Raw genomic sequence first — 72,089 nt, 5'->3', positions numbered from 1 at the left:
GATCAATGGAAGAACTGAGTTTAAGCGGATCTTATTTTCCCTAAAGTAGGACTAACATTCAAAGAGATAAAATGGAAAAACAGAGAATAAAATAGAGGCAGACAAGTAGGTACAATATATGACTAAAAAAATATTTTTTAAAAAGTGTAGCAGTGGTGAGACATGATTATCAAAGACATACAAGGACACATGGTATCTTTACTGCAATGGATATGAAGTGACTCTGATCATCACAGCGTTTCTTAATATAGCTGAGCAGGAGGGAGAGTCAACTTAATGGGAAGAATTACACATCAACTTGGCAGTGGATTTTGCAACAGTGCTTCAGAAACCAGAAGATAATAGAACAATGGCTTCAAAATGCTGAGGGGATTTTTTTTCTCACTTGGAAATTAATATCTAGATAAGTTAATGGAAATATGAAAGGATTTATCTTCATGTAGCCAATGGCTCTGAAACTTCACTGCTTGCATATTCTTTCCCATCAAATGAAGAGAGCGATTAAGAATAGATCAACTAAAAGGAAGCCCAGTGTAAGATCAAATTCATTGATACATTGTCACGTGCAACTTAAGCTCACTGAGAACCTTTCTCTGCAGGTGGCAGTCCTCTATTTCAGATTCTCCAGGCGCCTTTGTGTCAAAGTGTCCTCCAGGGTTCCTTGTTCATAAGCTCAAATTAGCTGCCTGGCCCTGTGACATAGAGACAGACAAACAGCAAGCAGGTACAGTTATTAAAAACACGGTGTCCTTGGGGATAGCGAGAAAGTGAACCATTTTCAACACAGTTTTCTACTATTTTTGTCATAATATAAAATGCTTGCAGTGGTTATTGGCAGCTAGAAGCTCAGCCATGAAGAGACTGCTCTGACCTGCTTGGAAACTTCAATCAGAAACTCTGGCATGTCCCAGTTGACTTCTGCTAAATGTTGTAAGCCACCAGTTGATGGTGCAACTTTTGTTCGCCCTCACAACGAGGCTACACCAGTTGTCTCTGTTGGATATTGTAAGTGCCAGCTTTGATGGTGTTTTCCCATCTATTTGCTCAATACTGTTCACCCTTTTACTCTTTCTTGCCACATGCTTAATAATCTCACTCACTGAAAACTCAAAGTTCAGCCCATTCTCTGGGGATGAGACCCAGCACCACACATCCATAAAATAAATGGATCAGGAGAGGAGAAAGAAAAGCCAGTGGCTAGAGGAAAGAAATCTGAAAGAGCTATTGCACCAGAGAAGAAGAAACTCACTCTCAACTGGGACATGGTGTATCAGGAGGACACGGACTCCAGCACAAGGAAATGACAGATAGATGTTTCTGTTGATGTTTCTGACTGCTCTCTGTGATGATTTTAGTGAAAGGAACATGGGAATTAAGTGAAAAAGAGGAGAAGGGAGAAGGAAGGATTGTTAATAAATAACTCCCAGAAAGATCAAATTACATAATAGAAAGTTGATATGAAGTTCATTGTGTATTACATGACTCTGCTATAGAGAACACATTGCAGTCCAAGTGTATGGAGGAGGGAGATGGGATAGATGGGCATGCCACTTACAATAACTGTGCTGTAGCAGGTGCATTGTGTGAACATGATCCAATCATTGCTTCCTGCCTGTATGCAGTATTGTGATCTGCCATTGGAGTGCCACATGGAAAGAAAAAATTTGCTTCTGCTGATGTATCTGCCTGAATCTACCATGTATCTGCTATCGACAGAATGCAGTGACAGTGACATCCCAGCCTATGTGAGAAAGGAGCACATAATAAAAACATATTCAAATCAAAACTACATGGAGACTCCACATCACGCTAGTCAGATTGGTTGTCATCAAGAAAATAATCAACTGTTCCTGAGGATAGAGGGAGGAAAATATGTTAGTTGGAATATAAATTAGTGCAGACACTATGGAAACTATTAAGAAAAGTCTCCAACCAATTATAAGTAGAAGTAGCATATAATCCATAGTATACATTTATAAACATGGAATAACTTAATTTCACATACAATAGACAAACCTGATAGCCAATTCAATATTCACAATAGCCAAGTCATGAATCAGCTTAGTTATCCATCCAAATGAGTAGGTTAATGTGGTATATGTACATAATAGAGTATTATTCAGTCATAAAGAACACAATTATATAATTTTCAGGAAAATGGATGCAATTGGAAATCAATTACCAAGTAAAATAAGTCATTCAGAAAGACAAATAGATCATGGTTTCTGTCATATTCAGAATATAGGCTTTAAAAAAATACATGGAAGTATACTGAGTCTTACTTTCTAGGACTGAGTACTGGCTAAAGGAATGAGAGAGATAAGGGCAGTTAAGTAGGGGTGAATAAGATCAAAGTGTATTGGGTAAGTGTATGAACATGTATAAGCTCCCCCCAGCCTGAAGCTGGCTGAGCCAGACCTCGACTTTGCTGCCACTCAGGAGATTACCTAGGGTGGAGCCTTCCTCCCTAGATCACTCTATTGTTCAGCCACTGCAGCTGTTCATCTTCAAGATACTGCTACCTGCTGGGAGGCCACCGAGCTATTCCTGAGACTACACCCTATCCTGCATGTCATCACCTGCAGCTGGGCTCCAAGAATAAATTGGTGGGAATGGGCCCCCCCTTTTATAGGTGCATTTGCCATTAAACATTTGAGCCTTGATCGGGGACCTTGTCTTGGCTCCATTTTTCTCTCCACCGCCTAGTTCCCCTCTCTTTTCAGCCCCGGTTTGCCTGCCAGGTGAAACCCAGTTCACATGAGCTGCAGGTTGGTTTCCAACAAACATGTCATAATGCAGTTCATTGCCTTGTACAATTGATATATGTTGTTTCCAAAGAAAGAAAAGGAGTCTTAGGAGGTGGTTTGGTGGTTGAGAGTAATTTCTGCTCTTTTGGAAGATCCAAGTTTGGCTCCAGTACCTGAGCCTGGCAGGTCACAATTACCCCATTTCAGGGATCGGATGCCTTCTAACCTCTATGGACATGAGCACACACATATAAGCAAAATCAATCTGTTTATATAAGAAAGAGAAGATCGTACAATTTATGTCTGTTTCTCCAAGAGTATTTGCTTCTGTGCTTAGGGGTAGGTTTTTACAAGGCAGTGGACAAGCCAAGCAAGTACTAAATAGTTGGAGGCTAAAAAAAAATCCGATTATAAGTAAATATATGCAAATCAGTTATAAAGGTATATATGCAAACCACCAATTTGCATATATAATATATGCAAACCACCAATTTTCGTATATAATATATGCACTATAATAGTGATTTGCATAGTTATAAATATAAAAATAAAAGAACAACTAATCCAAAGACATAAACGTGAGAATGAAATGGAGCGGGTAAGGATGGGTATGGAAGAAACTGATCTTAACTATAAGCTTGTAGTATTTAAACTTTAAAGCTACACACCAGAAGGAGTAATGCCTCTCTCTAAAAGGGCATCTAGAGTGATGGTCAAGAAGCTTACGTCTTCATTCAGAATATGTGAGTTCAAACTCAGCTTGTGGTCCTCCTCACATGGGACAACTTGAGCAGGTGAGTCTGTTGTATCTTGAAGGCTCTGTGAATCACTCTCCAAAGACATTTAGGACAGTGACTGGTACACAGTCGGTATGCTTGTCAAATAAGATGAACTTCCTCCAGGGAAAAGTCCTATAGGTCTCCCAAGTGAAAGCTGGCCATAAATAGCAGACCCATATTCCCACTGACTGTAATCATGAATAGATTATATAATCCTGGGCAGCTACTCAAGTAGTTTTTCTGAGCCTCCATCCTTTGGATTAAAGTTGGGAATCTCAACTCAAGGCTGTTTATAAAATGAACGCTTTGGAAAGGTGCACCACTGCCTCTCAGGCATAAGGAACTGTTTGCATTCTAACCTGCAGGGTAATCCAAATCATAGAAGTGGATTAGATTTTAAGACCAGTTCTGGGTTACTCTTGACTTTGTAAGTCACAAATGCAACAGTGGAAATGCCCTGCCTCTTGGCATTTTGATAACTGTCTTATTATTTGGGGGGGGGGGGGTTAGTGTTCCCTTTCCAGAGTGACCTCATTTGCCAGCTTTGGAATGTTTGATTTGGTTTTCCTTTTGTGTAACATTTGCTAAGTTTATTAGTCCCCCGAGGCTCCCTAAGACAGATGTCAGGGGAGAGGGAGACTGCTTACAAATGCCATTACTATGGCAATTATTCACTAAAGCAGAACACTACGGCTCATTTTTTTCTTTTTGTTTCTTTTTTTTTTCCACTAGCAAACTCAAAGATTGCTTTGAAGAGGGAAGAGGAAAGAATAGAAGTCCTCAGCCAGTGGATGGTTTGGTCCCAGGATTCAGCCATCCTGAGAAGATAGTGACTGTTTTAATTACTGTTCTACTGCTGTGAAGAAATACATACATACATACATACATACATACATACATACATACATACATACTTACATACACAGGCACAAACACACATATTATAAGAAACATGATGACTTTTGTAAAAAAAAGCATTTAGTCGGGCCTTTGCTGTGGTTTGAGAAGTTTAGACCACTTCACGCAAGAAAGCATGGTGGCACACAGGCAGACACAATGCAGGAGAAGTTGCTGAGAGTTCTACATCTGGATCTTCAGGCAGAAGGAGGAGGGGGAGAGAATCTGGACTTGGAATGGACTTTTGAAATCCCAAATTCCTCCCTCAGTAAAACACTGCCTCAAACAAAGCCTCATCTCCTAATCCTTTCAAATAATGCCAGCCTCTGGTGACCAAGTAGTCAAATCTAAGGGCCTATGGAGGCCGGTCTCATTTCAGACCATGACAGTGAGCATGGACAGATTAGCCCCTTTCCTTTGGCCTACACCTAAAGGAGATGGAGTTGACATAGGAACCAAGCCCTGGGTCTGCTAGAGCTACCATCAGGTCCACAAGGATGGCTACCAATGGATTCGCCCATTCAAACGGTACCCAGTTTGGGACAATTCAGCTTAACCCCAAACTTGTGAATGAAAAGCCCTGCCCTTTGCTCCTTCTCTACACCTCTGTCCCTGCCATGGAGCCATGCGGAGCTTCAGAATTTGTTCTTTGCCTCGTATCCTCGGGACAAACCTGGTAGAACTTCTACCTGCTGTGTTTTGTTTGTTTGTTTTTTAATTTTTTAATTGGATATTTTCTTTATTTACATTTCAAATGTTATCCCCTTTCCCAGTTCACTTTCACCTCAAATCCTCCTATCCCATCCCCCCTGCTTTTATGAGGGTGCTCCTTTACCCACCCACTCCCACCTCCCCATCCTCTGGGGCATCGTGCCTTCACAGGACCAAGGGCCTCTCCTTCCATTGATGACCAACAAGGCTGCTGTCTTCTACAAATGGGTCCCTCCATGTGTACTCCTTGGTTGGTGGTTTAGTCCCTGGGAGCTCTGAGGGGTCTTGTTGGTTGATACTATTTTAATTCCTACAGGGTTGCAAACTCCTTCAGTTCCTTCAATTCTTTCTCTAGCTCCTCCATTGGAGATCCATTTCTCAGTCTAATGGTTGGCTGTGAGCATCTGCCTCTGTATTTGTCAAGTTCTGGAAGAGCCTCTCAGGAGACAGTTATATCAGGCTCCTGTCAGCATGCCCTTTTTGTCATCCACAATATTGTCTGGGTTTGGTGACTGTATATGGGATGGATCCTCCCCAGGTAAGGCAGTGTTTGGATGGCCTTTCCTTCAGTCTCTGCTCCACACTTTGTCTCTGTATTTGCTCCCATGAGTATTTTGTTCCCCTTTCTGAGAAGGACTGAAGTGCCCATCTTTGCACTGGACACTGTTCTCACTGAAATGGCCATATCTCTGCAGCCTTGAGACCTCTCCTTCTTCATAATAGAATATCAGTAAATGTTTTTGACTGAACTGTGAAAAGATGGCATGACTATTATGTGCCTAGGATTTTGCTGTAATGACTCGTGTTGAACTTCTAGAAGATTCCTTCCTTGGTTCCTGGTAAATCAGCTAAAAAGTGACTGAAAGTTAGAGTGTGGGTATTGAGAATGATGGGAGTGTGGAGGCTGTGGTGGTAAATATTAAGTTCAAATTCCTTCAGAACTATTGCTCATGAATAAAAGCAGGGGGAGGAGGCTAGCCAGAGAATGATGACCTCACGGGCTCCATACAGTACTAGTGTTGAGATTGTGTATGTACATATGTGTGCTGTCATGTGAATACTAGTGCAATTACCTGTGCATGTATGTGTGTGTAGAGGCCCAAAGTATCTTCTTCAGTTGGTATACATCTTACTTTTTAAGACCAAACACGGAGCTCATTGACTGTGTGAGAATGTCAGGCTAATAAGCCCCATGGGGCCCTCTGTCTCTGCTTTCCCAGCACCGGAATTATAATATGCATATTTCACCCTGCTTTTGCATATCTTCTGGGGAATCAAATTCCCTTCCTCATGCTTGCACAGCAAGCACTTTACCAACTGAGACATCTCGCAGCCCCAGTTCAGATGATTATAAACCTTCTCCACTCACAATCTCTACTTTCATACATTTTAATAACAACTTCTACCTGAAAGATGTTATGGCATATCCTGGCATACCCCGATGTCTTGGAGCAAGAGTAAGTGTAATGGAACACGTTCTCTCGGAAAGAAAGACAACATGAAGTGACATCATCAAAGGGACAGCCTACCACTGAGCCATCTTAGGTAGTTTCTCTTTCCTCAGTGGGCTGGGGAAGGAAACATGCTTGCTTGCCAGTTTATTCTAGAGAGAGAAGAGCTGGGTATCTATAATGGCAGCTTTTTGTGACTTGCTGCTCTTGATTTTGATAGATCCGGAACTCTGGAAATGCAGTCACTAGCTTCTTCCTGCAAACGATTTGCATAGATTTTTGACTGATTAGTATGAGCTACCTGCTTAGCTTTGTGGTGTTTAAACCACACAGCCAGAAATCCTGCCATCGGAGAGTCTAGAGTTAGGAATTTCTTATTCAACTATAGACATCCCACCTCAGATACACTGAGCCACTTTTATCTGGCATCCTATTGAAGCTTCATTCACTCCTGAAAGATTTATTGAGTGTGTTCACTGTTTCAAGTGCCGTGCTAAGCCCTGGGGACCCAGATACACATTCAGTGGTCCCAGCTGGATTGAGAAATAACTAAACCAGGCTCTGTGAGAATAAGTATGACATGGGAAAGGAGGGGAGGGGAGGGGAGGGGAGGGGAGGGGAGGGGAGGAGAGGAGAAGGGAAGAGGGAGGGAGGGAGGGAGGGAGGGAGAGAGAGAGAGAGAGAGAGAGAGAGAGAGAGAGAGAGAGAGAGAGAGAGTGTTAGAGTTAGTTGGGACAGGCTGGGACAGTGATAGAAACTTTGGAAGACAAATAGAAGCAGGTGCATAAAACAATTTCTAATGACACCTTGCAGCCACTTCACACACTTTTCTCAAGCTGTGGCTATAACACAACTTCTTTTTATAACAAGTTACACTCAGGTGTGTGCGCACACACACACAAACACACACACACACACACACACAATCAGTACTATCTACACTCATGTGCCTCCACGAAGTGTGTATACATTTATTTTAATTTTGTTCTCTGATGTCCAATTTCTAGGAACCCCCACCTCCACAGGAGTCCAACAGCAACAGAAACAATAGAAACATTCCCATGAGAAGCAGATGACACAACAAGGGAAACTGGCACAATACCTTCTTCCATGCTCCTTTGTGGCCCTGCAGCCTCAGAGGTCCAATTCTGCATGCTCATGACTGTTATCATGCCTTGAAACCTTTAGCACTACCCTGGTCCTTGTTTTGGAGGGATGAAAATGGTCTGAGGCCTAAAACAGTGAATTATGAGGAGATAATATTTTGGTAGCTTTTTTCACAGACTTCAAGAAAAATGTGCCAAATAGCCCAGGATAGACATTATTGAAGGCCTTGCCACTTTGTCCATTTGCAGTCTATCTTCACTGTCACAGGGCACGTAGGATGAACTGAGCCCCAGCCCATTTCTTCTTTACGAGTAAATCTGATGTCCTATTTCTAGCAGGTGCAGTCCATTAAGACGAGATTGTTGTCAAGATTATTGAGCAGATAAATGACTATCCTCACACCCGAGCAATATAGCCTCTGCTTTATATAACTGCTTGGTTACAAAGGCAGGACTTTCAAGTCTTTGCCAGCACAGGAGATCATCTAGCTCAATAACTAAATTTATTTTATTTAATAAGGCATCAACTGAAGCTTGTAAATGTCATCTGCTCTTAAACCTGAGCAGATATGATCAATTCTGATTAATTGGATATGGTACATGGCCCTATATTCAAAACATGACAAAGAATAGCATGGCATTTACCTTTTCCTTGCAAATTGCTCTTGAGATTTTGCTACTTCCCAAGGCCAGTTCAGTCAACACTTACTTCCCAGAACTTGTTTGTTGTAACATTTAAGTCCGATTAGCCGGCATTCTTGGGGAGTCTGCTACACTGTATGCCAGGTTCTGGTCCAGGTGCTTAGACTGTCAGGATGCATTAAAAGAAAGAATGGACATCTGGTGGAATTGCTACTCATGGGTAGCTATACACTCTCTGATTGTATACTGTCTCATTTCTTTTCTCCACCACTCCCTGTGAATCACATCTGTGAATCAAAGATGGCTCTGTGTGTATATTGCTTTGGTCAATTTTACATATCAACATAGGTTGAGCATAGCCAGTTGTGCCAAATTCTGATATAGACATCGTGATCAATAAGGTATGGCAGTAAAAAAAAATACATGACCCACATTTTAGTAGACTTTTAAATAATGTAGATTGTCTTCCATAACATGAGTTGGTTTCCCCTGACTAGGTAAATGCTTAAGAGCAAAGACTAAGGTTCATGCAATGTTTCATAGTTATTTATTTTGAATTAAAATATTCCACTTGGGTTCAGAAAGTAAGTGTAACTTACACGTTCTTGGAAGCTCTTGAATCTGAGCAGATGCTGAATCTGCACTCCTCTCAAAGCTATGCTCACAGTTGCAATTGCTGCGAGGAAACAGATCTCTGCCTGCAAGTTGTAATTCAGGGATGGACCCAGGAATGCAGCTTTTAGGGTTCATCACTCACGGTGCCCTGTGCTTTTCGGCAGTGTAGCTTACCTTTGAGTCATTCACGCTCCTATATTAATCCTGCACCCATATTCATATAGAAGCCCTAATAAACTCATGGTTTCACTATGTTAGACTTGGATGTACTTGTTTCTTTGCTATGCTGCCAGTGCCCTATGAGACATAAACAGCACTTGTTTATATTCTCGTGTTAAGTCTCAAAATCATGAGAGGGAAGAGATTCTGCTATGACGGTGCCTTCAGACTCAAGACAGCAGCATGTCTCTGACCTGGGTCTGTAGCCTGTTGAGTGGGAAGTGTCAGGGTTGCCAGCCATTCTTACCACGAGACAACTTCTTAAAATACATCTCTTGATAGATACAAAAAGAGATACATAGATCATAGAGATGTGTATGTGTGTGTGTTATATTATCCTCTGGAAATTCCTGAATAATATAGGTTGTATCTATATCTATAGGATTCCTAAACTCAAGCTTCAGGATTGACTAAATGAATGGAACAGAAGAATGGTTAAAGGTGAAGAAGAGGAAGAAGAGGAAGAGGAGGAGGAAGAGAGGGTGGGGGAGGAGCAGGAAGAAGAAGGAGAAGGAGAAGGAGAAGAAGAAGAGGAGAAGGAGAAGAAGAGGAGGAGGCGGAAGAGGAGGAGAGGGGAGAGGAGGAGAGGGGAAAGGGGAAAGGGGAAGGAAAGGGAAGGGGGAAGGGGAAGTGGGGAAGGGGAAGGAAGGGGAAGGGGGAAGGGGAAGAAGGGGAAGAAAGGGAAGAAGGGGAAAAGAAAAAGACAGCAAGATATTCCAGACTCCCTTTCTGTGGGGCTATGAGGCTGGTAGTGATTGTTTTTTCTACCCAAGGCTGTGCATGGCACCTACCTAGGGACCATTTGCTAAGGTTACCTGATTCACTGAATTCTGGTAACCACTTTGTTTTCTTTTTCTCAATCCCAAAGGAAGTAATGGCTTCTAATGCTATTTATTTGGAGAGTCCATTTACCTGCCAGGTGTCTTTAATCCCACCCACATGTAGTGGAATACAGTTTCCCCTGATTCCTCTGATGTTTCACAGGTCCTTGCTAACAGTTTCCCATTGAGACCGTGACATTGATTCATAAGCATTCTTCCTTTCCTTTATCAAAACTGGTGTGGATGCACACCGTATACTGGAATTAAATAAGTGGAACATGTTTCAAGATTGTTTATGAATTTAAAGAGATACATTCTCTTCAGTATGAGATGAACTTATTTAAGTTTTTTGTTTGTCTATGAGATGGAAGAGTCATTATTCACTGAATTGGGTGCAATTCAGCCTTTGTCCAATTCAAATTTCACATAAAAAGAAAAAACCCTAAATGCAGAAGGGAGAATGCAAAAATGAACAAGTAGCTATGGAATTAATTCTAGAATATGGAAAAATCTAGAATATGGTAAAATTGTAAGTGAGAATTTTATAACCTCACTTGCAATTTTAAAATAAAAACTCAAGGGGCAGGGAGATTGCTCAGTAAAAATAGTTCCTGTGTAAGCCTGGTTACTTGCTCTTGGTTCCTGGAACCTTCATTAAAAATGTTAGATACGGTTGTGTACAACTGTGATCCAAGACACCTATGACAAGATGGGAGGTAGATGCAATAGATTTGGCTGCAATCGTGTGGGTCAGATACACTGGAATATACTTATGAAGTATCACAAGCAACAAGAGAGACCCTTCCTCAAAACAAGATGGAAGACATGAAGCATCACACTACAGGTTGTCCTTAGTTCTGCATACACCATGCACACACATATGCACACTCACAACACATTCAAGCACACATACACATACATAACAATCAATGAGTAATTTTTTTTTTAAGGCAAACATGGCCATGTTTGTCTGTAATCCCCAGCACTGAGGAGGCTGAGAAACAAGAGCTCTCTGGGCAATCAAGCAACCTAGGCACATTTATAAATTCCAAATTCTGGGAGAAACAGTCTAAAAAAATGAAACCCTTGGTCTTGTCCTCTAGCCTCCATACATATATGCATAAGTGCGCACATACACAAACATATACGCATATACGCACCACATATACTAAAGAAAGATCATAGGGGAATTGTTTTGGAGGCCTATTGAAATAATGTGCCCCACGGAACACAGCTCTTGTGCTCACTCAAGCCACTGAGCAGCTGATCCATCTTCCTGTAATATCTATGCTGCCTGCCTGGACCCAAACCACAGGGGTGGAAGCTGCAGAGCCATGCTGCAAATCCCCTGAGCCTTTCAGCCCTCCCTCACCACAAAAGAGGGCTCCTTTTTGGCCTTCCACAGGCTCCAGGGGAGAAGAGTTCATTTGGGTTTAGATAAGGCTTAGAATCCACCTGAGCTCCATAGCCACAGGCCACTCTCCTGCACTCAGCCTTTCAGAGCTAGCTGGAAAGGGCAGAAACGCCAGCTGAGCTGGAAACACCAGCTCTTCTCTTCCTCTCCGCCTCCAGGGCCCCTCTATCCCTGCCGCATCCTTATTCAATATACACTCTGAGCTTGTAATTCTATTTTTAGTTAAGTCGTGTTTTGTCAGCTCCAATGTGTTTGTCTCCCAGACACTAGAGCAGAGGTGTGGTCTATCAGTCACTGCCACAAGCAGAAACTCCCCAAGTCCCTGGAGCTGACCTTTCTCAACACAGAACACTCTCTTTCTTTTTGCTTTACTAGGAGGCTGCTGTAGATAGCTCTGCCCCTCAGTCCTATTCTCTCTCACCAGCAGCACCTATATTTAACTCACTTCCTGCTTGCGTGCTCTCATTTTCTTTACATGCTAACACAAGGGGAGGTGACAATGGAAATGGTTGTTCTTCAGTAGGGCTCCTGTAAAGGACTAGACGGTAAATATTTAGATATTGTTGGCTTTTGGTTCCCTGCCATTGTAACCTAAAGGCAATAGTATATCAAACCAAACAAATGGCATGGCTCTGCTAACTGACTTATGGCCAAAAGTAGGTTTCAGGCAGAGATTTGGTCTAGGACCCTAGTTTGGAGACCTCTACTCCCTAGTCCAAACTCCTTGGGGCAGTCGATATCTCCATGGTTTTGTCCAGGCTGCCTCTTCAGCCACATCTCTTCTGATGATTCACACGGATCATAGCTGGGAAGAGGCCAACCTGTCCCCAACCTGTCCAACCTGTCTTGGAAGGTGTGCTATCTCCATCAAATTGTAAGGTCTTTGATGCTGGAGACAGCATCAAAGTTACAGTGTAGCATAAGTGTTTGAGTATCTGTCACATGGCTGGTTCTCAGTAATTTTGTATGGATGTGGAAGGGCAGGAGGGAGGGAAAGAAGAAGATGGAATCTTCTCTGGTTGTGAATTTTAAGTTTCATTGTCTCTAAGAGAGTTTAGGTGTCAGGTGAAGAAAACATGACAAAGAAAATCCAAATTGTGGAGTAAATGGATGGATTTAGGAAAGAAGTAGGGATAGCGACAATAGAAAATTGTTCAAAATCTAGAATGTTCACTGACAGCTACTGAGCTTGCATTATAGCAGAATTACTTGGTATTACCCCAGATAAACCAGCATCATAAAATATATGCCTTAGGCAGTGAAATAAAAGGTTACTGTGGCAAAAAAGCAATTCAGCAATGCATTTGTAGTACCTCTGGGGCTCTAGAATTTATGACAAGCAAATGAACCAGAAGTAAATGAATCAAAAGCCATAATAGGGAGCGACTGCAAACTACAATTTAGTTAATAATGTACCTCATTATGAACTACATCTCGCAGCCTTATGAATTAATTCTCTCTTGCTTTCTCCTTCTCATGATTTTTTCAAATCTTCCCTGTGGTATAAATGATCATATAATGATGTTTTCTGCGCGTGTGTTTTCATTTCATCATGACCTAGCACCAGAATGAAAACTTCCTGTCCTAAGAGAAAATGTGATGTGTCAGGAGCTAGCCCTAAGTATAGTCATGTTGTCTTAACTATGATGGGGTTAACCCCGAATATCTTTAGTGGTAGGTAACATATATCAAACTGTCAAAATCGACATATATGACACATAATACTCATATATTGATGTGTTCTTCAGATATGACTATCACGTGGATTTAGTGTCTGGATAGCAAATGTGCAATCACCTTTCAATATTGCCTTCCTGGGGCCTTTCCATCATTACTGACGAGACAGGTAAAAAGGAACTTTGACATCACCCAACACACATTATGCAACATTGTTATGTACGCAAGAAACCATTGTGCTTGATGTTAATTTTTTAGCCTATATTTTTTGCTATTCAATTTAGAATATTCTGATCTTATGCTAGACAAAATGTCCTGGTGACACATCTGATTTGATTGCAAGTGCTTTTGTCATTCATTTTTCAGGACTTCTATCACTAAACCTCTCATTCCCTGCAAAGTGATCAGGTTTGTAACATTAAGAGATAAAATGCACTAGTTAAAGATGACACATTATCAAGATAAGACAGCTTAAAGATAGAACGTAACAGTCATGGCTGTTCTTGTGGAAGAGTCAAGGTCTTCAGGGATGAATGTGTTTCTCTTTCTTCAGTGTTTATGGCCTCTCATAAGGAAATTTCTGATGTCAATCATAAAGACAGGAAGAGATTCTCAGACAAAACTATAAAGATAAGTGTTAGGTAGAGCAGAAGAAACACTGTATTTGTCTGTCAGAATCTTGCTCTTTGCCCTAACCAGAACACTATAATTGTCTATTGTATGTGCCCACAAAGCATATAGATACGAGGACACAAACTTTAAGGAAGTAGGCCCCAAAAATAGAAATAGGAAGGATTACACACTGTGAGCTCAGTGAACAGCTGCTATTTGTTAAAAAGGAAATTCTGTAGTCATAATACCTGAAATGATTGCATGTGAAATGTTCCCCAAATCTCAACTGTTTGGACATTTAGTCCCCAAGTAGTGGTCCTGTTTTCAGAAGCTGCAGCACCTTCAGGGGGAAGGGGCCTTGTTGTAGGAAGTGAGTCTCTGAGGAAAGCTCTTGATGAGGCATACAGATGTGATCAAGTTTCCAATGTGAATTGGTCCTATCATAATACCTTTCCCATCATGAAGGGATGGATGATCACCATGAGAAAAATTAATATTTGTCTGGGTAACTTATCAGAGTAATGATAAAAATGACTAACATTGTACATTTCTTTGTCTTATCTTGTCTTTTCTTTTCTTATCTTTCCTTTCCTGTCCCTTCCTCCCTTCCTTCTTTTCTTTTCTTTTCTTTTCTTTTCTTTTCTTTTCTTTTCTTTTCTTTTCTTTTCTTTTCTTTTCTTTTCTTTTCTTCCTCCCTTTGCTCCCTCCCTTTCTCCCTCCCTCCCTTCTTTCTTTCTTTCTTTCTTTCTTTCTTTCTCTCTCTCTCTCTCTCTCTCTCTCTCTCTCTCTCTCTCTCTCTCTCTTTCCTTCTTTCTTTCTTGACTTTAAGCAAGTTTTTCTTATCTATATCATCCTTGTTGCTGTAACATTACTAGGTAAACAAGTTAAAAGCTAGGGTGATATTTCTGCTAGATATTTGAAGGCAGAACAAGTTTTCTAGGACCAGCATGGATTCAGGATTGGGAAACAATGAGTGATTTCTAAGGGCGGGTGAGACTCAAGCTATGGCTGGGCCTTTAAATCTCAGAACCACCCTCCACAGAGCACACAAAATACGGCATGGTGTCCACAGCATTCTTATAGTGATTCTTCTTCAGATTGCAATCTTGGCTCATTTTTAAAAGAGCCATAGCTACTCAGGCTATGTGAGAATTTGCCAAAATTATGTGGCTTATTTTAGGGTCTGTTTCCAGATAAGGCTGAAATAAAATCATAACAACTCTCCAGAAACTATAATAGCACACAGCCTCAAAAATTACATTTATGATTTTCAACTTATGAGAACAGGGCTTCTGATTCCACTGAGCATGGAACCTGATTATGTGTAGTAGCACTAGTTTAAACTGTTCTACCAGCTTTTGATGAGATTAGCTTTTTTTTCTTAGCTTACCATTTCTTCTAATATAGTTGTTAGGTTCTCTCCCCACCAGTTTGATAGTCTTGGAATGGAAATGTGTCATGGAGTTGTCTAAACCAAACTTTCATTTTCTGTGTCATGCCATAAATGGTGTTATAATAAGCTCTTACAAATGCCCTTAGCATTTGCATAGTGTGGGCATATTTGAAGGTGTAGTAAGGAATCTAAAGGTAAGTGAAAACATGTGGGAGAGAACACACAAGCTGTAGGAGCTACTGTATCATTCCAGATTAGGGACTTGACTTTTACAATTTTTGATGACTGTAGTCAGTTATGACCCCTCCCCCTAACTGCCAGACATCTTTATTTACTGCTACTAGAAACTTATGCATTCAATTAAAAAACTATTTAGTGTCATCAAGATGGCTCAGTAGGGAAAGACCCTTGACACCAAGCCTGACAACCTGACATAGATCCCAGGATGCATAGTGTGGAGAGAGAGAACTGACTCCTGAACATTGTTTGACCTCCACATACCTGCTATGGCACAAATGGGAAAATATATAAAAAATATTGCAATATATTCTACATTGGTATAAGTCAAACCTGGTAATATATACGGCATTGGTATAAGCTCCTACCTGGCTTTTCTGAATCACATGATCTGGGACTTTCCTGCTAGTACTGCAGAGAAACTATTTTTGTGTTTCACTCATGCCTAATCACCTCTACTAAACACATAATTAAATTTTCAAGGTTGTAAAAAATCAGAATAGAGAACAATTTGTCGCCATGTACCTCACCTAGCTCAGCTTTGTAATCATTTTTTTCCAAGCTACTTTTTTTCTGCTCTCAAGTCTTCTAAGATGTGTTTGGAATTGAGCAGATGTAATTTGTGGCTAATGAACACCCCTGAGCTCCCTTAGAAAGCGGTGTGTCACTGGGCAGTGAGTTTTTCCTCTTCTCCAACAAGCAGAAAAATGGAAGCCAACATTTTTAGTATCATTATTTCCATTGCCTAATATGTTAGAACGTTCCAGAAGTTCAAGTTATTTTAATTGCCATCTGTTTGACAAGGAAACACACAAACAAGATGCTGAAGAGACTTTCCTATGTTGTTTTTCTTTCTAATGGCTGTTTGGGGAGAAAAACTACAATACAATCCCCTGAAACTATCTCTTGGATTATATCAAAAGACAATTTGTCATTAATTATTAAGATTGTATGGTTTAGTGAGTTAACCCACACCCAGAAAGGTGACTATGGTATGTACTCACTTATAAGTGGGCATTAGCTGTTAAGTAAAAGATAACCTGCTACAATCCACAGGTCCGGAGTCTGGGTAACAAGGAGGGCTCAAGTGGGGGGATGCATAGTTCTTCCTGAAGAGGAAAAAAATAGAATAGATTTTGTGGGTGTACTTTAGGAAGGTGAAGTTGGAAACAGAAGGGATCGGGCAGTAGGGAATATGGAGATTAAATTTTGGAAGAGGCCACTAGAACTGGGAGCATTTGGGGGTCGATGTGAAAGTCTAGAGCAGTGGAAACTCTCTGCAATCTATGAGAGTGACCTAGAGAAGACTCCTAATAATGGAGGATATGGAGCATGAAATGGGCATTTTCTGTAGCCAAGGCTTCCAGCAGTGCAACTGGAACACCAACCCAGCCACAGAACCTCCACCTACAATCTGTCCTGTCTGCAGGATTTATTAGGGTAGTGTTGATGCAGAGCTTGTGGACATGGCTAATCAATGACTGGTTGAACTTGAGGCCCATGCCATGAAAGAGAACTAATGCCTGACACTGCCTGAATATCAGGAACCAGAGGCTGGCCAGAGACCCAGGAGAGAACCAAGCATGACTGGAGAAAATGAATGAAATGATTACTAGCAATGTTTTGCTATACTCATAGGTTGAAACCCAGCCCAATTGTCATCAGAGAGGCATCATCCTAACTGATGTGAGCAGATGCCGAGACCCACAGTCACACACTACACTGAGCCAGAGGAAGCACACAGGAGAAGAGGAAGTATTGTAGGATCCAGAGGTTTCAAGAATACCACGAGAACATGGTCTACAAAAGCAATTAAGTAGGTCTCATTGGGACCCATATAGACAGAAGCAACAAACACAGATCCTGTTGGACATCCACATATACATTATGGTTTAGTAGCTCGATGTTCTTATGGGACTCCCAACAGTGGGGTGCGCATGGGGGTTGTCTCTGACATTCTTGCCTGCACTTGGGACCCTTCTTCTCCTATTTTGTTGACTTTGTCCAGCCTTGAGACTAGAGTGTATGCCTAGTCTTATTGTATCTTGTTGGGACATGTTTGGTTGATATTCCTGGAAGGTCTGCTTTGGTTTTGAGAAGGGAAATGGAGGATGAGTAGATCCGAGGGGAGAAGGAGCTAGGAGAAGTGAGGGAGTGGAAATTGCAGTTAGAGTATAATGAATGAGAGAAGAATAACTAAATGAAAGATTGAATGGTTCACATTTAACCATTTCTATAGGCTAAGACTGGTTAGAGGTATTCTGAATCCTCATCACAAAGGGTCCATGAATCGGAAGATTTGAGAAAGTCTCTCATGTGGCCTAAGCTAGCCTTGAATTTGGTATGCAGTCTAAGAGGACCGTGAACTCCAGTCTCCTTACAGGTGTGCACGCACCTGATGCTTTATTTTTATCTCCATGTTCACAGACATACAGATGCAGAAAGAGGCACAAAGGGTTTCCATAACTACCTGAAGGCTCTGCCATTACTGAGTAGCAGAGAGAGAGAGCACTCAAACCTGGGCATTTAGAAGCCATCATGTGAGCCAGGGTGCTCCACTGCATCCTTGTACCCATAAAGAAGGATGAGCCTCAGAGAACACCACTCAGGCACATTGACGATTTTGAGCTCAGGGCAATGTGAAGCAGCAGAATGAGAAAATCTCTTGGTCCCCAACAATTTGACTAAGAGAAGGAGGTACAATTGTGGAGACACCCCACTCTCCCTTCTAATAGGAGAAAAGTTAATGACTGGAGAAACTGTGCGCCATTTGCAGCCCATGTGAATCTGCCTGAAAGACCTGATTTTCCATTAGCTTCCCCCACTTGTTTACCTTTGGACAAACAGCTACCATAGAAACTCAAATATTTTTTTTCTTTTGTTCTTTCAAATTGACCACTCTTTCTCAAGGTGGTATGCATGCCTACATTCTAACTGCACACAAGAGCCATCCATCACTAAGTCACACACCAGTGATTACTCCTATGTGTGCAGTGCACATAAAAACAAACTGTATCTTGGTGTCTTTGCATATTGTCAGCTGATTTTACATTGCCCCAGGTAGTTATGGGTAGAGATAAAAGAAGAAAACAACCAAAAGATGTCTAGCATATGCGATTGCATCTACTTGTGACAATGAAGTAGGTGTCATCACTTTTCATTTTATAGCTCATTAGGACATTCACCCCAGCATGAAAACTTGCCAGACCTCACATGACTTCTGATTGGAGTTGGTTTTAGAAATCCATTGTCCTGCCAGGCAGTGATGGCACACTCCTTTAATCCCAGCACTTGGGAGGCAGAGGCAGGCAGATTTCTGAGTTCAAGGCCAGCCTGGTCTACAGAGTGAGTTCCAGGACAGCCAGGCTACACAGAGAAACCCTGTCTTGGAAAACAAAAACAAAAACAAAATCAAACCAAAAAAAAAAAAAAAAAGAAGAAACCCATTGTCCTAAACCCACTAATTAGTCTGGCTGCAGATAGAAAATACCATATTTAAAAATGTAATCTGTACCAACTATATATTTTTTTCTATACCTATGCAGTATGTTTAACTATCTTCTTTGTTGTATTTGTCGTCATAAATATCCTATGGGAGGACACTGGAATACGTCCATGTGCTGTACATAAATAACAATTTTATCCAAGGAACTCAGGCACCTAGGAATTTGGTATGATTGAAAGTAGGAACCCTGGAATGGATTCCCCAAGGGTGCAAGGGACAGGTGTAAAAACCTGCTCTATGGGCTCCGTTCCTCTGCTGCAAACATCCCTCTTCCACAGACTCACTGTTATCAGCTTAGTGCTGCTAACATGTTGAACATCTTCAGTGTGCTTTCTGAGACCTATTTTAGAGTGAGAAATAATTTAAGAGCTAATTCTCGAGTTTCCAAAGAAGCTTTCCCAGGTACTTTACATTTCACTGAGGAAATTACTAATTAAATTCAGGACTGGGCTCTCAGGGTGTCTGCAACTGTGAATTATGACTCAGGGTCAAGACTTGAGTTGGGGATTAGCCTGATCCAACTTACGTACTGGGAGTAGTGTGTGTGGAGGTCTTAGGAAAGCTGTCAGGGTCAGGTGCCTGGGAAGGCTATGTTCCTATCTAGGGAATTAGTGAAAATGGGTTAGGAAACTAGAAACAGGGTAAGGTAAGGTATGTCAGAGTGTGCACCACCACATTCGATTTCTTGGCATCAGAATTAGAATTGTAACTTATAAAGCACTAATGGCACTGAATCCCAATATATTTGTTACAGTGTCCTTTTTATTGTGGAGACACATAAAATGCTATTGTCTTATCTAAGAGGCTGAGGAATGCAGTGACCACACAAGGGAGATGTCGGAGACTGTTTTCTAGAAATGTTACTCTACTTAGGGATTCATCATTTATTCAGTTGGATTTACAGTGTCCATCTATCTGTAACTGATATAAGGCACAAATGAGAGAAAAAAAGAAAGCTAGCTGAAATAGTCACTAAGGAGGAAGTGTGAAGAACAGCAGTGAAACTCCCCACAATTAGCTAACAAATGCCTACACTTCCTACCCCAGCAGGACACTCAGTTTATAATGGCATTGCCCTTTAGAGCTGAACCAGAGGGAGGGAGTGTGTTGTAGAGGAATATTAATAAGCCCCAGCCGGACTTACACCTGGCTATAGTGCCTCCTCTCCACTCCACAGAGGTGCAGTATTCATCCACCTACGTGGAGTGGGGCTCTGTTTAGACAAACTGTGGGGAGGTGAAGCTAACACCAAATGCTGTATATTTGAATCACAAACATGGGCATGCCATGTGTCATGGAACATATTTTATTTGTACTGTGTACACAGACCAGCCAGCTTTTCATAGTTGTGACAAATGCCTGAAAAAGGCAGCTAATAAATATATTTATTTTAATAACTTTATTGTGGCTCAGGGTTTGACAGGCTATTTTTTTATAATCCATGCTTGGCTGGCTTACTTGGTTTTGGATTGTGGCTTAAGTCTAAGTTGAATAAAGTGTGTGTGTGTGTGTGTTGTGTATGTATTTGTGTGGAATGTGTATGTGTATGAGAGAAATAAAGAAGAGAGAAAGAGAGAGAAACAGACAGACAGACAGACAGACAGACAGACAGAGAACAAGCACTGACTTCTCTCTGGTTGCTGGCCGTGGATGCAATGTGACTTGCGGACTCACATCCCTGCTCTAGTTCACACCAGCCATGCCACAAGGAACTGCAGCCTCAAATTGAGTAAAAATTAACTTTGTCTTCATTGAGTTGCTTCGTCAGCTATTTCATCACAACATGAGAAGCTCAATTAAGACAAACATCCCAAGGCCAACCTCAGCTAAGCAACTAAGTTGCTTTATAATTGAGGATTTGTTTTAGCCAAATTGCAGATTTTCCTACCCTTGAATGGTTAAAAACAGGACTGTCTTGGACTGTTTGAAGTGCTACGGTAAAACGCCACAGACTGTAAGGAGTATAAACTGCAGAAATCTGTTCTGAACATTTCTGGAAGAGGAAGAAACAAAGATTAATATTCCAGCAGTGGCCCACTTCCTGACTCATAAACGTTTATCTTCTCACTACAGCCTGGCATGGGAAAAGCAGGGGGCACTTTAGGCTCTTCTTTAAAAGGCTCTTACTAAAGACTCTCATTGAGGCCCCTGCCTTCGACACCCGATGATCTCCCGAGGGCTCCATCTCCCTAAACACTTAGGCTGGCATTACATTTTAACATGTATGATTTGGTAAGGGGGAGATATATATGTCCAGCCTTCAGAGGGGCCTTCGTCACAGTGCTGTTACCTCCTGAGCCATCTCAGTTGAACAAATGATCATTTTAAGATAGTGAAATATTTAATTGATAATTCTTGTGACTCCTCCCCCTGCCTCCCCCCCCTCTCTCTCTCACACACACACACACACACACACATACACACACACACACACACACACACACACACCTCCCAGACCTTCCATAGTCTGACCCCTTCCTTGTTCCTTTGGCCTCTAGCCCAGAACTGTCTTTGACACACTGGCTTTTTAGTCATTGTGTAAATTAACAACTGCAAAACACACAGAACAGTCATTGATGGACAGCCAGTCTTTGAGTAAATCAGCTATTGTCACTGTTGTTGCTGTCACTTGGGTAGGCTGGCTGCCTGCCCACTGTCTTCCAGGGAGAAACTGAGAAAGCATCACCATTATGTCTCCAAAGCAAGCACTGGGATTTGTTCAGCAATGTAAACTCCCATTCTGTTGTGTGCTGGGAGCTGTCCTGGGTGCTGATGACCCAGCAGGGAGGTAAACAACTGTGAGATTCCTTTTCTTGAAAATCTTTCAGTGAGCAAGACAACCAGAAGCACAGTTTTAACGAGATAGGTAATAGGAACTATTACAAAGATTATCAAGATGAGGTAGGGTGAGAAGAATGGAGACTGGACTGGGGACAAGAGTTGCGGTGAACAGTCCAGGCCTTTGGGACAAAGTGATGTTTGAAAATAGATTGATAGAAGTTTGGGGAAGCATACAGATATCTAGAAAAGGCTCCTCCCATACAGGCTGCAAGGTCAAGGAGGTATCTGGTGTGTCACAGGAACATCATGGAGGAAAGTATGGACAAAGGTCATTGTGCAAAAGCCAGAGGAATAATGTGTCAGACTATGGAGGTCCTTGCCGGTCGTCACAGAGATTTCAGATTTTGTTCTTAGTAAGATAGATTGGGAGTTTTTTTTTTTTTTTTTTTTTTTTTTTCTCCTGAAGATATGAGTGCTTTAAAGGAATCACTGAGAGGGACAAGAGGGCTGAGCAGGTAAAAGGACTTTTTTTCACAAACTTTATGGGAGAAGTTCAGTCCCAAGAACCCACATAAGGATGTAAGGAGAGATTGGACTCACCTCAGGAAGTTGTTTCTTGACTTTCACATACCCTCCTCACCCTCCACTTCTTTCTTGATCCAGAGTGCTTGGTTTTAAGTGATAGGAAACCAATTCTAACTAAGAGGCTTTAAACAGACATACACAAAGAAAAAATATGAAACCTAACTGGGAAGAACATAGGAATAGAGACCCCATGCATTTTCTTGCCATCCTTGCTAGGGAAATGGTCTACTCTTGCACATGGCACATGGCTGTGGATACTTCTGAGTCTGGTACCTGGAGTGAACAGGAATATCAAGGTCCTGTGGCATCCAGAGAGTTCTTCAAGGAAATTATCTTTGCTACCTGAGATCTGACCCACCTATTTAATGCCAGGCTGCCTGAGGCATTCTGAGGTAAGTCTCTTCACTTCTAAGTCTCACATTAAGTCCTGAATGAAAATAATCTGACTGACAGATATGTTTGTCAGACATTTCATCACCATGAAAAAATAGCAGAAGGATGCAACTTGAGGGAGGGAGAATTTATTTGGGTTTAAGAGATTACATGTTCACAGGATACAGGTTGTGATAAGCTGATCCCATTGCCATGGTCGTGAGACAAGACATGTGGGAAGTAGGGAAGTCACAGTGGCAGGGAATTGAAGTAGGCAGCCACATTTGCAGTCAAGAATAGAGAAGTATGAATGTGTACATGCTCTGCTCCATTGCTTGTGCTCAGCTTGATTTCCCACTTATGCAGTTCAGGAACTGCTTTGCCTAAGGAATGATGCCACCCACAGTGGGTTGTGTCTTTCTACATTGGTTAATGTAGATAATGCCCATAGACATATCCATTGACGTTAGCTCTCACTGGAACTCTTTGGTTGGGTAATTCTACGTTGTGTTAAAAAGTTGACCATTAAAATCATTACATCCCTTGAAGTCCCACCTCTGAACACTGCAGTCATTGGGGCCAAGTCTTCAATATGTTAGCCTCCTGATGATATGCATCACATATACACCATAACAAAGCATTGAACATTTTAACCACCCTCAATGAAGTTAGTAAGGTTCTTTCCTGTTTTCAAGACCTGTTACCCTTCCTATTCACAATAATTCTGGAAAGCAAGTAAAGCAGGAATGTAGGTCCCACTGCACTCCTCTCTCCTCCCATTCCCCAACTGCTTGTGGTGAAAAGGAGGGGTTTCAGAGAAGGCAAATTGTTAATCAAACCAGAAAGTGGCCCCTTCAGGCTTGGATTCCTCAGCCCGACCACAGGTGCTCCCCTGGCAGCACAGTAAAGCACACCTGTCTAGAAATCAGCTGATTTGTGGAAGTAAAATGCCAAGGATACAGTAGCATTTATTACAAAGCTTCCCAGAACATGCAGGAGCTTCTTTCCCAAAGAAACAGAGAAAAAGAAATCAGGCAACTCTCAGATCGATAGTTATTATGGGAGATAATTTTTAGTATCCTTCAGACTGAAAATATCCATACTGGATATCCAAGAAAAAAAGAATACTGTAAAATAACAAACTTGTTCAAATAACCAAATGGCCACCCCTTAATGACAGCTCTGGAGGGAAAGTCTGTTTTCCTTTTTCTCTCATGGTCTGCCCTACCGAGTGTGCCGACAGCATCACCTTGACATAGACATAGTGAAGATCTGATCTAAACATCTGAGTTACTCATGCAAACCAACAACTTTGTCCTGATGAGAGAGTTTGTGAAATTTCTGGTTCAGAGTTGCTCCAAGTACTGTTGAAAATGACAGTTTTCTAAGCTTTGTTTTTCTACAGACTGGGTACAATATGTGCATTTTATATGCCTTAGGCCACTAATCTTCCTGCCATGGATGTCTGTATAATCATAGATACTCTTAAGATGCTCTGAGTTTATTAATGAGGATGGCGTTTCTGAAGCCATCAGATGTGGTATTAGCTTAGTATTTGTTGTTTAATTCATTGATGTTTTCATTCTGCCCCTCTTCCCCACCTTTATTTCACTCCTATAAAATTAAGTGCCTACCATGGAGAAGGCTCCAAGCTACACTGAACAGTTTTCTAAGCCAACACTTTACTCTTCCTATGATATAACTATAGAATCAGTAAGTACACAGGTGGCGTCTTTAATCATTATCTTGCCTTGTTAGATGCATACAACAAACACTGTGGTTGAGGCAGATTCAGAAAGCTACAAAAGTCCAGAAACCCATATAGATACAAGTCCACTTACAAAGAAATACATCGCCTTAAGATGCTGTTTTGACCCAGAAAATACTCATTGCTGAGCCCTGCACTGAAGTCCTGGTTATCATTAGGATTATCACTCAGTTCATGTTCATACCATGAATAAGAACTGCAATGTAGGTTATCCTTGACATTCTTTATCATCAAGATGGTTTAATGTTATGACTCCATGGTCTCACTAACCAATACTGCAATCATACCACGAGGCAGGACAATGTATAGGCTTTCTTCAGTTGTTAACTGTGAGGAAGTGTCTACAGAAAAGCCTTGGGTGAGTGGACTGGAACCAGAAAGAGAGAGAAAGTACAAAGAAACAAAAAGAGAAGGAGGTAAGGGAGGGAAGAAGAGAAGGATGGATCGGACGAAGGGAGGGAGGGAGGAAAAAAAGGAGAAATGGAGTGATGGAGGGAGGGAGAAAGGAAGAAGGAAAGAAGAAGACATGAAGGAAAGGATGAAGCAGGGAGAGAAGAATGGGTTAGTTTAGTGCATTGGGAATACTTTCACTAATCATTCAAGTAGGGTGCGTTCTAAACAACAGAATGAGTTCAAATTCAGGACCTAGACAGAGATGCCTATCTAGTTTTTAACAAAAGATGTAGCTTTAAGAGCCAGAAAATGGAGTATTTTAAAACAAGATAGCGGCATGAGTGGTGCCGGGTCAACCAGGCAGTGGTCTCTGAGCTTCTAATGAACCACTGAATATCTTTCTCTTTTGATGAGGACACATCAGTATTTAAGGTTTGCTTCAAAGAATGTGGAGGAACCAACACTTCTGCTTTTTCATAGCTGTGTGTGGGTTCTCAAAGACATTTCAAGATTCAAGGTGCAGCATCTACTCTAACCTGCAGGAGGATCTGTCAGCAACCAGCCATGATGTACAGCATGTCTGCCATAGCTATAGTTTCCTTGGTTATCCTTCACTACCACTAGGACTGGATGAGTTTTAGTAGAAGAATCTTTTTGATATGACATGAGATACATTTGTTTGAGGGCCTCTTGGGTTTGGTTTGCTTATCTTTTATTTTGTATCATATAGCAAGAAAAAATTCAAAATACATTTGAATGAGGTGATGGTCATTTGCATTTTAAGTATCCTTGTATGTGATATGTGTAATGTTTTCCGGGGAGAAATGTAGCATAGAAAATCAAATAAAGAAGTTAGAATAACATGCATTTAGGTTAAAGGTAAAATCTGGTGATGAGGAAGGGGGACATCACCACATGTGAATATTTAAATGAACAGGGAAGGGAGGTAATGGGAATGTAAATATGTGTGAAGATGAATGTCTAAATAATGAGGGATGGATAACAACCATGTGTCAATAACTAAATATACAAACTGACAAGCATCTCTGTAAGAAAAAAGGAAAGGGGGTGCCTTTGCCTTTTCATTTCCATCCTTTCTCCAAATATAGTGTTGGGAATTATTCAACATCTGCTTTTTAAAAACTTTCCTCTAAGAATCTATTTAGAAAAAATGTCAAACCTACAAAAAACTTGCAAGAATAGTACAATCATTATCCATGTGCCATTTACTTAAATTCACCAGTTAGCATTTTGCTACATTTGATTTCTCCTTTTCTTTTTATGTAACGATCCATCTTAATGCTGCTTGTCAATGACAAAACTTCTCTGCTCTGTATTTCAACAAATATCTTCTAGCAATAAGAACATTTTCTTACATAGCTATAAAACAACGACCAACTTGGTGACTAACTCACCAAGCAACATCAGTACTGTTCCTGTGATAAATAGCTTTGTCAACTTCACAAAACCCCAAATCACCTCAGATAATCTTAATGAGGAATTATCTGAATTATATAAACTTGAGGACATGTCTATGGGAAATTGTCTCAATTATTAATTGATGTCAAAAACCCCAGCCCATTGTGAACATCACCATTCTCTAAGCAAGCTGTCCTACATTGTATAAGAGAGGAGACATCTAGCTGAGAGCAAGCAAGCAAGGACACACATATTCTCTTTGCTCTGAAAGTGAATGTTAGGTAAATTGCTTTGTCTTGAATTCTCTAACATGGGGAAGTGCTATGAGATTTTAATTCAAATAAACTTCTTTCTTTCCTATGTTGCTCTTTATCAGGTTACTTTATAATGGTAACTTGATAGGAAGCTAGAAGTGATTGTTCTTAGAGCTTTTTGAACTGAGTCCATTAGAGATTGTTGTACTTACTTTTCTTCTCATTTTCAGCATACTATTTAAAGTATTTCAGAAAATAGTACCGACTAATTAGTTTTTCAGTGTTGCAAGTAAATACCTGAAAAGTAGAAGCAAATTAAATGAAGAGAAAAGTTTATTCTTTGTTTGAATGGATAAGGGACCATGGCAGACAAGGGATGGTGGCAGAAACTTGAGCCAGCTGACCACACTGTATCTCTATTTGGAAAGCAGAGGAAATGAATGCTGGCTGTCAGTTAGCATTCTCTTTGTTTTCTTTTTCTAGTTTTAGTCTGCAATTCACACACATGGGAGAGTGCTGTCCATATCCAGGGTAGGTCTTCCCTCCTCAGTCAAACCTCTCTGGAAACATGCTCACAGGTACATGTCTCCTAGGAGATTCTAAATCCAGTCAGGATGAAAATAGAGGTTGCATCAGACAAACCCTTTGGAAAAACTTCTACCTTATAATGATATTTCAGTCTACAGAGTAATCTGTATCCTTTCTAATCCCAAGTGGTCACTGAGCTAATGTTCTGTCACATGATCAGACAGATCATGAATTGATTGGACTGTCTAGACATAATCATATGTCTCTAGTCATAATCTCACTAGTCATAATCAATTTGTCTAATTCTGTCTTCGTTTGTGTAGGACCACCCCTCACCCCTGAGAAATGGAAGTGATATGCAAGTAGGGCATAAGGGTGGGAAGACTGATTTTCTCAAAGAGAAGATAGAATTTTTGGCTTCCAGGTTTCAAATGATATTTATCACAACCATGTGATTCTGCTGCTGTAGATGCCAAAGGCAGTAGGTAAACAAATGGGTTTGGTACTTTGCATAAGAGTTGGCCCCATATGGGCATATATTTGAATGCTTAGTCACAAGGGTGTGGGAGTCTTTGAAAACATTAGAAATATTAGGAGGTATGGTCTTCTTGGAGGAGGTGTGGCCTTGTTGAAGGAAGTGTGTCATTAGGGGTGGGCTTTGAGGTTTCAAAAGCCCATGCCAGACCTCAGTGCCCTTTGTCTCTCTCTGTCTCTAGTTCTCTGTCTGTCTGTCTGTCTGTCTGTCTGTCTGTCTCTCTGTCTCTCTGTGTCTCTCTGTCTGTCTCTGTCAGTGTCTGTCTCTCTGTCTCTGTCTCTGTCTCTCTGTCTCTCTCTCTCTGTCTTTCTCTCTGCCTATGGATCAGGATGTAACTCTCAGATACTCTTCCAGCTCCTGCTTATATATAGCCATGCTCTCTGACATGATGATAATGGGCTGAATGTCTTTAACTGTAAGCAAGCTTCCAATTAAATGTTTTCTTTTATAAAAATCGCCTTGGTTATAGTGTCTCTTAATAGCACAACAGTGATTATGAGGTTGTTAGAATCTTGCCTACAAAAGCAAGTCAGGTGTTGGTCAACAGATGCCCTCAGAGGAGGTAATCAAGGTCTATAAAGGGTGATGCTGACTAAGGAGTTTTTCTATTTGGTAGCATATTTTGTGTTCACTGTACCACTTTGTAGACAGTTCTTTTATACAAAAATCCTTTTTCATCTGGATCTTGGTGAAATTGTAGCTTGAATTGAAGATCTATGAAAGTATTAGTGTAAGAAACTCCTTAGTCTTTGTGAAACAGAAACAGTCTCACGACAAGCTGTTCAAAGATTGTCATCCAAACAAAACAACAAAATTGAAAAGTTTATCTGCAACACTCAGATTCATGTTTCTCACTGGTGTTGACCTACTGGCACGTACTGCAAGGACAGATGTGGGTCACTAGGCAGTAGGTACCACTAGGGTGGGCGAGAGTTTTAGGGAAGTTCCAATGAACCCCAACCCAGCATGACTTCTCATTTCGTCTACATCAGAGCCTGGTCCACCTGTCCTTCCTGGCTGTTCTCTGTCCATTTACCCAAAAACATGTTGTCATAACTGTGGAGAGACTATGCTGAGGGTCACCAGGACCAGAGCTTCTGGTTGGCAGGGTCGTGGCAGTGCATCCAACACTTGAGTGATGGTTTACTTTCCATTCCAAACATTGTCAATTGTTTGCATGTGCTATTGAAGAGAAAATTAGTATGATATCCTTTTTAAGTGTTTTAAAATTCCAATTAAACATTCATGTGGGGCTGGGATGGAGAGTGGGAACCAAAATCAAATGCTGTGCTATCTCTGTAAAGTTTTGCTCAATAGATAACCTATGTCTGCACTACTGAGATCAATAACTAATCTTGACAAGCATCCACTAACCAATCTTTTGATGGGCAGACCACCCTGATTTAATAGCATTCAATTATTTTTTAAAAAGATTTATTTCTGGAAGAGCAGCAAGTGCTCTTAACCATTGAGCCATCTCTCTAGCCCCTAGCATCCATTTTTTAAATCGTCTTTCTCCATCTCTCTTCCTCTCCACCTTCTCTGTCACCACTGTCTGTTTCCTCAGTCTCACCCAGGATGACCAGAAACTCATTATGTAGCCGAGGTTAACCTTAAATTTTTTTGCCATCCTGTGCCATAGCCGCCCAAGCAATGGAAATCCAAGCATGAATTCCTATTTTTTTAATAGTTACTGCTTTTTGTGCTTTGTTAAGAATCTGCTGTTTATCTCAAAATAATGAAGAGCATTCTCCGTGCCCATAGAAATTTTATTGTTTCATATTTTATTTTGCAAGTTATTTCGAAATAATATTTCTGTGTAACAGGAAACAGTAATGAAGATTCTTGTCTTACAGGGTAAGTAGCCAACTGACCCTGCATGTCAGCTTTCTCACCAATAAATTGTCATATACTGTTTCGCGTTAAGTTCAATGTATTTTTTTCTACCTATATTTGTGCACATGTCATCCTGAAGTACTTACTAAAACTGTGGTTTTGTATCTGATATAATCTTTTAAAACCTGGGTTATTTATTATATGCATATAAATTTTGCTTGCACGCATGTATGTATAGCATTTGACTGGTTCCCATGGATGTCAGAAGAGGACAAGTGACCCTTTAGAATTGGAGTTACAGGTAATTGAGAGCCACCATGTGGGTGCTCTGATCCTTTGCAAGAGCAACAAATGCTCTTAATCAATGACACATCTCCCTCCCCACCTGATTTGCATCATCAGAGCAAATGTTCCTGGCTTTCTTTTGTGCTGGTACACACGCAATTTTGTTTAGCTCATTAGTGCTAGTTTAAGGAATGTTTTAGAATTTTTATGGCAAATTGTTTGTATATCTTCCATTAGTTTCACTTCTAATTATTTGATTTTTTAAAACGTTCTTATCATCACTGTTTTTGTTTTAGAAAATAGAAAATTTTTGTGTGTGTTTTGACAGTTTTCCATGACATTTCTTATCAAATCTAATGCATTACTTACGAACTCCAATAGCTTAGTCCGCTGGAAAATGCCCACTGTTCTGACCTCTGTCATCACAGGGGATGTTGCAGTAACGTTCTGCTTTTAATCAGTAGATTCCTGTGACTTTCTCATGCTCACAATCAGGTGTTTCATAATTAATGAACAAGTAAGTTCTTTAATTTTGGTCAATGTATTTTTTGTGGCCATGGTACTCTCATCAGGACTTCTCATTACAACAACTCAAAGCAAGGACGGAAGACATCTTTGTCTCATTTCTGACCCCCAGGAGTGTCCACACAGTGGGTTCTAGAGTAGTTGGGGCTACTGAGACTTCTTAAAAATCAAAGAACAAAAACGAAGAACTTGACCTTTGCCCTGCAGCCTCACCTCCCCATCCTAATGAACACCTCTTATTCATGGCTTAAACGACGTTCTTTTTCTTCAGTTGTTCTTTCAGATACATGTAATTTAGCCTCAAATTTTTGTTCTTATTTTTATTATGGGATACTTCTGTCAATTTTCCCCATGAGTACTTCAACATTTCTATCTGAAAGCCAAGAATGTGGGCTCTACTTTCTTGGTCTTCAGGTGTAGCGAAGTCAGGCTGGCAGTATTCTCCTGCTGGCTAACTTTCATTGTGCTAGATGTTGCTATAGCAGAGATGTCATAATGAAACCTATTATTTTGTATGAAAACTGAAAAATTAATAATAACTGGAAAAGCCAGCACTCTGAGGACAGATGTGACATAGACTGTTGGGCTGTCTTCCTTTCCTTTCTTCCTTTTAGGTCAGGGGAAGCAGTGCCTACTTTTGTTATTTTGTCTTAAGAACTTTGAACTCTCAGGTCCTGACTGTGTTGATACTCCTGTACTCATGAATGCCAAATATTGCACTGTTAACTTCTCCCCAGACTCGGACTACTACCCTGCATCCTGATCAGTAAATAGCTAGAAACCTACAGTGATTTCGACAGCAAGCCAGACAACTTGGAGTGGCTCTATGTTTCTAAGATCTCTCAGACAGGGTCTAGCTGTCTCAGTATTTTTTTTAACAGAACCACTGGTAAATCATTTTGTTCAAAGTTTACAAACATTTAAATGGGAAACTGATCTGAACCACATACACTCCTGTAGCAGTAAACATATCTCACCCCGGCTAGTACCTTCTGTCCTCAGGAGATCTGTGGAGATTAAAGAAAAGTTTCAAGGCTGGTCAAATCTATAAAGTACTTAATGCAGAGCATTATAGCCTGGAATTCTTGATTCCTTAAACGCACATGGGAATGTGTCTTTGGGGTCTTAGATGCCAATGGGGACCATTAATCTTCTTCACAGCCTTTACTGTAGGGACACTCGTGTTTTAACACTAAAACATCCAAAATCTTTTATACTGTGTTAATCATGATTTTAAGGAGAAACTCAACTCCAACTGTACTTCCCATAGCCCAGAGATATTTTGTGATGTATTTACGGCATGTTAGCTATTGTGGTAGAACTGTAGACACTAAAAGGTTTTTTTCTTTTGTTACTCACAGTAAAGCATGAGCAAACCATGAGAAAATTACTTTCATGGGTATAGACAACAGGCAAATAGAAGCACTGTTGAGGGAGAAATTAGATGCCAAGAGCCAAGGAAGACCTTGCTAACAAAGCAAAGGCAGATAAGAAGACGCAGAGAAGAGAATTTGGGGAAGAAGTTCTGTGCTCCTGCAGAGGACATAGGGTAAAAGTGGACAAGTTTATCCACTAAAATTCTATTTTTCTCTTTGCTGAACCTAAAATACAAACCTCGGAGAGAGTGGGAGAAGACAAATCAGGAAAAGATGAGTCAGACAATGGGAGCTGACTGAGAATCCATGTCTCCTAGAAGGAGCAGTGGGGAAGTACAGTCAGCAGTCAGATTACTTCTTGGGGTTAAGGGCAGCAAAGACTAAAGCAAGTCTAATGGATCGGGCAATTTGGATTTGTTGATGCTCTTAGCAAGAAAAGTAGAAAGAAGTTTGTAACAACAAACTCTACAGCTGGATTGCAAGATGCCAAGACGTGAGATTGCCTGAGGATATATAGCTAGGTCACATAATTTAAAAACGTTCAGTGCTAGAGATTGATTCTAGAGGCTTCCCCATGTGAGCAAGCACTCCACTGGTGAGCTAGAATGTCAGCTCATATGTGTGCATGAGCATGTTGGGTGTGTGCACATGTATACAAAAGGTGCATGTGCGTGTGGCATATATGTTTGTGTGTGTACACATCAGATGCATGTATGTGGTGGTGGTGGTGTGTGTGTGTGTGTGTATATGTGTGTGTGTATGTGTGAACATCCAGTGTGTGGTATGTGTGCATGTGCATACCTGTGTGCAGCATGTGTGTGTGCACACACATCAGGTACATATGCATGTGGCATTTTTGTGTATCTATGTATGTTACACCAGGTGCACATGTGTGGGGGTGTTTCTACACATCAGGTGTTTGTGTTTGTGGGTTGTGCGTGTGTATATCAAGTGCACGTGGCACATGTGTGTGTGTATGTATACACATCAAGTAGGTGTGTGTGTGGAGTGTGTGTGTTTACACATCAGGTGTGTGTGTATGTGTGTGTGTGTGTGGTATGTGTCGGTAGGGTGCATGTGTGTGGCAGGTATCTGATATTACTTTGGTTCTTGTGAAGGGTAGTGGAGTCTATTCAATGTCCTGCTCTCTCCCTCCTCCTTTTTTCTCTATGACAAGGGCCATCACTGAGTCTGGAGCTAGGCTCCAGCATGCTTCCGGTTTCTGTCTCCTCCCCCTGGTATAGAGATCACAGAAATGTGTGTGGTCAGGCCCATCTTGTGTTTGTTTTAACTTGAATGTTTGAATCCAAGTTCAGATTTTCATGCTTATACGTCAAGCGCTTTGTGCATCAACTCCTCTCTCTCTCCTCTTGACTTTTAACTCAGGTGGAAGAGGAAAGAGAGCAGCTCTTAAATATGAGCATGAGCAATATGGTAAATGCAAAATAAAATAAGCTTAAACAGCATAAGTAATATAAATTAGCATGTACTTCTGGCCTCAGAATTTAATGTTAAGAAGCCAGTCAAATAAGACTACTTTGGATCAAAGAACCTTGCCAGAAATGCTCTTTACATAAAGGAAATCCAGTTCTCTCATTATGCCCAGGACACATGTACTCATGAACACACATTTCCCTCTTCACTCATTCATCAATGGAATACAAACACATATTTAAGATCTGCTGTATACCAGGCCTCATGCCTGGTGCTGGGAACGCAAGAATGGGCAAAACAGAGTTAGACCATGTCCTCCATGATCACCAGAACACAACTGTAGAGGTTGCAAAGAGAAGGAACAGGGTGCTGTGACATCACTTACTTGGGGGACATGAATTCATTTGAACTGTTAAGGGGGTATAGTCTGAGGTGACGTCAGATGGACAAGCTGAAGTTTGCATGCAGCAGAGGGAAGCACACATGTTGTAGAGAGGACAAACAGAAGACTTTGAAGGGCAAAGGCCAGGAATGCTGAAGTTGTGGAGTGTGTGGTAAAATATGGCCCAAAGATATCAGAGTGGTCTTAGGGCCTGAAATCCTAGAGTTCATTTTGTGTCTTTGGATAACCATGGGGGGGGGGGTTCAGTAGAGAGAAGATAAGCAGCATATTTTAGTATTTTTTTGATTGGGTATTTTCTTTATTTACATTTCAAATGTTTTCCCCTTTCCAGGTCTCCCCTTTGGAAAACCCCTATTCCATCTCCCTTTCCCCTGCCTCTATGAGGGTGTGCCCCCACCCACTCCCACCCTGGCATTCCCCGACACTGGGGCATTGAACACTAAAACATCCTATTTGAAAGGAGAATGGAGTGAAGGAGGTATGGTGGTGTTTGTGGTGGAAGTAGAGAAATTCAGGTGAATTAAAGAAAAGTTAGTGAAGTCAGTAAGCCTTGGCAGAATATAATATATATTCCTAATATATATTAATTAGGAGATTAATATATATTAATTTCCTAATATATATTAGGAAGAGAATTAGTAATGCCAATTCTATTGGTTTCTTAGATCAAAGGGCTAGCTTATATTCATTGATAGGTGTTTTGAGGTTCAGATGCTAAATCCATCCTTTGAGAAGGAGCCTACGATAGAAGTGGAGATGACAGAGCCTGGTGCCGTGAACCTATCACAGCATTTACAATTGCATCTGCAGTCACAAGGTAACTCTGCTCAGTGTCAGATTGCTTTCAGATGAACTAAGATTTTGTGTTAGTGGAGAGTAGCCATAGTGGAGTGACTTTTCTATTGATACAGGTTGCCTTTTAAAAAAATCAAAAGCTAAAACAGCAGTTGTCCATGCATCTACCATGCTTATAGACTGTTGCTGGTTTCATAGTGGTAGAATTCAAAATTGTTTGACTTTTAATTGTTTCATTCTAGTTAAATTCACTAACATCACCTCTTGCTACTTTCTTTTGATGAGGATGCTAGGTAGTCAGAAGGGATGAAAAGGTCCTCTATGATCATCTTTCTAAGCACTACTTGAGATACAAGAATACTTCTGTTAGTCTCCTCTGTCACAAATAGGATAATGGTTGGTCAGTAGTATCCTGTAAAAAGGATGTAAAGAGTTAGAAATGAAGTAGATTTTGTGTCTTGTGATGGCAATTCTCCAGCTGTTCATAGCTCATTTTTAAATGCTAGCTTTCTTTTGATAGATTAAAAATAAACCAGCAAGTTCATTTAGAGGCTAAAGGCACTTCCTGCCAAGACTGAAGAGATGAGTTCAAATCCACAATCTGCGTGGTAGACAGAGAAAACTGATTCCTGAAAGTAGTCTCCAGACCTCCATGTGTGCACCCTAGCAGGCATGCATGCACAGACCTGTGCACACAAAATGAATAAATACCATTAAAAAGAAATGGAGCAGCACAGACTTTTCAATTCACAGGCTGCTTAAAACAAATGATAAGGTCATGATGAGCCTATTTCGAGTTCATGAGCTGGATCACAGCTAAGGGTAAACTGGTAACTGTAAAATAACTCTAAGCTGTGGTTTTCAAAGCAGCGTAGATGCCTCCTGTGGCGATGGACAGAGATGCTTCGGTGGTAACTGATCATTCACTCATTCCTCTGGCTTCTCCCCATCCCAGGCATCTTTCTCCACTTACTTTCCCTGGATCCCATGCTCACCTTGAAGGTGAATGATTTGTAGCCAATCCTGAATTCTGTCTTTGTCTCCTAAGAGTTCACTACACACACACACACACACACACACACACACACACACACACACATCTCACCATCCCAAAATCACTTCTTATATTTAACATGAAATATATTAATAATCACACATTTTATGAAATTGCGGTCACAATAATAAAACACATGACAAATAAGGATACAAGTTTAAACTATAGGGTATGCCAATAAAAAAATGGCATACATTAAGTTACTATTAAATTAACATAACAACCTAAACACAAAGCAACAAAATAAGCATATGATTTTAAAAACAAGACAAATCAGTACATAAAATGATGAGAAATTAAGACTTACTCTAGATTCTGGACAAATGATCATCTTTCAGGTTTATTGATATGTTTTTTTAAAAATTTTGTGTATATGAGTTCTTTGTCTTCATGTACACCTGTGCACTCTGTGTGTGCCTTCGGAGACTAGTAGAGGGCATAGGTTCCCCTGGAACTGTGGTTACAGTTAGTTGCAAACTTCCATGTCTGTTTTGGGAACCAAATCCTGGCCCTTTAGAAATGTAGGCTTTAACCACAGAGATCCTTTGGTGTGATCCTTTCCCCACTCCCAGTATACGTTTGGGTCATGAGAGAAACTCCCTGGGAAGGCTGTGGGATGCTGGAAGACTGTGTTCAGTTCCTCCTTGGACACTCAGCTCCTCTGTGGCCAGTCAACTATTCTGAGGATGCTCATCCTGATGGCTTCAGCCTGGCACAGATGACAAATGACACTGGCAGCCTCATCCCTGGCACTGAAGGCTCAATTGGTCTTTTTCCAAGATGTCCCTTTCAGTCACTGGGGAACCATCACCAAGACCATTCCATTAGTTTGTTTGTTATGGTCCCCCCCACCCCATCTGACTTGGAAATCACTGATTAAAATGGAGGGATTCTGTCTTTTATCTGCATCCTGACAGCTGTGGCAGAATTGTTCTCCCAGCCTCACTATCTTTTGATATCTAGCTTCTTTCTTAGTATTGTTTTCTATATTATAGAGAATAAGTTAGATGTGATTTTCAATGTGGCTTGAAAATGCAGCATAGTTGACGGGGTTAAAACTGAACTCCTTTCCAGTAAAGGGGGCTCCAGGTAAGTAAGACTCCTCAGAAAGAACTTGAACCCAGCATCATGCTAGGGAGAAGTGAAATACAGTGCAGAGCGTATTAGCAATATTAAAAAAAAATGTGCTCATCCTAGCAAATGGAATTGATTCCTTTTCCACATGAAACCTTTCGGGTCTCCATAAGCACTAAATATTAACAACAAAAATGCATTAAGGGGTGCACTGAGAAAGAAAATACACAGGTATGTGAGTGTGTGGGTTACTCCAGTCACTTTTGCAATCAGTGCTAAGGACAGAGAGCCACTCCTGGCAATTGCCAAATGGCTGCCAAGATTTTGTCCCTTGCTGGGTGGCAGCTCAGGCACCTGGGATGAGAGTCCACTTCTGTGAAAGGACCTTGGCCAAACTTACAGAAGTCCCAGCTACACTTGAAAATGGGCTTGGGAACAATATTGATGCATGCCAACCCAATTCAATAATTGGTGAAAAGGTAGAGGGAGTCTGTTTTTGAAATCAGAATGTTTTCAAATGAGAACGTGTTTAGCTTTCTCAAACCTTCTTCACCCATTCTGGGATTTTCCACTTGTGAATTGTTTACTTTCTCAGTGAGTCACAATTAGGAAACCTTTCTCAGGTACAATTGCTGTCATTGTCCATACTTTGTTAGTCCATCCACTTGTCCTACAAGTACTAACAAATGAAAGACACAATCTAAAACGTACCTAAATAGAAAATAAAACACTGAAAATACGGACTCTGTCGTGCATAGTGTATAGGAAGAATGGGCTGCATGATTGAGCAGGTTTTCAGGATCTTGAGTGTATAAGGTCAGAACCTAAGCAGCAAACTGTAATTGAAAGACATATACCCCAGGATTCATGATTTCTCAGAGTCAGGGTCCTGTGAGGCTAAGCTTGACTCTACTAGTGACTTTCAGTTTGACCTTCAGCAAGTAAATTCACCTCTCTCCACCTCAATTTCCTCTAAGCACAGCTATTTTCTCTTTTGGTTTTACTATTTTATCAGCCATTCCTAGAAAACAGAGCTGCACTGGTAGGCTCAATAAATATCTCTTTAAAAATGAATAAAATTGGTTGGTCCCTCATGGCTAGAGTCTGTACTAGGCCACAAACAAACTGCAGAAGACTTATTGACAGCCTTGGTTGATGGTTTCCAATAAAAGCAGTTTAGTGACCTCACTGGACCTTCCTTGAGGCCCTGAAGCTAATCAGAAAAGAAAGTTAGGCATCCAGCTATTTTTTTGGTGATGCTGGTGAGCCCTGGGAAAAGAAACATGAGAAGAAAATGTGCCTTGGTATCTACTCAAGGACAGGCATGGGTGTTGGATAGAGAGAGAATACAGTTGGGTAGATATAGGGAGATGGCTTGGTGCTAGTGAGATATTCTCAAATACAAGTTCAGGGAAATCTAAGCATTTCACCTGTGTGTCATAGAAAAGAGCCCTGAACTAAAGAGCATCTTTTCTGGTTATGCTGAGCACTTCCCTGTGATCTCATTGTCTCTTGTATGATCCTCTGCTGTTGCCTACAATGTAGCTCACTGTCAGCATTCACATTATCTCTTGCAAGGTTGTGTGTTTACAGGAACCAAAATGCTGAGCATGCAGTAGGTGCACAATAAATTGAAATGATAATCTGTCATTCCTGGACACAGACACTTAAAATCGTATTGCTATTCCTTTTATCCATGTTTAAAGAGTTTAGTTTTGTATTTGAAATCCTTTCTCATCTGCTAAGAAATAAAGATTTTAATGGAGAATACTGTCTGGGTAATGGAAACTATTTCCCCCCAGCCCTCAGCTGAGACACTTCTCAGTTTTACTCCTTCCTTCACAATGATTAATCACGTCTCCTCTCTCTAACAGTTGGTTCTTTGGAGTCATCTCTAAAGTGCACACTATGACCTTTTGAAAAGTCAGAAATAGACTTGCCACAGAGTGAAATTGGCTGCATTATTTTTCTGTTGTGATAATATTATGTTTGCAATAAATAAAGTCGAGAGAAGGAAGAAAACATTGTCTTTGTTACAGAGAGAGACTCAGAGCTGGGAATGGTCACTATATCAGTTCCCTGGGAACTGTCATTGAAGAAGGCAAAGAAGCAGATCTGTGCAGCTTGCCAGAGAATCAGGACAAGTTTTACTTACACGTCATATTGCAAATTAGGGAGGGACTCTCCAGTGATTACCTGTTTATTCATTTACTTGGTAAAAGCACAATTACTATGTAACCTTCAGATCCAGAAGCGGAAATCATATGTAAGGGGGAGGGGCGGTTCCCTATACAAGGATTCTAATTGGTTGGGAGCAGCTATCCCTAGTGGATGACAGGCACTTTGTTAATTCATCCATCTGCACAGGTTTTCTAATGGCATTTAGCTCAACTCAGCTCACTGAGGACTTTTCAGATCCATAGTCAATTTTATTGTGCATGAAATGCTCTCTTTAGAGCAGTGGTTCTCAACCTGGGTCTTGTCCCCTTTGGGGACTAAAAGAACCTTTCACAGATGTTGCATATCAGATATCTTGCATATCAGATATTAACATTATGATTCATAACAGTAGTAAAATTATAGTTATGAAGCATCAGCAAAAATAATTTTATGGTCGGGTCACCACCACTTGACGAACTGCATTAGAGTCAGAGCATTAGGAAGATTGAGAACCGCTGCTTTGGAGGATGGGCCTGGAATGCATTGAGTCTGTTCTTCAGGCTTTGAATTTGAGTAAGACAACAATAAATTCTTTCAATCTGGGGACACCAGGCTGATGCTTTTTCTTCCGACTAAATACAACATTGAATGTGCAAAATGGATTACCTCTTTCACTTTGTTAGATGAATTGGCTCATTATTTTAATGTAAATAGCAAAATGTTTCTTTCAACTCTTAGATTTAAAAATATCTGATAAGGGACAGAAACAATTTTCACCTATTTTTTTCCCCAGTAATATTAAAAGGGAGGGGATACTAATTAAAAGGCTGGAGAACTATTCTATTCACATAATGTGTTTGTACTGAAAGCCTTTTAGGGTTTTTAAAATTTATTACATTTTATTAGTTAATCATTCCTTTCATTTATATTTCAAATGACATCCTACTTCCTGGTTACCCATCGATAAGCCCCACCCATCCCACAACCTTCCTCTCTTCCCTCTCCTTTGCCTCTGTGAGGGTGCTCCCTCACCCACCCACCCTCTCCCACCCCCACCCCTCCAACATCCCCTTATGCTGAGGCATCAAGCCTTCACAGGACAAAGGGCCTCCCCTCCCACTGATGTCAGACAAGGTCGTTCTCTGCTCCCTATGTCACTGGAACATTCCTTGGTAGGTAGTCTAGTCCCTGGGAGCTCTGGGTGGTCCTGCCAGCTAACGTTGTTCTTCCTATGGAGTTGCAATCTGCCTTAGCTCTTCCAGTTCTTCTCCCCACCAGAGCCCCTGAGCCCAGCCTGATGGTTGCCTCCAAGCATCTACAACTGTATTGGTCAGTTGCTGGTTGAACCTCCCAAGGAGAGAAGGGGAGATAGAATCTGTAGAGACCATCTCCAGTAGATAGGCATGGCCCCCAATCGTGGGATGTGGCCACTCACCCATCTCAAAGTTTTTTAACCCAGAAATGTTCCTGTCTAAAGCAAGTACAGGGACAAAAAATGGAGCAGAGACTGAAGGGTGGGCCATCTGAGGACTGCCCCACCTGGGGATCCATCCTGCCTGTAGACACCAACCCTGACACTGTTGCCCTTGCCAAGAGGCACTTGCTGACAGGAACCTGCTATGACTGCCTTTTAGAATCTTTATTCCACGGTGGCATATTCAAATGAGAAGATATTTGCCTTGGGAAAGTCATGGCCTATTAAAGAAATTGGAAGCTAGGAATGTCAGCTCAGAGTAATTTGTTTAGTGACATGGCGATGAGATCACTGAGCACTCTCTTACCTTGTGGTTACCTCTGGGTCTACCCATGTCAAGGTCTCCTGGGAATTCTTCCTGTTTCTTCACCACTGAAAGACCCCAATGCCACCAAGGAATCACTGAGGGAAAAGAGAGAGCATCATCTAGTTTTAAAGCAGGGAAAGCCGAAGAAAAGCATTTTCTTATGTCTACATTTTGTAATAATCAGTTATTTCATAGCTACTGCAGATATTTCTATAGTACAGTTTAATATTCAAACCCATGCACCATGTATAAGGACAAGATCAGAACAACTGGTGCGTCTCTCACATCAAACGTTTATTTTGTGTTGGAAATATCCCAAACCCATTCTACTGGTTCTCTGTAAACAATGGGATTATCACTATCAACAATTACCTTATTGTGCCATAGAACAGTGGAAGCTAGTCCCTTGTCTAACTGCAACCAGCATTGCTCAACCAACCTTGGCCCTCCTGCCATACCCCGTTTTTGATAAGCACAGTTCCATTCTCTTTTCTATGAGATAGACTTTTTCATTTTTCGCTTCTAAGTGAGCTCATGTGGTATTTGTCCTGCGTCGGCCATACTCTACTGAAAGTGTTTTCCCTGTAGCTCATGCATTTAAAGCAAATGTCAAGATTTGAGACTTTTATGGTGGAGTAATACTACATTGTATGCAATTAATGTCTTCTTAGCTGTTCATCTATTGATGGATACTTAGGTTCCCATGCTGTAAATAACTGCAACAAACACGAAAAGGCAATCCCCAGTTCTTTGATATGTATCCCTAGTGGGATTTCTGGATTGCCTGGCAATTGTATATTTGCTATGTGAAGAGCTTCCATACTTGTTTTCAGGGGAGAAGAGAGGGAGGTGGGGGAGAAAGAATCTTTTCTATTTCAGGCTGGCTGTAAACTCACTATGTGACAACAAATGACCTTGAACCTCTGATTCTCTTGCCTTTACCTCCCAAGGGCTGGGATTACAAGCGAGTACCACCAAGCCTGATTTGTGTGGTACCATGAATTGCACCAAGAACTTTGTGCATGTTAGGAAGATAGTCTAGTAACTGAACCCCAGCACCAGCCCCAGCCCAAGATAAACTTTCTATTGTACTCAAGTGGGACACACATAATCTAGCAATGAGTGACTCAGATGAGAATCAATACACATCAGTTATCCAAATAGATGAACACTAAGCAGATGAGAAGATAAGAGTGTTGCAACAGAGCTAGACTAGTCCTTTGATGAAAGGATGGCTGGGAACTCACAATGCTGCACTAGCTAGAGCACTTTCCTGCCTTCATTTGTTCATTGCATGGCATATGTAGTACCCTTATGTAGCCACAACCAGTTTGTTTAGTTGGGTTTGAAGCAGCAAGAGCAGGGCAAAGAGACTACTCTTTTAAAGTTAATGACTACTTTTTTTTTCTAGAAATTTATGTTATCAACAGGACTAGTTAAATTTATTTGGAAAATCTATTTCAGCTTCTTATTGCCATGATCAACCTTTATTGGGCACCAAACTCATATAAGATGATAGAGCTAGATGTGCTGAGCACCCTGCCTATATCAGCCCATGCTTATCCAGCAGGTGCTTTCTTACCGGTGAGGCTTACGGGCCTCTAAGGGTTAAAGAACATCCAGACCACTGGTGGCAGAGCTGGGGTATGAAAGCAAACCTATCTGACCTCACCGTTTATATTTCCTCTCCTACTTCTGCATCAGAGAGTAGTTGCAAAATAATTTGTGAGATTCTGAATTATACAGTGGGAAATGAAGAGGCCTTGGGAAAAATAAACAGAACAAAATCATATCCAACTGAATATGGAGTTAGACAATAAATCCCCACTTGTGTGTTTCTCCTAGATTGCTTTTTTTTTTCTTAAAATATTGTACTGGCTGGTTTTGAGTGTCAAGTTGGCACAAGCTAGAATCATCATAGAGAAAGAAACCTCACTTGAGGAAAATGGCCCCATGAGATCCAGCTGTAGGGCATTTTCTAAATTAGCGATCAATGGAGTTGGGCCCAGATGGTACTACGATGGTTACTGACATCCCTGGGCAGGTGGTCCTGGGTTCTATAAGAAAGCATGCCGAACAAGCCAGTAAGCAACACCCTCCACCCCTCTGTGGCCTCTCATCAATTCCTGCCTCCAGTTTCCTGCCCTGTTTGAGCTCCTGTCCTGGCTTCCTCTTTGGTGATGAAGAGGAATATGGAAGTGTAAGCTAAATGAACCCTTTCCTGCCCAACTTGCTTCTTGGTCATGGTGTTTTGTTGCAGCAATAGAAACCTTACCTAATACAAGTATATTTGATAATATAAAAACTACTGATCTGGAGATAGTTCAGGTAGCAAAATCCTTGACGTTCAAGTCTGAGGACCTGGTGGGCAGCACACACATATAAATCCCACACAAAAATACACATAGTAACCCATAGCAGTCAAGACATGTGAATACTTGGGACTTGTTGGTAAATAATGTCCTCAAGATTGATGTGGGATAGTGCATAAAAAATCAGGTGGTGGGGCTAGAGAGATGGATGACTCTAAGGTTAACACTGCTTACTGCTTGTGGTAGTTTGGAAAAGATGTCTCCCACAGTCTCAGGGGTTTGAATGCTTGGTCTCCAGTTGATGACCTGGTTTCAGGAGATTTAGGAAGTGAAGGCCTTGCTGGAGGTTTTGTGTCACTGGAGGCAGGCCTTGAGATTTCGAAATCCCTTGCCATTCCCAGTTCACTGTCTGCTTTTTGCTTGTGGCTTAAAATAGGAGCTCTTATTTTCCATGGCTGCTATGCCTGCCTGCTCTCACACACCCTGGCATGAGAGGGATGGATTCTTACCCCTTCACAACAGTAAGCTCTTCCTTTTACAAGGCATCTTGTTCATGATGTTTTATCACAGCAATAGAAAAGGAACTAACGGACTGCTCTTGAAGAAGACCCAGGTTTGGTTCCCAGCACCCACATGCCTCCTTACAAACTTAATTCCAGTTCTTGGCATTCATATTCCTTTTTTTGTCATTCTCAGTCACCAGGCATGCATGCGGTCTACATATGAACACACAGAAAGAACTTTCAAACAAATAAGATAATATAAATATTAAAAAATAAAGTAGAGAGCAACAAAAGAAGATACCTGACTGATCTCTGACCTTGATGTGCACACCAATGAACATTATTTCTATATACATGTACATATACCTATAACACACATATGTGCCTGTGTGTAAAGATACATATTTATTTAGCCTCCTACATGCTTAATGCTAACATAAAGTTAATAAATTTAAGTGAGGCATGCAAATAATTAGAGCGATATTGCATTTAGCACCACCGTGTGAAAATGTATGTAAATTTAATAAGTGGTATATTCTTTTTAGCAGATATTTTACAATAAGCAGAGTAAAAGTGTTAACTATTATGTACATGATAGCAAATGTGTCCTTTATGAATACTTACCTGTAAATTTTAAAAGTCATTGGTTTTCTTCTCTTTCTTACCATATCTTACATTGATTTTATAGTCTCTTCTTAATTACCAGTTCTTCTTGTTGGTTGGTAAAATAATTAGTAGACACGGACACACAGTAGCACTCTTTAAAATTAGGAACTCTTTTCTCTTGGAAACAATACTCAGTCCATTCATTCTGCTAAAAATTTCACAATTGTTGTCACAGAAACACTCCTTGCTTTGTAGTCTTTGTCAATAAAATCATTTCTAACTTCAATGGTTTTTTTTTTTTTTTAAATGACATCTTACAAATCATCTATAAAACCAGCTATTCAGTCTGGGATGATTGTTTAAGCTCCCTGCAGAACATACTTTTTTTTTTCTTTCTTTCTGCTGTATATTTCTTTTTTTTCAGTTTTCCTCCAAACAGTCGAAAGCTGTATTTGTGATTGGGGCTCAGTGGTAGAGGTTTTGCCTAGCTAGATTCTGGCTCGAATCTTCCTGCAATGAGAAAGTTATCATGATGATAATAGAACATGAAGCCACAACTGTGCTAAGGCCTGGTGATATTGTATGTGGAGAGAAAACACATTAAACACTTCACTTCTTGTTTCCAAGATTAGGACTCCACACTATAAGGAAAATCCTTAGGCCCATCTATGAGAACAAATGACTAGACTCATCTTTTCCCTCCAGTATCCATGCCATCAAATGTTATCATCAAGAATTCTAGAAATGAGATCTCACAATACCAAGCAAACCTCAACCTCTTTTTTGAATGGGTAAAATTCCAGAGTTTTTTTTTTTTTCCTAGCATCCCTCTAGGAAGCACTGTGTCCATGTTTTGTTGGCTGGGTGCCTTTGAGAGTGACCATCTGGCCAATACTAGGACCTACCTGATGCTGTTACCACACTCTGGGAGGCTCCATTAATAATGTCAAAGATATTCAGTGCCTACTATGTCAAGAATAGGGGGTGGTAGAAAATGAGACTTTTCATCAAGCTCCAAATCAAGGGAGTAGAAATTTTAGCAGGTTATAACTCCGGTGTCCCTGCATCCAGGAAGAAAGTACTAGCTCGGACAGTAAGTGACTTGCTCATCTCCTCCCAGGGACCCTTGCAGCGCCAAGGAAGTGGTTGTATAGTAAAGGTTTAAGCCATTATTCTAAGGTGAGCATTTATTTTTCTCAACCAGCATTTTGATAAAGAGCATCCAAGGCCACATTTGTGTCTAGATAGATGCCTTCTCCAGGAAAAGCCTGGTGATAGCACTGCAAACGGGGCTCTGAAGCAACATGTATCTATTCCCATGGGGCTCAGCATGGCAATCAGGCCATAGCTGTGAGCAGTACAGCACCTACATGAATAGAACGGATCCCTGACGCAGGGAATTTTCATCGCTAGAGAAATTTCAGGGGTTATAGCTCTCAGAAATGAATGGAAATGGGGATTCATTATTACAATGTGAGCATCTTCAAAAAAATGTGAATTACATACTTTTGTAAGCAAAGAAGGGGAGAGGGAGCTGTGTGAAAAATGAGAAGAAGGCCTAGTCAAAGAATCTGATTCAAACCATTTTCATGCGCGACAGTGGTGCAAATGAGCGCGACATGGCTCTGATCTTCAGGATCAGGGAGAAACAAGAAACAGTGACCATTATCACAAGCACAACTGTAAGACAGAAACAAAGGAAGCCAAACGTTAGAAAGAGGAACATTTTCCCAACACCTGATTCTCAGCTAATTTAATACCTAGCAACATGCAGGCACAACCTTTGATCTTTGTGAATAGCCTTAAAAAGAGTTTTTTGAGATGCCCAGCTTGGTGAAAACGGGAGAATTAAGAATTGTCATGTTGAAGCTGGGGAAGAGATGACATGTACTTTATCTAGTGTTGAGCAAGTTGAATTTACAGTTAATTTTGATATAAAAATAATTGATATGTTCAATGGGATAGTGATAAAGTAAGTTTCATTTTGATTAATCAATGCCAGTCAGGGCTTTAATAATTTAGAGCTCATGATTTCTATGTGAGAACTTACTAATAAATCAAACTGGATAGTACCAACCCAAACTTTTCACAATATATATTTGGATGCTGTGATGTTCTGAATGAAAATGGCCCCTATAGACTCATAGACCGTGGCACTGTTGGAGGTGTGCCCTTGTTGTAGGAAGTGTACCATTGGAGGGTGAACTTAGAGGCTTCAGAAGCTCAAGCCAGGCCTAGTTCATTGTCTCTTCCTGCTGCCTGTGGATCCAGATGTAGAACTATTAGCCACCTCTCTAGCACCGAATCTGCCTACAAGCCACCATGCTTCCCAGCATGCGGATAATGGACTAACTTTCTATGTAAGCCAGAGTCAATTGAATATTTTCCTTTACAAGAGTTGCTATGGTCATGGTATCTCTTCAAAACAGTAAAATCCTAATTAAGACAGATGCTAAAACGTAGCATATATATAGGCATGAATCTGAGAAAATGACTAATTGCATTTTTTTGAAAAGCAGGTAGGAATAGAGGAAACAGAGATGACTAGGGAGTCTTTCCCTGCAAAGCTGACTCTAATGTCAGATGCTAGTAAATAACAGAGGTATAGAGGATCTGGGAAACCTGCCAGACTGGAAACATTGAACACAGCTTCAACTTTATTTTCCTTTGTTCCTAAGGGTTAGACTGAGGCTTCTAACAAATATCCCAATAGAATGGGGGAGGGCGTGCCAGTCAATTGTATAGATGTGTCTTCAGCATGCAGAAGCATCCAAATGTGGCTGAATGACTGATTCTCACATCTCCCAAGCCTCTACAGTTTACATTCAGAATGATGCAGGTTGAGCTGAATGGATAAATGCTATAGGACTGAAATGCAATCTAGTATAAGAAGAGAGAGCACCCATGGAAACATTTTGAAAATTGCAAAGAACAACATAATGCATTGTCTTTAATTAACTACTCTCTTAAAAACCGCTAACTATAAATAAGAAGCTAGAAGCTAGATGACAGTAGTACTGGGAATTTTCTAATCAATTCTGTTCCTTTGTTCTGTCCTTACCTGCTGAGCCCATGGAAATGAGGATTGCTAGCATGGGGCAGGGGTGGGGAGCAAGACTCTGAGGCTAGTCTTTTTTAACAGGACCCCCCACATTTCTTCAAGAACAGTTTACTGAAAATGTTTCTTTTGTGATAAATTTTCGGAATAGCTCTGGAAACAAAGTAGCCTCTTATAGTCAACCCCTGATAGTATTGATGATCTACTCTGCTATGTTTGCCTCCTGAGAGGCGTCATTCAGCAGCAAACAGACATGCAGAGAGCCACAGTCAAACACTAGGAGGTGGAAGAGTGGGGGATACGACTGAGGGAGCCTACACTTATATAACAGATGTGCAGCTTGGTCTTCATGTATAGCTTGGTCCCTTAATAACTGAAACAGGGGTTGTTTTTGGCTTTGTGGCCTGCCATTGTACCCCTTCCTCTAGCTGGACTGCCTGATTAGGACTCAGTGGGAGAAGATGTGGTTAGTCCTGCTTAGACTTGGTGTCCCAGAGCAGGATGGTACCCAAGGGGAACTTCCCCTTTTTGATGAAAAATGGAGGGGATGATGGGGTGAGATATTTGTAAAGGACGTGCTAGGAGGACAGCAGGGAGAGGTCTGCTATTACGATGTAAAGTGAGTAAATAAATAAATTAACAAAAAAAGGAAGGAAGGAAGGAAGGAAGGAAGGAAGGGAGGCAGGGAGGGATGGAGGGAGGGAGGAAGGAAGGAAGGAAGGAAGGAAGGAAGGAAGCCATCAGGAGCTATGAGCCATGGTTTGCCTTAATCGTAAAATGTGGGAGCAGTGGCAGATGCAGATTTTTTATTTTTCTCTAAGATGCTGTGCTGCTGTGTTCTTGCGGTAATGCTTATTCTTCCATATTTATTTTAGGCAGTATTCAATACCAGTCTTCGCACCTTGGCAGCAAGCACATAGAATCTCCTTATCCACGTAATAACAATTGTATTCTTTTTGTAAATGGAGGCAGTAACTCCAGTCAGTGTGGTTGCCGTTCTTTAAAACCTAGCAAATCACACAACATAGAGCAAGTGTTTGTGGAGAATATTTTTGTTTTCCTTTCAGGATGATTTGTCTACCATGTTAGGGAGAAGCCAAGAACGGCAAGCAGAATCGGAAGCAAACTGAGCAAAATCCATTTGTCCAGTCCCTTGAAGCTTTGTACCCATGAGGCAGCAAGACCCCAGTGACCCAGGAAACTTAGCCGTTAGTCAGTGTGATCACCTGTTTCCTTCCCTCTGGTCCGTTCAGTCTGAGGGGCTGGGACTCTTCACTTCCACTGTGGCCATCTGATCTCACTTTCGTTTCTAGCTTAAAAGCAGCATCTTCTGTGCATGGAACAATAGCTTAGCAGTTGAGAGGACTTTGTGTTTTTCTTGAGGATTCAAGATTGATTTTCAGCACCTACACTGGATGACTTACACCTACCTGCAACTCAGGCTCCAAAGAATCCAATGTCTCCTAGCCTCTGCAAACAACTTCATGAATGTACACACACACACACACACACACACACACACACACACACACACACACACACACTCACTCACACTGTTATCTTCCCAAAATACACTTATTCATGGACATTAACATGTGCCTTTGACACATGTTCTTGGCCTGCAGGTGAAAGGCCCATCCCTTTATTCACTCTGCTCCTAGATGCCTTCTCTTCCAGAAGCTGTATGACGACATAGAACACCAATGTAACTTTGCATGCTTATATATACATTTTGCCAACACCAATACTTCTCTAACAGAGCCTGGTGAAGATCTTCTTTCCAATTACAATCATAGGTTATTCTGAGCTCCTTCTAGAGAAAGGTTTGCTCCAAGATAATTTGCAATCGACTGCTAAACTTCCACAACAAGCTCAATGTGAGTCTTTCCAGAAGCATGGTAAGGAGAGAAGATTACTTGCGAGCCAGCTTGGGAGCTGTGCAGATTGGATATAGAACCACCCATCTGAAATATATTCATAGCCACCGAAAGAGTTCATAGTTACCTTCTGCTTCATCAGGTAAGAAGACACACATATGTGTCAGGAGGGACTATAATGGTAGCCTCTTTTTTAAAGTCTATTTAAAGAAACTTCATCTTAGCCCCAGCAGGTCTCTAGACTCACAAGAAACTAGGTTTGTCATTCAGAACTTTAAAGTATTTCTGCAATTATGGCTGAAACCAGGAATGGGGATGAATTATTTGCATGTATATGCCTGTGGTAAAGGAACCATTTGTCATAAAAAATATTTACAGCAGACATAATTTCCCTCTATAGTCCCAGGATATCTTAGCTGAAAGTACAGAATGCAGATGTGTCATTTCAACTCCAGAATGCCTTCACAGGTCCGAGAAGGCTTATGACACACTGCTGTCACTGTCACCACTGATGTTCTTTCTCTTCTTCCTGTGGCTCATCCTGAAACCAGAATTGACGCCACTCCTTCCTTCTGTTCTTCAGTTATACTTGTCTTTCTTTGCATCTAACTCTCCTTAATCCCGTTTTCTTTCTGCTTTCCCTCTCATTTTCCTGATGTTAAAGACTCTAGCTAATGAAAGCATGATATATCAAGACTTGTCATTTAAAGATCAATTTTCCAAAACATTTAATCACAAGGTTTTGGAATCAACTTTGATTTCAGCAGAAGCCTGACTAGTGCCAAATTTGAACTTAAGATCCTTTGCATTGGTGTATAAAACAAGGAAGTGCCTTTTTTCATTTTGATTAGAAAGTGATAGTGTGTTATTGAAAAGGTAGGATAATTGATGGACTAGGAGAGAGTATTAAAGGAAGAGGAAGGGACTTGCTCAAGGTTGGAAGGCCCATTTGTTGTAGTTCTGGGAATAGGATGTCATCTAACTCCTTGGACAGCATCCTACATAATAGATCTTTCTGCCCAGTATTTCTTATCTTGCCATGAAGGACAGTAGACTCATCTCTTTAGCATAACAAATGTAGGCTGATGTCTTAGGAGTTTATTGAGTTTACTGAATCCCTAAAGTCTCTTTTCCAGTCCACTCTTTGGCTAGTGCAGCATAAAGGAGTAGGTTATTTTTTAGACTTCCATAAATATGTGGATTTTTAAGAAATAGAGCCTGGAAGATCTCATTGTACAAGCTAATTGAATGTATTAAATTTCATGTGATTGCTATGCTATCTCTAAGTCACAGTTTCAATACTGAGTGACCCTTGCTATTCTTAATCCAGCAGAGACAATTTATTCTGCATTTAAAGATATAATAATGCTTATCATATTCATTTTAATTGCCAGCATATTTAGATAATTCAATATGGTGTTCTCATTTCTATTTACACAGGTAATTTTTTTTTCTTATTCATGGCTGACATAGCAGTCAGCATGCGTACTTAGTATTTCCTTGGCATATTGTATAAATAACCAAATCTGGGAGGAAAATGTTGATGCACACCTTGAATGATATTTTTATTTTAGTTTTCAGTACAGATGGTCCCCATCTGATGACTTACAAGATTTTGACTTCGTGATGTATGAAAGTGATATACATTCAGTAGAAACCATACTTCATGATTTGAATTTTCAAATTTTCCTGGGATAGCTATATGTAGTACGCTATTCTAGTGATACTGGGCAATGCATAAAACCACAGCTCCCAATCATCCATATACAACCCATTCTGTCCTGTAGACTGTGTTGCTACAATATATGCTCGCTTGTAGGCTATGTATATCCACCAAAGAGAGCGTCAGCTTACAATGGCTATCTACTGTAAGTCAAAGAACATCTATATATTTCATAGTAGCAAACATTTCAGAATAACAGAGATGGGAATTTAAGATGGAAACTATATAGATGCTAGACATCTATACCTCATCTAATCTTTTCTTATAACTGGGCAGCAGGTAAAAAAAAAAAAAATTGCTGTCAGTTCAGCCAGTGGTAAAAGAGGAGGGTTGTAGAGAAGACCAAGAAGGGGAGATAGATACTATTCTGTTCCCTTGAATATTCACAAGAAATTTAGTAGAGCTCTATCTCTACTTCCTGGGGACTTGTCACATATGCCCTCTTCAGTTCCATCCCACCCCTCAGCCATCTCCATTCCCTTGTGCTCTCTGCTGGCCCCAGACCTCCTCCTTTCAAGGGACCTAACACTTAATACACTTGGTAGAGACATAGGTAACTGCCTGTGCTCTCCTTTGTTTGCTCTGTTCTGTCCTACTAGGTTTCCCCTATCTTGCCAGCCCAGTGTCGTTCCACTGGGACTGACCACTAAATATGGCATGGACCTCAGGCTACCCATGATTTTGTCTCTGTAGCTGTCCATGAAGTCAGGTTCTGAATCCTACTTAAGAGGTTCCCCAGTGTCAGTCTAATTTCCTTACCTACTATTCAAGCACCCACCCTACCCAATGCACCAATCTAGGACTGTATGAAATCCAAATGCAGAGTTCACACAAAAGTTCAGATCTGGGACCAATAGAATCTAAACTCTGGAACCTAGTGTGGCCCCAAGACTAAGAAATAACCATCACTCAGTTGGTCCATACCAGACAGTTTGGGTTAGCAGCAATCAAAGAATCAAGTACCCACCCAACATAGGAGAGACCAGATATTTTCACTAAGAAACACCACAGTGTCATTCCAAATGCCTAGAACCCATCACAAAAACACAAACATGAACAAGGACAATATGCCTCCTTCAGACACTAAAACCCTGTTTTAATATTTGCTGAAGAGAGCAATTTAGCTGAGGCACAAAACACTTAGCAATTTTGAATATATTCAAGGACTTTAAAGAATTTTTTCATAAATGCCTCAATGAAGACCATGAAAGTACGGTTGAATGATAACAATTTGAGATATGAAAATGGAATTCAAAAAGAATTAGAATTACTAAAATCAAGTAGAAACAAAACTCAAAATGAGAAGCTTGGGAAAGCAAGCAGATTGAGTGAAGAGAAAATGATAAATCAAATCTTGAAAACAAGGTAGATTAAATGATGACTCAGATAAAGAAAATGTTAAATTTTAAAAATTCAACCTAAAACATCCAGGAATTCTGGGACACTGAGAAAAGACCAATCTTAAAGATAATAGATATAAAGGAGGGGCTTCCGGGCCAGCGGAGTTGCCTGACACCCCCAAGGGCCCACACAGGATTCCCCACGGGATCCTAAGACCTCTGGTGAGTGGAACACAACTTCTGCCAGGAGTCCGGTTCGAACACCAGATATCTGGGCACCTTCCCTGCAAGAAGAGAGCTTGCCTGCAGAGAATACTCTACCCACTGAAACCAAGGAGAGTGCTACCCTCCCAGGTCTGCTTATAGAGGCTAACAGAGTCACCTGAAGTACAAGCTCTCAACAGAGACAACTAAAACAGCTAGCTTCAGAGATTACCAGATGGCGAAAGGCAAATGTAAGAATCCTACTAACAGAAATCAAGACCACTCACCATCATCAGAACGCAGCACTCCCACCCCACCTAGTCCTGGGCACCCCAACACAACCGAAAATCTAGACCCAGATTTAAAAACATTTTTCATGATGATGATAGAGGACATCAAGAAGGACTTTCATAAGTCACTTAAAGAATTACAGGAGAGCACTGCTAAAGAGTTACAGGCCCTTAAAGAAAAGCAGGAAAACACAGCCAAACAGGTAGAAGTCCTTAAAGAAAAACAGGAAAACACATCCAAACAGGTAATGGAAATGAACAAAACCATACTAGAACTAAAAAGGGAAGTAGACACAGTAAAGAAAACCCAAAGCGAGGCAACGTTGGAGATAGAAACCCTAGGAAAGAGATCTGGAATCATAGATGCGAGCATCAGCAACAGAATACAAGAAATGGAAGAGAGAATCTCAGGTGCAGAAGATTCCATAGAGAACATCGACACAATAGTCAAAGAAAATACAAAATGCAAAAGGATCCTAACTCAAAACATCCAGGAAATCCAGGACATAATGAGAAGACCAAACCTACGGATAATAGGAATTGATGAGAATGAAGATTTTCAACTTAAAGGGCCAGCTAATATCTTCAACAAAATAATTGAAGAAAACTTCCCAAACATAAAGAAAGAGATGCCTATGATCATACAAGAAGCCTACAGAACTCCAAATAGACTGGACCAGAAAAGAAATTCCTCCCGACACATAATAATCAGAACAACAAATGCACTAAATAAAGATAGAATATTAAAAGCAGTAAGGGAGAAAGGTCAAGTAACATATAAAGGAAGGCCTATCAGAATTACACCAGACTTTTCACCAGAGACTATGAAAGCCAGAAGAGCCTGGACAGATGTTATACAGACACTAAGAGAACACAAATGCCAGCCCAGGCTACTATACCCGGCCAAACTCTCAATTACCATAGATAAAGAAACCAAAGTATTCCACTACAAAACCAAATTCACACAATATCTTTCCACGAATCCAGCCCTTCAAAGGATAATAACAGAAAAGAAGCAATACAAGGACTGAAATCACGCCCTAGAACAAGCAAGAAAGTAATCACGCAACAAACCAAAAAGAAGACAGCCACAAGAACAGAATGCCAACTCTAACAACAAAAATAAAAGGAAGCAACAATTACTTTTCCTTAATATCTCTTAATATTAATGGACTCAATTCCCCAATAAAAAGACATAGACTAACAGACTGGCTACACAAACAGGACCCAACATTCTGCTGCTTACAGGAAACCCATCTCAGGGAAAAAGACAGACACTACCTCAGAGTGAAAGGCTGGAAAACAATTTTCCAAGCAAATGGTCATTCTAATATCAAATGAAATCAACTTCCAACCCAAAGTTATCAAAAAAGACAAGGAGGGACACTTCATACTCATCAAAGGTAAAATCCTCCAAGAGGAACTCTCAATTCTGAATATCTACGCTCCAAATGCAAGGGCAGCCACATTCATTAAAGACATTTTAGTAAAGCTCAAAGCACACATTGCACTTCACACAATAATAGTGGGAGACTTCAACACACCACTTTCATCAAGGTACAGATCGTGGAAACAGAAACTAAACAGGGACACAGTGAAACTAACAGAAGTGATGAAACAAATGGACCTAACAGATATCTACAGAACATTTTATCCTAAAACAAAAGGATATACCTTCTTCTCAGCACCTCACGGGACCTTCTCCAAAATTGACCATATAATTGGTCACAAAACAGGCCTCAACAGATACAAAAATATTGAAATTGTCCCATGTATCCTATCAGACCACCATGGCCTAAGACTGATCTTCAATAACAACATAAATAATGGAAAGCCAACATTCACGTGGAAACTGAACAACACTCTTCTCAATGATACCTTGGTCAAGGAAGGAATAAAGAAAGAAATTAAAGGCTTTTTAGAGTTTAATGAAAATGAAGCCACAACGTACCCAAACCTTTGGGACACAATGAAAGCATTTCTAAGAGGGAAACTCATAGCTCTGAGTGCCTCCAAGAAGAAACGGGAGAGAGCACATACTAGCAGCTTGACAACACATCTAAAAGCTCTAGAAAAAAAGGAAGCAAATTCACCCAAGAGGAGTAGACGGCAGGAAATAATCAAACTCAGGGGTGAAATCAACCAAGTGGAAACAAGAAGAACTATTCAAAGAATTAACCAAACGAGGAGTTGGTTCTTTGAGAAAATCAACAAGATAGATAAACCCTTAGCTAGACTTACTAAAGGGCACAGGGACAAAATCCTAATTAACAAAATCAGAAATGAAAAGGGAGACATAACAACAGATCCTCAAGAAATCCAAAACACCATCAGATCCTTCTACAAAAGGTTATACTCAACAAAACTGGAAAACCTGGACGAAATGGACAAATTTCTGGACAGATACCAGGTACCAAAGTTGAGTCAGGATCAAGTTGACCATCTAAACAGTCCCATATCACCTAAGGAAATAGAGGCAGTTATTAATAGTCTCCCAGCCAAAAAAAGCCCAGGACCAGACGGGTTTAGTGCAGAGTTCTATCAGACCTTCAAAGAAGATCTAATTCCAGTTCTGCACAAACTATTTCACAAAATAGAAGTAGAAGGTACTCTACCCAACTCATTTTATGAAGCCACTATTACTCTGATACCTAAACCACAGAAAGATTCAACAAAGATAGAGAACTTCAGACCAATTTCTCTTATGATAATCGATGCAAAAATCCTCAATAAAATTCTTGCTAACCGAATCCAAGAACATATTAAAGCAATCATCCATCCTGACCAAGTAGGTTTTATTCCAGGAATGCAGGGATGGTTTAATATACGAAAATCCATCAATGTAATCCATTATATAAACAAACTCAAAGACAAAAACCACATGATCATCTCGTTAGATGCAGAAAAAGTTTTGACAAGATTCAACACCCATTCATGATAAAAGTTTTGGAAAGATCAGGAATTCAAGGCCCATACCTAAACATGATAAAAGCAATCTACAGCAAACCAGTAGCCAACATCAAAGTAAATGGAGAGAAGCTGGAAGCAATCCCACTAAAATCAGGGACTAGACACGGCTGCCCACTTTCTCCCTACCTTTTCAACATAGTACTTGAAGTATTAGCCAGAGCAATTCGACAACAAAAGGAGATCAAGGGGATACAAATTGGAAAAGAGGAAGTCAAAATATCACTTTTTGCAGATGATATGATAGTATATATAAGTGACCCTAAAAATTCTACCAGAGAACTCCTAAACCTGATAAGCAGCTTCGGTGAAGTAGCTAGATATAAAATAAACTCAAACAAGTCAATGGCCTTCCTCTATACAAAGAATAAACAGGCTGAGAAAGAAATTAGGGAAACAACACCCTTCTCAATAGTCACAAATAGTATAAAATATCTTGGTGTAACTCTAACTAAGGAGGTGAAAGATCTGTATGATAAAAACTTCAAATCTCTGAAGAAAGAAATTAAAGAAGATCTCAGAAGATGGAAAGATCTCCCATGCTCATGGATTGGCAGGATCAACATTGTAAAAATGGCTATCTTGCCAAAAGCAATCTACAGATTCAATGCAATCCCCATCAAAATTCCAACTCAATTCTTCAACGAATTAGAAGGAGCAATTTGCAAATTCATCTGGAATAACAAAAAACCTAGGATAGCAAAAAGTCTTCTCAAGGATAAAAGAACCTCTGGTGGAATCACCATGCCTGACCTAAAGCTTTACTACAGAGCAATTGTGATAAAAACTGCATGGTATTGGTATAGAAACAGACAAGTAGACCAATGGAATAGAATTGAAGACCCAGAAATGAACCCACACACCTATGGTCACTTGATCTTCGACAAGGGAGCTAAAACCATCCAGTGGAAGAAAGACAGCATTTTCAACAATTGGTGCTGGGACAACTGGCGGTTATCATGTAGAAGAATGCAAATCGATCCATACTTATCTCCTTGTACTAAGGTCAAATCTAAGTGGATCAAAGAACTTCACATAAAACCAGAGACACTGAAACTTATAGAGGAGAAAGTGGGGAAAAGCCTTGAAGATATGGGCACAGGGGGAAAATTCCTGAACAGAACAGCAATGGCATGTGCTGTAAGATCGAGAATTGACAAATGGGACCTAATGAAACTCCAAAGTTTCTGCAAGGGAAAAGACACCGTCAATAAGACAAAAAGACCACCAACAGATTGGGAAAGGATCTTTACCTATCCTAAATCAGATAGGGGACTAATATCCAACATATATAAAGAACTCAAGAAGGTGGACTTCAGAAAATCAAACAACCCCATTAAAAAATGGGGCTCAGAACTGAACAAAGAATTCTCACCTGAGGAATACCGAATGGCAGAGAAGCACCTGAAAAAATGTTCAACATCCTTAATCATCAGGTAAATGCAAATCAAAACAACCCTGAGATTCCACTTCACTCCAGTCAGAATGGCTAAGATCAAAAATTCAGGTGACAGCAGATTCTGGCGTGGATGTGGAGAAAGAGGAACACTCCTCCATTGTTGGTGGGATTGCAGGCTTGTACAACCACTCTGGAAATCAGTCTGGCGGTTCCTCAGAAAATTGGACATAGTACTACCGGAGGATCCAGCAATACCTCTCCTGGGTTTTTATCCAGAAGATGCCCCAACTGGTAAGAAGGACACATGCTCCACTATGTTCATAGCAGCCTTATTTATAATAGCCAGAAGCTGGAAAGAACTCAGATGCCCCTCAACAGTGGAATGGATACAGAAAATGTGGTACATCTACACAATGGAGTACTACTCAGCTATTAAAAAGAATGAATTTATGAAATTCCTAGCCAAATGGATGGACCTGGAGGGCATCATCCTCAGTGAGGTAACACATTCACAAAGGAACTCACACAATATGTACTCACTGATAAGTGGATATTAGCCCCAAACCTAGGATTCCCAAGATATAAGGTACAATTTGCTAAACACATGAAACTCAAGAAGAATGAAGGCTGAAGTGTGGACACTATGCCCCTCCTTAGATTTGGGAACAAAACACCCATGGAAGGAGTTACAGAGACAAAGTTTGGAGCTGAGATCAAAGGATGGACCATGTAGAGACTGCCATATCCAGGGATCCACCCCATAATCAGCATCCAAACGCTGACACCATTGCATACCCTAGCAAGATTTTATTGAAAGGACCCAGATGTAGCTGTCTCTTGTGAGACTATGCCGGGGCCTAGCAAACACAGAAGTGGATGCTCACAGTCAGCTAATGGATGGATCATAGGGCTCCCAATGGAGGAGCTAGAGAAAGAACCCAAGGAGCTAAAGGGATCTCCAACCCTATAGGTGGAACAACATTATGAACTAACCAGTACCCCTGAGCTCTTGATTCTAGCTGCATATGTATCGAAAGATGGCCTAGTCGGCCATCACTGGAAAGTGAGGCTCATTGGACATGCAAACTTTGTATGCCCCAGCACAGGGGAACGCCAGGGCCAAAAAGGGGGAGTGGGTGGGTAGGGGAGTGGGGGTGGGTGGGTATGGGGGACTTTTGGTATAGCATTGGAAATGTAAATGAGCTAAATACCTAATAAAAAATGGAAAAAAAAAAGAAATTTGTAGGTAATAAAGTGAAACTTTGTCTTCTCAAAAAAAAAAAATAGATATAAAGGAAACAGAAAAAACCTAGGTCAAAGACACAAAGAATATTTTGACAAAATTATAGAAGAAAATTTCTAAAATATAAAGAAAGATAAGCAAAATGCATACAGAACATGCACAAGACAGGTCCATGAAAGAAATTCCCTGTGAGGCACAGTGATACAAACACTAATGTATAGAACAGGGAAAGGTAATTAAAAGCTGCAAGAGAATACCATACTTGTCTGCTAGTATAAAGACAAATGTTTACAGATTATTGTTAGAGACTTGCTGGGTTACTAAGTTAGTGGCTATAGAGTCTCCTCCAATAACCATGACTTCATTAGCAAGGAAACATCTCTTTACAACAGAGAGACGCCACTATCCAAAAGCACACAATCAGAATGTAGTTATAGAGCCCAGTCTGAATGGATGCATCTATAAAAAAAAAATTGAAACCTAAGGCTCAGAGAACATTGCAGAAGAGGAGGCAGAATAATTATAAGAAACAGAGGGTCAGAAAGTTTGCTTAGAAATTGTGTCTACTAGTAATATTGGAAGTCACCATCATAAAGTCTATGATTGCTCAAATGTTAGTTAAACAAGTATGGCACCAATGGACATGCCAAAGTGGATGGGGGAAAGCCTACTAGGACTCAACCCTACAGAGAGAACTGTAGGCACATGAGAAAAGCTGGGGGTGGGAACACTAATTTACCTCTGGGAAGAGCAGACCAGATGTTTACTAGTGGCAAACAGTCAGCCCTGAAAATATACAAGCAACATTATATGGACTGAACATGTAGAAATATGTATGTATATACGTGAATGCATGCAATTGCAGTTTGTGAAAAAAAGATGCCAGTAACCACACAGGAAGTGGGAGGGGTAAAGGAGAGGGTTTGAAGGGAGAGAAAAGAAGAGAGAAATGTCATAACTATATTATAATCTCAAAACTTATAAAAAATTTTAATTGAAAATAAAACCTTCAAGGAATAAAAAGCCAAGTCACGTGTAAAGTCAGGTCTATGAGAATAACATCTGACTTTTCAATGGAGATTTTGAAAGCCAGAATGTACTGCATTAATGTTCTACCAGCTCTGAAAGACCACAGACACCTGTCCAGAATATTATACTCAGCAAAATGATCAATAAGAAGCAAAGGAAAAAATTAATAAAAATAAATTTAAGCAATTTTTGTCTATGAATCTAGCTCCACAGAGGACACTGGAAGGAAAACTTGATTGAAGAGGAGTTTCACTACACACAAGAGGATACAGTGAACAAATAATCCCAGAAATGGTAGCCTAAGGAGGTCTTTAAGAATAAAAATAACACTGTAGCAAATAGCAGGCAGTAATAAAAAATATTCAGTAATAGCTCTCAATAGTAATGGTTTCAATTCGCCAATAAAAAGACACAAATCAACATACTGGATTGTAGAACAGGATCTAACATTTTACTCCTCCAAGAAACATACCTCATCATCAAGAACAGATATAACCTTAAAGCAAAAGTGTGGAAAAAGGTATTCTAAGGAAACAGAACTAAGAAGCATTTTCCTAGTTTTTGTTTGGACCCCAAACAAGAATTCTTCACCCCAATTCAGCAGGAAGCAAATATAAGAAGATGGTTTTCCCAGTCCCTTAAGTTGGGATGGATGGCTTGGGTCATTTTGTGAATTATCAGTAGGTTGCCATTTTAAGGGATAATTTACAAATATTTATAGATTTGGACAGAGAGGAAGCTAAATAGAGAACTTAGACTCAAGGATTTCCATCTTTCCTTTTTTTCTTCCCTATCCTTTCTTAGGAGAAAGGGAAGGGGGTTAAAAAGAAAAAAAAAGGGGGGTATACTAATACTATAAGAAATTAGACGAATAGGGATAATGTATTAAATCTACTCTTAAACAAAAGCATTTTATAGCCATAATCATACATGGTAGTGATTTTTATATTTTGATGCAAAATTGAGGTTATATTTTCTAACAATAATATAAAATTTTAGATACTGATACAGGCTTAAGGTTTTCATTGGTATAAATCTTAATCTATTGAAACAAAATTTAAAATTAATTTTGTTACTCTTAGATAGGCATTGTGCCTATGCAACTCATTTAAGAATATAAAGCCTTAGGCCCAGTCCTTTTAATAGCTACTATTACAAACTTTTAGAATAATTAAGTAATGCTAATTAATAATTAGATAGTCAAACTTATGATCATACAATTTAGTTAATTACAATAAAATGTTTTCAAGGCTATTCCAATTATATATATATATATAATATATGTGTATATATTATATATATATATTCATTCAATGTTTAACAATTCATTATGATATATGAAGATATATGGTCTCAAAAATGCATCAGAGATCCACAGAATATGGCATTTAAAGTTATCTCATTATTAAAATATCTTTTGATACAGATACATAGCATGTCTGTTCCTGACAGTAACCCCATCCACTTGAAAGAAGATGATGAGCATCAATATATCCATGTTGAGTTGCTTCAATTGTGGTAAGCTAGCCACTGGGCAAGAAATGCCCCAATTTTATTTGCAGACAGAATGCTGTCCTAAAAAGAAAAATGGACACAGGATAGTCAATTGCTAAGCTCTGCAGATACAGGATAAGTTAGTCCTTCATAATTCCTGCTTCACGTAAAGTCTGTCAGAGGTTCTGGGCCTGAAGGCTGAAGATAGATGCTCCAACATTATTAGGTATGTTGGGGACTGACTAAGCAGTCAGCTCTTTTTGCCAATTGTTTAAATTTTAGAAGCTTCCTGCATACTCAAATGTTTATTCCTTCTCAACTCTGTCAGGATTGAAGACCAGATAGTAATCGTCTCACCTTGGAACTTAAGTTGTTTAGGATTTAAGGTGTTCTAGGATGGTAATACAAGTTAAATTAGAAGATGATTTAGGTACAGAATTGCAAAGTACATCATCCAGGTTACAAAATACAGCCTGGACTTTTACATGGTATTCATACTAATAACTTTATATTTTTTCAAAATAGTTCTTACTATGTATTGTTTGTTACTATAAGAAAAAGAACCCTTTTACTTGGACAAAAGGAGTGAAATGTAGTGGGTTGACCTGGTGCAAATTGTATTCTAATGCTAATATTTGGGCCTCTAGGACCTGGTGTCTGCACATAGACCTAAGTGACCCTGCTCCCAAGGTATTTCTTATTGGTAAATAAAGATGCCAACTGCTAATAGCTGGGCAGAAGAGACATAGTTGGGGTTTAAGTTTCTGGGCTTGGGGTTGGAGGAAAACCATGAAGAGAAGAAGATGGGGGAGGAGTAGGAAAGAGAAAGTATTATGGATTAGGAGTCAAGAAAATATGGTTCTGAGGGTTGGCCAATTGGCCTTAAGAACAGCCCAGATGAAACAGAGTAAGTAGTAATTAATAAAAAAAATTCTTCTAATAGTATAGAAGATAGGTATCTGCCCAGCTCCTGTGCTGATCAATACTTATTGTAAATATAAATGTTGTATGTGTTTTTTATCTGGGAACTAAATGGTGAGGTTGAAACCCTGATTTGGGATTAAATAATTTCTACAACAGGTATATCTGTCAAAATAGACTTAAAACCAAAACTAATCCAAAGTAATATGGAAGGACACAGCATAATCCATAATTGTCATGGGAATGACACAGCAAAAGGATATCATAATTCTATTTACTTATGCATCAAATTTCATAAAAGAAACACTACTGCATCTAAATTCAAGTATTAACTCTAATGAAGAGAGGGTTGGTAACATTAATACCACAATTTCACCAATAGTCAGATCATCCAGACAAAATCTAAGTGGAGAAGTGTTGAAGTTAAATAACACAAATTAACTGAACCTAACAGATATCTACATAACATTTCACCCAAACATTAAAACATAATTCTTCTCAGCTGCCCATGGAACTCTCTTCAGAGTTGATCACATATAAGGACACAAAGCTATTTGTGACAAATACAGGAAAACTAATAACACATTCTATCCTACCTGACCACTGTGAATTAAAGCTAGATATCAACAATAGAAATGGCAAAAAGTACACAGCCAAGTAGTGAATAAAAATTGTCTCAAGGCAGAAATGAAGATGGAAATGAAAAACCTCTAGAATGGAATGAAACTGAAAACACAGAATACCAAATCCTGTGAGACATAATGAAGAACATTCTAAGAGGAAAATTCACTAACATTAAGTGCCTACACCAGGAACTAGAGAAACCTTAGATTAATAACTTAATTATATACTTGAAAGCAAAACAAACAAACACCACAAGAAGAAACAATATCCAGGAACAATTGATAGGAAGAAATAATTAAAATCAGGGCTTAAATCAAAGTAGAAACAACAAAAACAATATATAAAACATCAATGAAATAAATAGCTGTTTTTAAAATAAAAACAAAATAAACAAAACTTTGAACAAATTAACTAAAGAAAGAGAGAAATGAACCAGACTAACACACATAGAGATTAAGCACGAGGCAACAAATATTGAAGAAACTCACAGAATTATAAGGACGTGCTTTGAAAGTCTGTATTACACCACCCTAGAAACCCTAGACGAATGCATGTGGTTTTTGATCTCTATGACATACCAAAATTTGATCAAAATGAAATAAATAATATAAAATACCTTGCCGTGACTCTAAGGAAGTGAAAGATCTGTATGATAAGAACTTCAAGTCTCTGAAGAAAGAAATTAAAGAAGATCTCAGAAGATGGAAAGATCTCCCATGCTCATGGATTGGCAGGATCAATATAGTAAAAATGCCTATCTTGCCAAAAGCAATCTACAGATTCAATGCAATCCCCAGCAAAATTCCAGCTCAATTCAACGAATTAGAAATAGCAATCTGCAAATTCATCTGGAATAACAAAAAACCTAGGATAGCAAAAAGTCTTCTCAAGGATAAAAGAACCTCTGGTGGAATCACCATGCCTGACCTAAAGCTTTACTACAGAGCAATTGTGATAAAAACTGCATGGTACTGGTATAGAGACAGACAAGTAGACCAATGGAACAGAATTGAAGACCCAGAGATGAACCCACACACCTATGGTCACTTGATCTTTGACAAGGGAGCTAAAAACATCTAGTGGAAAAAAGACAGCATTTTCAACAAATGGTGCTGGCACAACTGGCGGTTATCATGTAGAAGAATGCGAATCGATCCATACTTATCTCCTTGTACTAAGGTCAAATCTAAGTGGATTAAGGAACTCCACATAAAACCAGAGACACTGAAGCTTATAGAGGAGAAAGTAGGGAAAAGCCTCGAAGATATGGGTACAGGGGAAAAGTTCCTGAATAGAACAACAATGGCTTGTGCTGTAAGATTGAGAATCGATAAATGGGACCTCATAAAGTTGCAAAGCTTCTGCAAGGCAAAAGAAACCGTCAATAAGGCAAAAAGACCACCAACAGATTGGGAAAGGATCTTTACCTATCCTAAATCAGATAGGGGACTAATATCCAATATATATAAAGAACTCAAGAAGGTAGACTCCAGAAAATCAAATAACTGCATTAAAATATGGGGCTCAGAGCTGAACAAAGAATTCTCACCTGAGGAATACCAAATGGCTGAGAAGCACTTGAAAAAAATGTTCAACATCCTTAATCATCAGGGAAATGCAAATCAAAACAACCCTGAGATTCCACCTCACACCAGTCAGAATGGCTCAGATCAAAAATTCAGGTGACACAGATGCTGGCAAGGATGTGGAGAAAGAGGAACACTCCTCCACTGTTGGTGGGATTGCAAGCTTGTACAACCACTCTGGAAATCAGTCTGGTGGTTCCTCAGAAAATTGGACATAGTACTACTGGAGGATCCCGCAATACCTCTCCTGGGCATATATCCAGAAGATGTCCCAACTGGTAAGAAGGACACATGCTCCACTATGTTCATAGCAGCCTTATTTATAATAGCCAGAAGCTGGAAAGAACCCAGATGCCCCTCAACAGAGGAATGGATACAGAAAATGTGCTACATTTACACAATGGAGTACTACTCATCTATTAAAAAGAATGAATTTATGAAATTCCTAGGCAAATGGATGGACCTGGAGGGCATCATCTTGAGTGAGGTAACCCAATAACAAAGGAACTCACACAATATGTACTCACTGATAAGTGGATATTAGCCCAGAAACTTAGGATACCCAAGATATAATATACAATTTGCTAAATGCATGAAAGTCAAGAAGAACGAAGACCAAAGTGTGGACACTTTGCTTCTTCTTAGAATTGGGAACAAAACACCCATGGAAGGAGTTACAGAGACAAAGTTAGGAGCTGTGATGAAAGGATGGACCATCTAGAGACTGCCATATCCGGGGATCCATCCCATAATCAGCTTCCAAACGCTGACACCATTGCACACACTAGCAAGATGTTGCTGAAAGGACCCAGATAGAGCTCTCTCTTGTGAGACTACGCCAGGGCCTAGCAAACACAGAAGTGGATGCTCACAGTCAGCTATTGGATGGACCACAGTGCCCACAAAGGAGGAGCTAGAGAAAGTACCCAAGGAGCTAAATGGATCCGCAACCCTATAGGTGGAACAACATTATGGACTAACCAGTACCCCGGAGCTCGTGACTCTAGCTGCATATGTATCAAAAGATGGCCTAGTCGGCCATCACTGGAAAGAGAGCCCCATTGGACTTGCAAACTTTATATGCCCCAGTACAGGGGAATGCCAGGGACAATTAGTGGGATTGGGTGGGTAGGGGAGTGGGGGGGGGGAGGGTATGGGGGACTTTTGGGATAGCATTGGAAATGTAAATGAAGAAAATACCTGATAAAAATATTTTAAAAAATACCCTGTATGAGACCATCTGGATGATACACGGGCACAAATAGTAGCACAAATGTTATGGGAATAACCAACCACTATCTGAATGGGTTTAAGTCCCACTCAGTGAGATGACTGACAATGTTCCATTGGTTGAAATCTGAGACTAGTTAGACCAGGGACCTAGGGGAAAACAAAATACTATTGTTCTTCTAAAGGAACATAGCAAGAAATCTTGTCTGAACACATTCTCCTATATCTATAAATCACTGTCTTGCTCAACTATGATCGGAGAAGCTTACTCCTGCACTAGATGGAAACAAATGCAGAGACCCACAAATGCACAATGTGCAGAGGGACCTTGGAATACCCTGATCAAAAGTCTCCATCAAAGCCTTTCCCTCAGGGCTCAGGGAACTATACAGAAAAGTAGACGAGAAGGTTATGAGAGAGGATCAAGGAAAGGGAGGAAGCATGTTATTCAGACACAAGAAGCCTGGTGGCATTGAGTACAGGGGCTACCCAACTCTACACCAGATGGGGCCGTGACACGAGAAAGGGAGGTGGACAGGAGCTCCAATAACTAATTAAGAAGCCATTTATTTCCAATTGACAAGTGCTTGAAAAGGAAAAGTTAGTTTTCGCCAACAGAGTCTCCTTGGTATACAAACCACACTTCAAGGGCAACAGTGGATGGCCTAATAGTAAAATGGCCATCACAAACCAAACTCAATGCTTTTATTTCTCATATTTTTTAACCTTATTGGTCTTTCACTTATGATCTATACTTGCCGATTTTATGGGATTTTTTTCTTTATTGTTGTTGATTCTTTCCTTTGTGTGTGTTTTGGAGAGGGGTGCTATTACTCTTTTGTGGTTTTTGATTTTTAGTTTTCTAAAGAGAGAAAGAATGTGTGGGGCTGGATGGGTGGGAAGTAGGGAAATTTTGAGAGAAGATGAGGGGGGCAAAACAATGATCAAAATATTTTACATACAAATTATTTTCATATATATATATAGTCTCTCTCTCTCTCTCTCTCTCTCTCTCTCTCTCTCTCTCTCTGTGTGTGTGTGTGTGTGTGTGTAAAATTCTCAAAGAGTAAAATTTTACAAGGAAAATCAGACCACTGATCCAATATTTTGATCATTTGCTATCCATTGATTTTCCTGAGAATTTAGAAAATCTGGTAGATTTAGGAAAAGTATGGGGAATAAAATAGAAAGGGATTTCGATGGATAGGAGGGGTTCAATGTATTCAAGTTAGTTAAAGATTTAGAAAGCAAGTCCAAGATTATAGGGAGACCACGAGCAGGATCCTCTAGCTTTTACAGCTCTGAAAGGTTGGCTGAAAGCAGGATAAAATATAATTCCAGTGTGATGGGGGTAGGGGGCTGGAATCAGTGCACCATATCTACAAGTAGGTTTGAGGGGTGTATTTAGGGGTTAGGAAGGTGAAAAATTAAGAGATCAAAGCCAAGTTGTCAGACTGAGTAATTTGGCAGACATTAATCTGCTGCAAAGGAACACACAAGGACGAGAAGTTGGGTGTACCTCTGATTAGAATTGGGTGTTGGTCTGTGTGTCTGTGGGGAGGTGCACTTTATCAGGCTTAGAATTTCTGTAAATATTTTCACTTTGGAAGGCATGGTGATCATGTAGGTTTCTCCCTTTCTTTGTCACTTGATTTTTTTAAAAGATCTTTTAATGTTTTAGTTATTCAAACAAATTGCTACAAGGACAGTTTTTGTTTCAACTATTCAAACAGGTGGTAGAGAGAGCGATTCAGTAGCTTTCAAGCCAGAGTGATTGATAATTTGACATGTTGTCAGAGCTACAATGTAAAAAAAAAAAAAAAAGAACATATGTAAAAAGTAATAAAAATAAGCAAACCACTCTTGAGCCAGTGGGATATAGGCTTCCAGTGGATCCACGTTAGCAAAGTTCTGTCAGTGAGCAGAGATTTTTTTCCTTTTCCCTTCCACAATACCAGACCATTCTTATGTAGGACTGATATGTCAATATAATCATGAACGCATGGTCTGAACTTTCTAAGTCTTTGAAACATTTCCAGGGTCATGGATCACAGCGCATCCTCCGAGAGTTTGACCCATCAACCAGCTGTCCTCTAGCCTGTCAGTCCTGACAAATGACTGAGGGTGCCCGGTTAAGTTGCATGGCTTCACTGGTGCAAACCAAGAGCTTATATGTAAGGACAAATTTTTCTCCTGTCCATTACACTTCAGTACCTCTTCTTAGAATGCTCTCTGAGTTACTTTCATTGTCACTGTGACCGAAACTGGTCAGAAAGAGGAAAGTTGGGGCACAGTTTCAGAAATTTCAATACACTGTCCATAGCTTGGTCAGTGACAGACCATGGTGAGGTCAAACACTGTGAATGTGTGGTTAATAATTACTCACCTCATGGCAGATTGGAAGCAGAGCAAAGTGAACAGGACCAGGGACTACATACAACTTTTGAAGGTACATTCAGTGACTTAGTCCAGCTAGAGCCGATCACCTCCCAGACTTATGCCATACTCTGGGGACCAAGCATTCAGAACCTGAAAGAGTAGAGACATTTAATTTCACACTCAATCAGGGACACTTGCTCAAGGCTTTAATCCCTTACTGTTGCTGTGATGAAATATCATGACCTAAAGCAACTTACAGAAGAAAATATTTTAGGACTATGGTACCGAGAGGAGAGTGTGTAATAACAGAGGAGGTGTAGCAGCAGGCAGCTGGAACAAGAAGCTGAGAGATGACATCTTCAACAGAAAACAAGAAGCAGAAAGAAAAAGAAAACACCCAGAAGAGAGAAGGAGCTGGAAGTAGGGCATGGCTATAAATTCTCAACGTCTCAAGCAAACTGGGGGTGGACATCAATGTGTTTTCAAGAATAGCAGGAAGAAATGGAAATTCACAAGGTAAACCATAGCAGATACTAGACTTTGGACAACGTGCACCTTGGGTTTCAAAGTGATCTTGTAATTGTGACATAGGGTAGAAAACTGCTTTTGCCTTGGCCAGTGGTAGAAATGGGCAGAGGGGCGAGATCAGGGATAGCATTGAAGATTCTTCTTTTCTTTGCTTAAGAAATTCTGGATGGAACCATTTTTTCTTTGCTTGCCATTGCTTTTCGGGAATGTGGGAAGTTTGATGGGGTTCAGGGCTAAGCATGATGAATGGTGAAAATGGAAAAAAGATTTCAATAGTGTTAAAATGAGATTATTTTCCTTTGTTATCATTCTTTTAATTTTAAGTAGTTTTTATTTTGTTAGTTTTAATAGTTAAGATCAACCCCTGGTATTCATGCTATCATTAAAGCTCACTATATAGTCAACCATGCCATGTTTGACATGAAATTTCCTCTTTGTTTTCCTGAAAAAAAAAATCACATGAACATCACAAGAGAATGTGGAGCACAGACTCCAGATGAAACCTGAACTATAAAAATAAGTAAAAAGGACTACCAAGAGAAGTGGGAGAAAGCACAAATTGAGCAACAAAAGGAGGGAGGAAGAGAGAGAGAGAGAAGGAGAGAGAGAGAGGGGGAGGGAGAGAGGGAGAGAGGAGAGAGGGAGAGAGGGAGAGAGGAGAGAGAAGAGAGGGAGAGAGGAGAGAGAAGAGAGGGAGAGGGAGAGAGAAGAGAGGGAGAGAGGAGAGAGGAGAGAAGGAGAGAGGGAGAGAGGAGAGAGGAGAGAAGGAGAGAGGGAGAGGAGAGAGGGAGAGAGGAGAGAGGGAGAGAGGAGAGAGGAGAGAGGAGAGAGGAGAGAGGGAGAGGGGAGAGAGGAGAGAGGAGAGAGGAGAGAGGAGAGAGGAGAGAGGGAGAGGGGAGAGAGGAGAGAGGAGAGAGGAGAGAGGAGAGAGGAGAGAGGAGAGAGGAGAGAGGGAGAGAGGGAGAGAGGAGAGAGGAGAGAAGAGAGAAGAGAGAGGGAGAGAGGCAGAGAGGAGAGAGAGAGAGAAGAGAGGGAGAGAGGCAGAGAGGAGAGAGAGAGAAGAGAGGAGAGAGCGAGAGGGAAGATTCAGTTTCAGAAAGTGCTGGCTCAAGAGGAAGAATAGGAGCCCAACCCTTGCTCCTTCACAGAAGGAACAGGTGGGTGGCAGCTCAGTTATCACTGTCCAGTGGAGGAAATAAGAGAAGCCTGCCCTCCAGTCCTAGACAAGGAGAGAGAGTACTTGATCAACAATCCCATATGGGGTTTATTTTCATTAGGTGTTAATTTATCCACACACTTTATCCTGTGTTGATACAACCCCCCCTCTTTGGATATTAGTTTCCATTTCATTGTTTCATTTTATTTAAAAAAAAAGAATTAAAGTGTGTTTGAGTAGTTAAGAACACTAACTGCTTTCCAGAGAACATGGATTCGATTCTGTTTTAGGGTTTTACTCCTGTGAACAGAAACCAGGACCAAGGCAACTCTGAAGGCTGCTAAGAGAAGACTGACTTCCAGACAGCTAGTACTAGGGTATTAAAGTCCATGCCTCAGTGGCACATCTACTTCAAAAAGGCTATACCTACTACAACAAGACCACACCTCTTAACAGTATCACTCGCTGAGCCAAGCGTATACAAGCCATCACATTCCAGTCCCTGGCCCCCATAAGCTTGTTCAGACAAATGTGTCTATGAGGGTTATACCTAGCCAGAGCATAATAAAAAAATATATTTACTCCAACTTCCAAAGTCCCCATAGTCTACAGAAGTCTCAACAATGTTAAAAGTCCAAAGTTCAAAGTTTCTTCTGCAACTCATCCAGTCACTTAACTATGATCCCCAAAGCAAGTTAGGAAACCAGCTGGGCAAACTCCAAACTTTGCATCTCCATGGCTGATATCAAAGTGGTCTTCAGATCTATAATCCTTTTTCTTCTTTGTTGATTGCAACAAAGTTCCTTCTCCTGGGCTGGTTCCCCTCCCTGTTAGCAGTTTTCCTCTGCTGGTATTCCAAAGCTCTTGCATGTCAGACATTTTGTGATTTACAGGAAAACTACACGGTCACAGCTTCTTGTTCCAATGTCTGGAATCCACATATGATATACTAGGCTCCTCCAAAAGGCTTGGGTTACAACTCCAACACTGCCTTCTATAACACTCTAAGCTCTAGTTGTCTCCACTCCACTGCTGCTACTGTTCTTGGTGATTATCTTGTGGTACTGGCATCTCTAATACACTGGGCTTTTCTGGTGTAACTAGGCTTTACCAATAGCCTCTCCTAGGCTCTCTTCATGGAGCCAAGCCTCAACTACTTTGCATGACCCCATCAGGCTAGGGCTGTCAACTGCAACTGAGGCTGAACCTTCAACAATGACCTTCAATTCCCTCTCACAGTGCCAAACCTCAGCTGCTCTCCATGAGCCCTTCATACCTTCAAAACCAGTACCACCTGAGTGATTCCTACATACCAAGTCCAGCTGCAGCATGAGGTATAACCTTGGGTATCTCTGGAACACAGCTTCTTTGTGCTCTCAGAAAACACTTCTCAAAAGATTTCACCTCAGTGATGCTGGTCTCTTCTTAATCACCGCTAATATCTTAGCTCCAGCTAACCAGTATCGGTTGTCTCAGTAGTCCCTTCTATTCTGAACTCTAAAGCCACATGGCCAAAGCTGCCAAGTTCTACTGCTTTCAGGGGATGGAACATCACCCTTCCCCCTTAATCTATTATTAGCTTTCTGTTTTTCAACTCACTCACTACCGAAGCTTGGCTGTCCTGGAACTTGCTTGTAGATTGACCTTGAGCTTAGAGATCTTCATGGCTCTGTCTCCTAGGATTAAAATCATGTACCACCTAACCCTAAACTTACCTGGGTGAAATCTTGCTCCAAAGTCCCGCTCCCTTAATCTGTTATCTCCTGGAACATAGATAGGATTTAGTTCCATTCTACTTGCTGGTTCTCTTTAATACTTGAATCATATATTTTGTATTTTTCTTTTTACAGCTTGCTCTTTTTCATTAAAATACTCTTCGTAAGAGTAAAATTTATTAACCATATGTTGTAGTCAGGCTTTCTATTCCTGCACAAACATCATGACCAAGAAGCAAGTTGGGGAGGAAAGGGTTTATTCAGCTTACACTTCCACAATGCTGTTGATCACCAAAGGAAGTCAGGACTGGAACTCAAAGGAAACAGGAGCTGATGCAGAGGCCATGGAGGGATTTTATTTACTGTCTTGCTTCCCCTGGCTTGCTCAGCTTGCTTTCTTCTAGAACCTAAGACTACCAGCCTAGGGATGGCATCACCCACAATGGGCCTTCTCACCCTTGATCACTAATTGAGAGTGGATCTCATGGAGGCATTCCCTCAAGGGAGGCTCCTTTCTCTGTGATAACTCCAGATTGTGTTAAGTTGACACACAGAACCAGCCACTTCACCATACAACAGAATTTCTACCAGGCTGTTTTGAGACTTCCTTTTTCAAAGCAATTAATCTAAATCTCTTCAATTTAGCCTCAGGCAGACTCTTCAGAGCAGCCATATGCTCCAGCAAAACACCACAATAACAGTTTCTCCGCTATATACTGAAATTCCTCTCCACTGAAACCTCTTGCACCAGGTCTGCACTGTTCAAATCATACACAGCAACAAAGTCTTCCATATTTCTACTTAAGGCCCACTTAAAGGATTCCACTGCTTTCCTAATCCAATATTCAAAAGTCCACATTCTTCTAAATAAAAACCTGGTCAGGTCTATCACAACAGTACCCCAGTCTCTGGTATTAATATCTGCCTTAGTTAAGGTCTTATTGGTGTGAAAGACACCATGACCAAGGCAACTCTTAAAAGGACATTTAATTGGGGCTAACTACCAATTCAGAGGTTTAGTTCATTATCATCAAGGTGGAACATGGCAGCATCCAGGCAGACATGGTGCAGGACAAGCTAAGATCTCTACATCTTCATCTGAAGTCTGCTAGAAGACTGGCTTCCAGGTAGCTCTTAAAGCCCATGCCCACAGTGGCACTTCTACTTCATCAAGACCACACCTCCTAATAGTACAACTCTCTGGTTCAAGCATATATAAACCATCACAGATTTCCAGTGGCGCTAATGTGCCTGCTCACCTATCTGTAGGTCCAGTTCTATGAAACCTCACTCTCTCATTTGGCCTCTGCAGGTACCAGGCAAAGAAGTGGTGCACAGGCATCTATGCAGGCAAAGCACCCAAGCAAAAAAAAAAGTTATTTTTAATTATTATTATTTTAATTTTTGGTTTTCAGCTTTGCATCTCTGACCCATGGTTCACACAGGTTAGGCAAGTGATCTATGGCCAGAGCTTTGATTCTGAGTTTGTAGACATCAGGTGGTCTCTAGCATCTTCTTTCCTTTTGTTTTCTCTTTAGTCTGTCTTCTTCCACGATGGATCAGTTAGTTCCAGTCTGTTGTCGACTCTTGTCAGTATTAGCTGAAAGATACTGGATTAGAGAAAAAAGAAAAAAGCTGCTGAATTGGATCAATCTGTATACTTTAAAAATTTATTTAACATCTGAATGGAAGTCAGGCAATGTGTTTTGTTGGATAAGAGA

The 72,089-nt window shown here is 40.4% G+C and overlaps 1 long non-coding RNA gene across 1 annotated transcript; it reads right to left on the bottom strand.

Annotated features, from left to right (window-relative positions):
- Window positions 1–40,229: 40,229 nt before the first annotated feature.
- Gm40601 lies at window positions 40,230–69,989 on the bottom strand. The gene is made up of 3 exons (XR_871460.1): window positions 69,967–69,989; window positions 66,977–67,119; window positions 40,230–40,279 (listed from the first exon to the last, which is right to left on the bottom strand). It is a non-coding gene; the product is annotated as a predicted gene, 40601 (long non-coding RNA).
- Between the last annotated feature and the right edge of the window lie 2,100 nt (window positions 69,990–72,089).

Source organism: Mus musculus, chromosome 10 (genome assembly GCF_000001635.26).
Source record: "Mus musculus strain C57BL/6J chromosome 10, GRCm38.p6 C57BL/6J".
Classification (NCBI taxonomy): Eukaryota; Metazoa; Chordata; class Mammalia; order Rodentia; family Muridae; genus Mus; species Mus musculus.
Note: the sequence above shows the minus strand (reverse complement) of the source record. Positions and strands in the feature narration are given on the sequence as shown.